The 72,089-nt window shown below is 35.0% G+C and overlaps 6 protein-coding genes across 9 annotated transcripts in view; 3 read left to right on the top strand and 3 right to left on the bottom strand.

The window, feature by feature from the left end:
* LOC119640508 overlaps positions 1-1,460 on the bottom strand; it is an 8,982-nt gene extending 7,522 nt beyond the window's left edge. Inside the window, exon 1 of the mRNA XM_038038597.1 lies at positions 1,355-1,460. Coding sequence (XP_037894525.1) covers positions 1,355-1,451 — 97 coding nt within the window. The 5' untranslated portion in view covers positions 1,452-1,460. The remainder of the gene's footprint in view (positions 1-1,354) is intronic.
* Positions 1,461-17,386: 15,926 nt separating this feature from the next.
* On the bottom strand, positions 17,387-19,937 carry LOC119640463. The gene is made up of 4 exons (XM_038038533.1): positions 19,780-19,937; positions 18,147-18,533; positions 17,682-17,828; positions 17,387-17,615 (listed from the first exon to the last, which is right to left on the bottom strand). Exons 1-4 carry the CDS (start codon positions 19,877-19,879, stop codon positions 17,458-17,460), a joined length of 792 nt encoding a protein of 263 aa, XP_037894461.1. The 5' UTR covers positions 19,880-19,937; the 3' UTR covers positions 17,387-17,457.
* Positions 19,938-37,646: 17,709 nt separating this feature from the next.
* Positions 37,647-44,918, bottom strand: LOC119640526. Its single transcript, XM_038038612.1, has 11 exons — positions 44,819-44,918; positions 44,179-44,277; positions 43,946-44,109; positions 42,755-43,883; positions 42,556-42,684; positions 41,898-42,003; positions 40,677-41,467; positions 39,928-40,606; positions 39,668-39,858; positions 39,130-39,602; positions 37,647-39,068 (listed from the first exon to the last, which is right to left on the bottom strand). Exons 2-11 carry the CDS (start codon positions 44,241-44,243, stop codon positions 38,854-38,856), a joined length of 3,942 nt encoding a protein of 1,313 aa, XP_037894540.1. The 5' UTR covers positions 44,244-44,277; positions 44,819-44,918; the 3' UTR covers positions 37,647-38,853.
* Positions 44,919-46,516: 1,598 nt separating this feature from the next.
* On the top strand, positions 46,517-54,977 carry LOC119640580. 2 transcript variants are annotated; one of them, XM_038038718.1, is made up of 17 exons: positions 46,517-46,823; positions 47,353-47,625; positions 47,690-47,869; positions 47,946-48,137; positions 48,215-48,391; positions 49,325-49,507; positions 50,523-51,256; positions 51,341-51,623; positions 51,680-52,468; positions 52,532-52,695; positions 52,751-52,858; positions 52,916-53,253; positions 53,309-53,451; positions 53,516-53,630; positions 53,700-53,818; positions 53,889-54,048; positions 54,102-54,977. In XM_038038718.1, exons 1-17 carry the CDS (start codon positions 46,772-46,774, stop codon positions 54,973-54,975), a joined length of 4,884 nt encoding a protein of 1,627 aa, XP_037894646.1. In that variant the 5' UTR covers positions 46,517-46,771; the 3' UTR covers positions 54,976-54,977. The 2 variants fall into 2 exon arrangements, with proteins under 2 accessions (XP_037894646.1, XP_037894645.1); XM_038038717.1 differs by having other exon boundaries at positions 51,680-52,695.
* Positions 54,978-59,245: 4,268 nt separating this feature from the next.
* LOC119640507 (tyrosine-protein kinase transmembrane receptor Ror2-like) lies at positions 59,246-64,709 on the top strand. Its single transcript, XM_038038596.1, has 2 exons — positions 59,246-59,407; positions 64,335-64,709. Exons 1-2 carry the CDS (start codon positions 59,246-59,248, stop codon positions 64,707-64,709), a joined length of 537 nt encoding a protein of 178 aa, XP_037894524.1.
* Positions 64,710-70,711: 6,002 nt separating this feature from the next.
* LOC119640420 overlaps positions 70,712-72,089 on the top strand; it is a 4,224-nt gene continuing 2,846 nt past the window's right edge. For 2 of the 3 annotated variants that reach the window (XM_038038454.1, XM_038038455.1), the window contains exon 1: positions 70,712-70,904. In XM_038038454.1, coding sequence (XP_037894382.1) covers positions 70,820-70,904 — 85 coding nt within the window. In that variant the 5' untranslated portion in view covers positions 70,712-70,819. The remainder of the gene's footprint in view (positions 70,905-72,089) is intronic. The other variant, XM_038038456.1, reaches the window with a different exon arrangement.

The raw sequence follows: 72,089 nt of genomic DNA, 5'->3' as shown, positions 1-72,089 counted from the left end.
TCGCAGAACTATCTTAGTGACGTAAAACTGATTTTAAAAGAGCCCTGAGAAAGTCGCTTGGGGGAATCCACCATTCGCCCAAAAAAATATTAAAAACTCTACAGTGATGACATAGAAGTTTTGTTAGACAACCAGCAAATGATTATTGATCAAAACGATACATATTTCGAAATATTTTTGAATTTTTGTGAGAAACTTCACGAACTTCTTTTTTTTAGCTGGCGTTGAATAAAGCTGGCTAACTACGCAACTTACTTAAAACGCAACAAGTCGCAACAATTCATTTCATAAATTTTCTACAGACTTTATGCATGTCAAATGCTTGTGGGTGTATGGCTTAAAATCACGTTTTGACTGTTCTCAAAAGCAGCCTCCAAAACCACCTTGCAATGAAACTGAACTCACTTTCGGTAATTAGCACATATACCCCTTAAGGTTTTTCGCATGAACAGACGAATCCTGCAGATAGCTTTGTTCACAATTTGATCGTGCCAAAGGTATGAAGCGACTAAACTAACGAATTCGAATTTTAACTTTATTAAATAATTGATTATGCGTAATCCGTTTACTCATGCGTCCAATGAACGGAAAAACTTGAGAAATCTGAATGTATGTTTGTGTGCAAATATTATTTACTTTATTATTATTATTAATTTAGCCGGAGAATTACATTCTAAGAGTAAAGGCTTACAGCACTCGCATCTAACGCTATCGACTTTATTGAAAACGCTAACGCACTCGAGATTTGAACCCACGGCCATTGAGTTGTTAGTGAAGATCGTTTGCCTGCTTGGCCGCTCAGACGAGTCGGCTTATTTTAACAAAGCTGTAAAAATAGTATCTTTGAGTCAAAAACTTTTTTAGGTGTTAGAAAAAACGTTATATTTTATTTTAAAATTTTTAGTGTGTTATAATGGAAGATTTGTGGCATCTGCAATTTGTCATTCCTCTACGTTATCGAAGCCATCTCATCCAAAAAATTTTTTAATATCTAAAGGAACGATTGATTGTAAGATTTAAAAAACAAAAACCGTGTTTTTTTATGTAACATGCATAAGCAGCCTTTATTACGAAACATAACGACCTTGGAGCCACATAGTTTTTGTGATCATTAAACAACACATGTTACTGTATTTTAAGCAAACTAACGCTTTTACAAGATGCTATTAATGCAAATGCATAAGTTTTTCAAATATAGATTACACAGCAATATCCACAAAACAGAGAAAATTCCATTTTCGTTTCATTTTTAAGATAATTATGAATTTAATTCATTTATCGATATCCACCAAAGCGACAGAATTTCTGATCGATGTCGACGGCACTTTCAATTTTCATTAATTCGTGCACTTACGTAATTCATAAATCTGTTCGTGTTGTTGTTGCGATGCCGTTAAGCTTAACCCACTTAAGGCTAAAATTACTAAAAACATGTAACCGTTGGTTTGCATTTGGATACCGTCTTTTGAAATAATCTCACGTCTTGAGTTTACAAAATCTAAGATACATCTGAGCTGTAAGTTGGTATCTACCTTTGTATTTATAGGTTGGTCAGTGTTTTTATCGTTGTTGTGGTAAACACGGTGGCAATAAACACAAAGTAAAACAAGTAAGAACATTATAGGCGTGCAAGGCCGACTATTAGATGCCCAACACCACTTCAACTAATACAGTTATTGATTCCTCGTAATACATCAACGCGTATGCATTTCTTTCATGTAAAGACATGCTTTTCAAGAAAACTCTCATATTGGAAGATGCCAAAAACGCGGCCTACGGTGCAAAAACCTTAGCAAACTTTCATCACAGAGGCTAAGTCTTTTTCTAAATAGCTTATTATTGATGAGCTTTAAAGTTGGTCCAGTTAATTTGACCCATCCGGTCCATCCGGTTGTTCGCACCGATATAGAATTCCGAAATTTGCTTTTTTCTCGCAAATCCTGAAATTCGCCAATTTTTTTTTAATACGACGCCTTTTCAAATTAATAACATAAAATAATTTTCAGTGAAGTTCGTCTTTGGGGCAAAACATGTCAGTGCACCAACTTTCATCAAAATATATCAAAAATTCTAACTTGCAGGTGCAACACCGATATTCATGGACAGATAAACAGACATCAGAGGAACAACTAAGCTTAGATCGATTTAGAAAATGACTGTATAATAAAAGATGGATCTACTTACAAAGTCTTTCTGTGTGTTAGCTACGTTCACACAAACTTAACTCTCTACAAGTGGCGTAGGGTACAAAATTAACAAAAAATATACTAACTTATAACTTAGGAATATTATTACATATCTACACTAGATACATTTTTTCACAGTTTCGTTTCGTTCAATGAAAAAGTTTTGCATTGCCTTTAATACATTAATGGAGACTAAAATAAACCATGGTAAAAAAATATTTGCATTAATGTTTACTCAAGCGAGGACGATAACGATTTCGAATTAACGAATGCATTTTTCGGTAAGATTTCGCATAGCTTGTTTTTTTACTCATGATGTAGGGCTTTTCAAAGTATTTTCACTTGGAAGACTCTTGCTTTCTCTTAGCAACCTTGTATCATAACCTAATTTCTGCCAAGCGAATCAAAAAGGGCTTTCCACAGGCACTGTCAAAATGCGGTCCAAATGCGGTAAATTTATTGTTTTAAAAATATTTAATTTTATTTGCGACAGGATAAGAACTTATGACCGCAAGCTTTGTAAAGACCCGAAATTTTCCGCCCGGAAAGCGAAAGTTCATAAGCGAACGCCTAGGGTTAACTTGCCGTTTGTCACGGGTGTCTTTTACTGATCTAATATGAATATGAAAATTTCCCGTTTTCTTTACATTTATTCGTGCGATATAACCCCCGCGGCCATCGCAAAAAATTATAGCATTCGAATCCTTTTCACTTACCATTTAAGCTATGCTGATCCTAACCTGAACGTCTTAATTATATATAATTCAAACTCATTCAATGTAGTAAGCGATAAATATATAATAAGTGAACACCTATGCCTTTTATTTGCTTCTATTAATATAGTAAGGCCCATTCTCACCTAAGCAGTTCCTAGGGGAAATTATAGATTCCTTACGATTTTGCAATAAAATTTGAATCAAACCACACTAAAGTACACAGTCCAACATCTGGGCTAATCCGTTTAATCTTTTTGTGATATATCGATATAATGATGTGTTTTGGCCAAGGACGAACGCTATTAAAAATAGCGGAGTAATTCTTTGATGATTTCCTATATCACGCCTTGTTTTCAAAATTCTTTATATGAAAAAATATTGCAAATTGGGAAATTTTGCGAAAAAATCGGTGATTAATAGGATTTTCCAAGTTGTTGTGAAAAATTTGAATCAGATGGGACGATTTTTTAACTACCTTCCATGTAACCTTTTACACGACTAAACGAAATCTTTTTATGGTAAAAACATGTAAATTCGGCATCAAAATTAGCCTTGTCGAATTTGGACCAAAGAAGTGAATGTTTCGAACCTCTCCACATGAGGGTTCCACTGAAAAACAAGCTTTTTGTATGAATGTAAAAATGGAAAAATTCCTCATATTTTATGATGAACATTGATTCACAAGGGCAATTAAATGAGAAACATAAAAGTATAAAATTTAGGTGAAGCAGATTTATTTTTTAGATATCATTTCATATAAACGTTCTCATGAATAATAAGCCTTTAACTTTCAACGATTAAGCGGACAACATGAAAAACGTAGCGAGTTCGGGTCACATAGATTCGTTTTTTAGACTCCGCTATACATAGACGTGCTCAAGATAAGCAAGCTCCTCTATGATGACAAACTTTAGTACGAGGTTTTTTACGTCGAAAACGGATGAAATATAATGAAAACTTTCACAAGCAAATAAAGCTTGGATCACGTCAGACGTTCTGTGCATCGCCCAATACGAAGGCTTTCATGAAAAGTATCCATCTATATAAAAGTAATATATAATTCATGGTGTGTTGTCGCGAAAATTAATGAAATGAATAATTGTGGTACGTGAAGTGACGTAGGGCATCTAATGATGCCCTACCTGACTTGATCGATTATAATGTTCTTACGTGTTTTCTATTACGAATATTATCTAGTCAAAGAAAGAGAGGCGTTTCTAAAATATAACCAGTTTGCAAAAGGAAGACGACCGATTCAGAAGAAGTTTAGGCCTATATATTTTAGAACTTTATGGGCACAGATTGAGTATAGAAAAGAAGAGAAGGACGAAATTGCCACTTGCTACGTGTACTCCGTCGCAATGTTTAGAAAGTGCAATTTGAACCCTTGAGCGCGCATTATTGAAGATAGTGTGTTGGTGGAAAATTATGATATAAGCTTTTTTTTTTTCTTTTAATTTTTTTATTTTTTTGATTAAAGCGTTTTAAAAACGGAAAAATAAAAACGGTGGTCCATTTGAAGTGTGCTCTGTCGCTCGTTTTAATTTAGTTTGTGTTTTAGGATGAAAACAAAATTTATAATATTGACTATTCACAGTCTAATACAACAACAGTTTTTTTAAGTTTACATCAACTGACAATAAAGTCAGTAAACATTGACAATAGCAAAAATGATGTAAACATGGCATAACGAGTATTGTATAATATATCCCTCTTATGGCGTATCTTACTTCACGTTAAGTTAAGCGTAACTCGTTTTTTGGTTTTTATGTTTGTGTAAAAGACTTTGGCATACGTGTGACTTTCAATAAAAGCCGGTTTAATCCAATTAATAGGTAAATACTGTTTTTCCTCATTGATCGCAACTTGGAACACCTTTGAATCTCTGCACACTACTTCACACGGTCCTTCGCAATAGGACTAAGGAGAATGTTTGTTTATGCGACAGAAGAGTTCGTGCTAGCAACCATGCAAAGTTTTTCAAATGAAAGATGCAGTTTCTGAATTTCGATAACGTAACAAATTGTGGTTTTTCACTTTCAGATCCTTCTCAGAAGTAATAGAATACATTGGTCCCATCTCTTGTGTTCCTAGGATGTCAGGCTTGCAAGTAATCGGATGTTTTGACTGTAAACAAGTTCTGTGGGGCCAGCACCAAGATCTTATTTACAGGAAGATCGCAAACCAAGCAGAACTAGAGGTTGTTAACTACTTCAATTTCTAGTTTTGTCTCTTGTTGCCTTAAGCTGTATTTGTAGTTTTACAATCATTCCATTAGCCTTACGAGTGTAGCTGAAGTGACAAATTTACGAAAAACTAATTAGTTCGACACTTCTGCAAAGATTTTGGGATTGAATCTATCTTGATCTATCAATATGCTGATGCAACAGTAGAAACCGAAATGTTTTTAAAAAGGAAAGCTTGAGGCCAACACGCAAAACCAATAATAGCTAGCATGTACTTGAAATCTCTAGACTGATAACGTTGAAGTGGGCGTATTCAAAACGTTCTTTAGAAATAGGGACTTTGATTGCAGATGACCTAGTAAAACTTAGCATGACGTCGTGTTTTCATAAAAGCAGCAGTATGCTGAGTAAACATTAATTTGTTTATTTATATGTGGCCAAAAATAGCGTTTTGTAACTCGTTTCCTAGTAGCTCTAAAACTGAAGGTGAGAGATTCCATGAAGTTTTTCGAAAACCAATCTATGTAAACCGGGGGGACATAAAGACCAGAATAAGTTTTCTCACAACTGATTTCCGATTCGATTGAAGAGATTTTTACCAATTCAAAATTGATTAAAGTAACGGAGACGAAAGTATTTCAAGCTATGGTTTTTGCTTTTTTTCGTCGTCAGGACTTTCAGATTGAGATCTATTGTGTGGATGGAGTTGACTTCAAAATCAGATGAAAGGTTATCAGCTACTGAATTTGAATCCTTGAACCCTACTGAATGTGACATATTCTAAATGCCTACTCTCTGTACGAATTCTCTCTGCTATTGAATGGAGATCGTTGGATCGTGATTCAGCTGGGCAGTCCTTTGCGCCGAATGAGCTGTGCTTACAATACCACCCGCTGGATTCAAGATTTGATATTTCATTGTACCGTCAATTTTCCCCACGCTGAACAGTTGATGTTTGCTTGAACCGTATTTTTTTGTTGCGCTTCAGTTCGCCGTGAACGTGTTGCCCTTTATTGATAATAAACTTTGGAGGAGTTTCTTTCAACATTGTTATGCCTGCCGGACATTTGATTTTCTTCGTAGCCGTTGATGAGCAACGCCATAAGATTTGGGGCATAAGCGTAAATTTAAAGTGGTATCATCGTAGAGTGTAATGGCAGGGCATTTCACTTTAAAATCAGTGAGCGCTTGCAAAAGCGTACTTACTTCTTTTTTGTTCTATATTACTAAGAACATAGAACTACTACGGAAGTCGTTTGCATCTACAAACAAATGCAATGGACGTCTACAGATGTCATTTATGTTAGTGAATTAAGAGATAAATGAGATAACGGATTTACTATAGCATTAACGGCGAACGGTTATCCAGAACAAATTGGGCGGGGTAAAAACTTGTCCAAGGCTCCTTCTCCTACATACATTTGTCTGAATTGCCTCTAAGAAATAAATTTTTCGAGGTACGGCTTATTAAGTTGTATATCAGAGAACTCTCGTGTGCTGGCCGTTCTGAAAAGTTTTGCCTGCAATAAGGCTTCTTTCTTACTCCAAAGTTACGTTTGTAGAAGGAAAAGAGCAATAAGCAAGCTATACTCAATTTTTATATACACCCTTAGCTTGTGTAAACCAGGAAAGGTTTCACTAAATTCTACCTATTTTCGGTTGTTGATTTGCTGAATGGAGGAAGAAGAAGAATGTTAAGTTGTGTGATATTTGAATTCATATCCAATGTTTAAAAAACTCCCTCAGCACAATTGCAAAACACTTTGTAAAAGCTCTTTATAAGTTATCGTTTCCCTAATACCCTACATCACACAATTTGAGATATATGGGAGTGCAATTAGATATGAAATTTACATTTTCGAAGGTTTCGGATAAAGACTTATCAGTGTGCCTGGTAAGCGTCCACGCTTAATTTTAATTAATTGATTTTGGCTTAGTTATATCAACGAACGTAATAACGAAAAGAAATCCGCTGCGCAGTCCACAATTGGTGTTAAGTGATTTCTTCCCAAAGGTAGGAACGGTGGCTGGGTTGTAAGGAGTGGGCTTTTTAGTCTGACGTCTCTGTTGGCGTTTCAAAATTGGAAGCTTTTTCACATAAATTTGGATTATTGCTAAAACATTGTTGTGCTTGCGAATGCAACCTTTATTACATTAAGTGAAGTGTCCGTTAAAATGAATCCCAAAATTTCTAAATACACGGTTACACCGAAATCTTTAGTTATCGGTTTGTGTTGCTGGTGCAGATCTGTCAAAGTTTTCCACGATGCTCGCTGTATCATAGAAGAGACTAAGAACCATCTCTTCTAACTTGTCTAGATTTTTATTATTGTTAACGCTACTGCTTGGACAATATGTGCGCGATGGATACTTTACAGACTTTTCATCCACTTCACTTTTTCACCATCCCATAAATTATCAGCAATCATATTTTTATTAATAGATTCGGGTCGAAATTAGAACTGCCTAATATAACAAATAAATGATGAACATAGATTTTCAATGTTCGAATGTTCGCATTTGTTTTCAGATGGAGTCTTTTGCAAAGGGTGAAGAATCTTCAGAGTCACTTCTTTTGGTAAGGCTATTATATTTTTAAATTTTCTTATATCGATCTTTATATTTTTTACATTTCGGTCTGCACAAACCAAGTGTCTGCGTAGTTTGTGCATCCATATCAACCAGCCTAAAGTAAATCAGTTAAATATAAAAAATTAGGAAAATTTTATTAAATTAACAAAATTAGGAAAAAAATGAAATATTTGATACTTATCATGAAGAATTTAATTGGTTAGCATTTTCTAGTATTAGCAGGTCATGAGGAATATAAAAGGTATAATCATTCCCACGAAGGCCGAGCTTCTGCAAAATTTATTTTATAAAGTTGACGCCAATTTTCATTAATGAAATCCACAATAGCGCTATCTTAATAAAAAAACGCAACAAAATATTATGTTATTTAAGCTTTTTAAAAATGTGAATTAAGTTACTGGGTTAAGTTAATTAAGTTAAGCTAAGGGCTGGCTCAGGAAACAGTTCACCAGCTTTTATTTTCATATCGTCTGCATTGATTTCAAAATTTGCTTTCAATACTCGGTCATGTTCGTGACCAGCTCGTTCGGTATTCATTACTACTTTAACAACAAAGTTAACTATAGACAAAACACAACAATTTATATACCTTGCGGCCTCACATCTACTACCAATGGTTGGGCCGTTTACTGCCTTAAGCTGAGAAACGCGCTTTAAACACAGTCTATAAATATATATTTAATTCAGCCGTATTTATATTTGTTAGTGCCATTTATTTTTATAGATCTATGAGAAATGAAAAAATGCGAGCAGAACGTTGGCAGAACGGGCTAACTTTGAAAATGAAGGGAAGGGTCAACAGAACACACAGAAAAGTGCTTGAAAAAACTCAAAAAAAAATGCAAATGAGAAAATACCGAAGCCGTCTACGAGCTGCAAAAGGCGTAAGAACACTACAGAGGGTTGCGCCTCACCAGCTCGTATAACGACTTGGCAAAATAAGGCTTAATATGGGAAATGGTCGAAAAAGTAGTCCGATTCGAACCATTTTTTAATAGCGTTCGTTTTTGGACCAAAACACATCTGTATGTCAAATTTCATCAAAACATTTCAAACACTACGACCCGTAAATTAAACTCAAGATAACAAGACGGACAATTCACCCGGCTAAATCTGATACATTGTAGTATCGCAAGTGGTGCGGGTACAAAAACCGAATTGTTTGAAGCAGTAGCTCTCAATCTTAAGTATCTTATAAAACGCTTTAACTCGCTTTTACTCAGTATTTGAGAAAAGGAGCCATTTGATAAGATTTTTACGCTATTCATTATAACATCATGGCATGGCTGCGTCTACAATGAGATGAACATGATTGCCTTTTCTAGAGTAGTCAACATTCTTCACCGTGATGTCTCTTAACACTTCAACGTTGATATTCCGCAAACGGATTTTGCCTTTAATAACTTTATTAGAAAATTGGTAATTAACTTTGCGAATATGGCGGCGATGCCCGTTTCGAAAGAGTGAATGCCACTTTGTAGAGCTTTTCGTAGACATTCATTACGTGTCGGATCGTCTTCACGGCTTCTTATATCCCTGAGGTGTTCAGCTGTAATAATAGCAAACACAAATTCGCTTAAAGGTGTATCAAGGTTACTTATCATATTGGTTTGGCAACACGTAATTGCTGATTTCAGTTATAGATGTCTCTCACTCCCGTTTTTATGATAACCGTAAACGTTATGATCTTCTTCTTCTTAGCTGTCATCCTTACCTAGCCTTACAAGTTCACTGCGTAGATATTTTCTTCAAGTTTTTTTTACCTCAATATTAATAAGAAGTGCAAAAACGAACATTTTCGTCATATTTTGCTTTACTCTTTCCTTAAAGGAATGAAGCCGCCAAAAAGTTACGTGATGTGTATGGTAACGAAGCCCTTAAGGAAAGGGAACCTTTAACAAATTCCGTTCTGCAGATGTTTCTTTCAAAGATGACCAACCGAACCGAAGATGACCATTTCGAACAGTTGAGCTTAATGAGGTTGAAATCAAAACCACCAACGCAGCAGATCACCACGTAACTACACGAGAGGTTGCAGAGAAGTTAAATGTTCCACATCTAGCGTTGAGAAGCGTTTAAAACGTGTTGGTCTCGTTAAGAAGCTGGATATTTAAGTTCCCCACGAACAATGTCAATCGAAAATGGTCGTTGTGCACGCCTAATTAATCATCGCAAACCACTTCAACACATATATCTAACAAAAGAAGTTTTTGCTGTCAATTTCTTGGGATAGGAAAGGTCCGGTATATTTTGAGCTGCTTCCAAGGAACCAAGCCATTAATTCGGAGGTCTACAGGCGGCAACTGGACAAATTGAATGCAGCGGTCAAGCAAAACGACCAGAATTGGTCAATCGTAAAGGTATCATTTTCCACCAAGACAATACTAGGCCGCACACGTCTTTGTTTGCAAAAATTGATGGATGTTGGTTGGGCATTGACGTTACACACAACATACAGCCCTGATCTCGCACCTTTGGATTACGACTTATTTCGATTACCGGACAACTCCCTTCGTGATGAAACTTTCAATGATTATGACGCTGTAAAGTCTCACTTAAGTCAGTTTTTGGCCGAAAAGGATCAGACTTTCCACGAGCTAGAAAAAGGTCACCGAACAAAATGGAAAATACATTATAGGTTAAACTTCATTCCAAGTAAAAAAAAATTCTTTTATTTCATTAAAAGAACCAATAACTAGTTGCCAACCCAGTATAATTACGGCAGTAATTCTGCCCTGCAATTTTTTCATAGCAGCAACTGGAAATGGAAAGTATTCTTCATTTAATTACAACGTAGACATCGCAAGTCAATTTAGCTATTTCCGTTTGATTTGATGATAAAATTACAGTAAGGAGCGTGCTTAAAGCAAAAGGTAGGTGCCACCCTAAACTGGTCGAGAACTGAGCTGTCCTTTCTATAATTAGTCAGTCAGTGATTTTCTCCATCGAAGATGTTAGAGCCGTGCGACCTTTTGACAGCTTTCCGCATTTTGATGGAAAAATTAATGGGATTTATAATGAACTCGCTTTGTCAAAACCAATAATACGGAATTGATTTCCTTGGTTACACTCCAGAACTGTCGACATTAGAGACGTTTTGGACCTTAGTTGAACAATCGTCGGTAAAATCGACGAAACTCTGGTCAAAAATAAAAGAACGCCAGCGCATCTTATACTACGACATCAATGAGGAACCAAACACTAACCATACAAGAGTTTTGAGCCATTTGCATAAGACTGATATAAAAAGAAGCTTTATATGTAGGTGACAGGTAAATTCGGAAAGGATGGAAAGGGGGTTGTGCAGACACTTGACCCCACCCTTTGTTGTCAATAATTACTTAGACTAAAACACGCAAAGGGGATAAGTCGTCCGGAACTTTTAAGTGGGAAAGGTGCCGTTTTCTAAGCAGTTTTGACACACCCAGCCCCTGCCGTTTCTTTGGCTTTCTGCGAAGCGCTCTCAGCGAAGCAAAAATGATGAGAGGCTTGTATAAATCGCTCAGGAACCCACTATTCGTCCCAAAAACTAAGAAACACTACAACGTTGACATAATAGTTTTGCCGGAAAAATAGCAAAGGATTATCGATCAAGGTGATACATATTTGAGTTAATAATTTTCATTTGAAAACTTGTTGTAATTTTTTTGAGAGACGATTCAAACTTCCTCGGCTTTTTATTATAAACTTATCTGGCGACATAAGAGCATTACTTTAACAAAACCTTAAATTTCGATAACTCGAATTAGTCGTAAGAAATCAGTTCATAAATTTCCTACGGACTTCATGCACTTAACATGCTTACGTGAATATCGCTAGAAATAAGGTTTTGGCTGCTTTCGAAAGAAACCTACAAAATCGTCTTGTCTTGAAACAGAACTCATTTTCTGAAAATAGCATACTTAGCTCCTAAGTTTTCTTCGCAAGACTAAACGAATTCCGTAGACGATAACTTGATCTTATATAAAATGTAAGTCGATTAAACCAAAGAATTAGAACCCTCATTCAATTAAGCGGGTAGACCACTGTCACTTTTTCAAAAAATCAGTTTTTTTTTTCTAGTTAGCACAACTCTTGGTTTTTATAGAGTATGTGGAAAAAACTCATTACCCACAAGAAATTTTCTCTTGACATTTTGTGCTTTTTTCGACAGAGACCACCTGCGTGTCACAAACAGCTGCTAGAAATTACAGCCTACCCGTTTGTGGAATCTCTACTACTACTAACATATCTCTTCAGATGGTATTCATGTTCATTTAAAACCGTCTCCAAACAAAAATACTACAGCCAACATTTAAGTGCAGACGGGACTAAGGGATATTTGGAAGCTTTCAAAGTTTTTGCCAAGAAATTAAACGTTTGGGATGATGCGTTTGGTATGGGTTATGAATTCCGTTCTTACATTGTATATTTTCCGGTTTCTTTCGAAATATGCAGAGTGGAAAACCTGTATTTCTCTTCTTGGCAGACGCGGCAAAAGGAGGAAAATGAAAGTGGAGAAACATTTGAACTTGAAAGGGCAATTTTATGGCCCTGAGACCGCAGACTAATAGAAAAAAATTAAATAGAAATATATTGTGTAAAAACATGTGTATAACGCGTGTGAAAACTTTAAAGGCGTTTATTTCGAAACACCCTTTTTGAAAACGGCAAGTAGCACAGGTCAAAAAATTTTCATTTTTTTTCAATCCAACTTTTTACATTCAACAGCATTCTTTACTCAAACACGTAGAAGTTTTCCGGTAAGTTAATTTACGTATTTTTGATTGTTAAAAGAATGACTTTTTTCTGGCCAAACTCTCGCCAATTGCATTAACATCAATATTACTAGACATAAAAATGTAGATTAAATGATTTTTTTATTTTTTTTATGAAATTCAAAATTGGACTAGTTATACTGCTCGCCACAGAGCCCCGTGATCGAAAGTGTCTCCCGTTGCGATGGCTGCGAAGTTGCCATTTTTAATATTTTTCAAAAATAATTTCTCTTTAATGTAATTCGTAAAAGTGTGCTTAAATAATATTATTCGACTACTTTTCCTTCCCTCTAAAAAAATTTAAAAAAAATTGATGCTGTGGCCCACCCCCTTATATGAATTATTAATCATTTTTTATTCATGTGCTTCTAACAAAAGAAAAAACTTGAAAAATTGAAAATTGTTATAGTCAGTAAGTCACGAAGTAAGTTTGCCACAAGTATGTACAAAGGCTTTGCGAAGAAAGAGCTGTGACGATGGTACGGTTGGGTGAAACTTGTTTATTGTTAAAAAAAAAAACTTTACATATACATTACGTTACATTTGTGCGATGTTTTTTTTTTTTTTGGACATTTACTATTCCTCCCCTTTCGTTAGCAAAGTCATCTTATCCATTAACCTTGTAAATTAATATCTAGGAAAACCGTTGATGATTGATCTCAGCCCAGCCGTATACTTTGTTGTGACAACGTCCAACGTCCACTAAGTGCACCATGTTAACTCATTACACAATTTACATTATTGTGCGTTAGTTAAACCGTTATATATGCTATTAATGCACAACCACATACATAACTTTTTCAAGTAAAGGTGACACAGCTGTATGCTTTATACAGTAAAAATTCCATTTCATTTCGTTTTTAAGATTCAATTACAATTTAAACTCATTTATTGATTTCCAACAATTTTTTGCGTACACTTACATAGTTCATATGTATGTTCATTTCATTGTTGTGATGACGTAAAGCATAATCCACTTAAGCCTAAAATGAACAAAAAAATGCAACTGTTGCTTCGCATTTTGATACCGAAGATTCGATAAATTCGAAATAATGGCGCGTTTTCAGTTCGCAAAATTTAAGAAACATCTGAACTATAAGTTGATATCTAAGTCTGTATTTATAGTTTGGTCATTGTTGTTATTGTTGTCGTGCAATAAGTAAGTAAAAAGTAATAACAAAATATTTACTAACATATAATTTAGAAATAATATTAGATATCTACACTTTATATACATGGATAACCTAGCATTTATTATACCTTGTTCAGAGATTAGAGTAAAGTACGGTAAAAAAGCTTTTCACATAACTCTTTCTTTACGCTTGTTGTAGGACTTCTGTAACGATTTGCAAATGAAAGTCCTGACCTGTATTAGACAGGAGGAAAACGACTGTTCAGGTATCGCGCGGGTGCCACAATGCCACACAAACCAAGCTTTCGCCATTCCGTAACAGATCTTAATATACAAGAATTCCTTCCTCAAAAGTACGTTCAGTGACGACAACTGCTGATGAAACGGAAAACTCCATTCCACCAAACGCACATGGCAATTGGATATCGCCTGCGGATGAAAACCCTTGAATAGCCTCCATACTGGTGCAAATGACCAGACGATAAGTAATACGCATGCGATGATTAACGATGCGATGATTCGTTTGGAAAATCGGTGCCAACTCTCTCTTTTCCTCGGCATTACTCAATCATGAGTCAATTTCTGCGTAGTGGAGAGAGAAAGGGCGTTCGACGAAAATTTATTCGTAATTCGTAAATTTATTGTTTGCGATCGTATAAAAATGAGAATTAAATTTTTATACTCGATAATACAGGAAAGGCGCGATTTATTTTTCCGTTTCTAAAATAGAAGCAGAAGTTTATGTAATGTATGTGGCGTAGTTTTTGTTATATAGACGTGTGAGCGTTATATATGTATGGGTCATCTTGAAATTCTTTCGCACCTTAGTAAGCGATACCTTCTTTTTTGCGAACGGGAGAATGTTCACTACAGATATTGCAAAGTTGTAGAGACGGACAGATGGATGGAAGAATGCACTGAAATGCCTAGATGCATTCCAAATTTGAAACTTGCCAAGAATTTATATACTGTTATAGATCGTATTACTGGATCGTGGATATTTCTTCACGTTTTCACTACAAGACCTTTTATTCACAACTATTATATTATATATTACCCATTTTACTCTGGCAGTACTTTCGACTTCTCAACTCTAATATTCTTGTTCGACTCGAAAATTCTTGCCGGTCTGACCCTGCCTTCCGCAAATATTTTATTTATAGACATTTTTACAAACATATTACTATTACCTAAGCTCTTGACTTCATTTTTAATCCGTTAATCTACTTTTCCGCTAATCTGTTTCGTCGGCCGGCGGCTGCATGACGCGCCGCGAATGTGCACTTGGTTTTTCATTTTCTAGGGAATCTTTGTGGGAAAATTAGTTAGCTGGGTCGTCGTATAAAAGATTTGAAAAAAAATTAATTTATGACGCACTATAAAATTAAGTAGGCATGGCCAATTTTTCCCATTTTTTGTAGTGGTACTATAAAATCGCCCATAGAATATGCGATCACATTATTTTAGGTTTCTCTGGTGTAGCTTACGAGCACTAAGCAAAAAAAAAATTTTTTATTCCTTTTGAAAAACAGCTGTGCTCTCAGCTTATATAATATTATAGGCGTGTCTTTGAACCGATTTAATTCATTTCCAACACCAAACTGCATGCAAGAACTTCAAATATTTTCGCCAATTTTGAAGCTGATAGCTCCACTTTTGGGGCTAGAATAATGCTTAGAACCGACATTACCCAGACGCACATGATTACGTCGATTCAGATTTTGATGCTGATTAAGAAGACATCTACACTTTATGGGTTCTCTGAAGCTTCCTTTTGGGATAAGATTAATACATCCTTCATCGTTCAGCGATGGGTATAAAAACGTCACGTTCCAGCGACGCTACTGACGAGGGCCTGAGTTGGGAGGTTACATCCCATCAAAAACGCACACGGCAACGAGATGTGTAGAGGATGAGCTGCCTGCATATCGACAGCCTTGAATGTCCTCCGTGGCGGCAAAAATGATGCACTAGGAATTCATATGAACGGTGTGTCCATGATGGTTAAAATGCAATTTAACCGTACAAAGTTAGTACGCCGTAAATTTATTTTTTGGACCCGGCCACCCACATAGATTTACATGAAAAAAAAGTCTTTATGTGGCGAAAGGGTTTAATTTTTAAAAGTTTGTGACAAAAATAGCTCAAAAATAATAACATCTTTGAACAGAAAATTAAATTCGATCAATATGGACTGCGTGTGGCCCTGTAAGGGTTCCCATTAGAAGTATGACTTTATTTGGAAACTAGATTTAATTTTTGTAAAGCCAAAATGAGGTAGGACCTTGCCTGACTATAATCTTTTTCTAGTTTCTTTTCTTACCTATGTAGCTTTATAGTTTCATCGTATTCTACTTAATACTCACTTATTAAAGACTTATGCTAATTTTACGTTTTCTTATATTTCTACATAATATAAACCCAGCTATAACTTAGTTGAGATAACCTACATTAGTTATAATCCACATTAAATGTGATATCCTAATTAAGATAACTTACGTTTGCGAAATTTTAGTATTAACCTAGTTTAAAACCCTACTATTTTGCTTAAACTAGCACAATAATTTATTATATAAGACCTTGGCCGCAGTTCAGTTAAAAAAGAAACATATTATATAAGTCAATAAACAGAACGTAAAAATATTATCGAACGGAATCCTAATTTGAGCTTCACTGCGCCTAATTCTGAAAGGTTTGTTAAGTTTACTTCTTCTAATTAAATTTTTCGCACTTTTTTTTTAATTTTTAATTCTTCGCATTTTTTTCCCATTTAATTTAGAACATTTATCAATCCTTTCGAACCACAGTTCATGAACTCAAGGCCACAGGTCTTGTTTTGTTACGCTGCTACTGGTTCTTCTGAGTTTCGCGAAAATGGAGTTTGCAAGCCAACATATTGTTACAAATGAATTTGAATTATCGTGATATTGAAATATCACTGCTCTTGGTCTCGCTTGATGCCTTCTGTTGATGACAGTTGGCAAAGATGTGGTAAAATAGAATAGATCTAAATTGACAGACTTGTTATTTTCGAGAATAAAGGCTGGCATCAGGACTGTCTGTGAAGGAAAACATAGCAGAAATAACTTTTGCATCAATTGTGCCTTTTTTCTCGATCAAAGGTTTATATCGATCTTTCGTAGCCCGTTAGCCCCAGAGTGTAATCCCTCAAAGCAATCGTGTTAACTGTTTTTTTTTTGACGATTTGACACAAGACGTTTTATCATATCTTAACTAAGCGGCGTTGACCGAGTGAAACTCTTTCTCGCTTGCAAACGTCTACGCCTATGCCTATTTCTCGATTTTGTGGACTGTCAATGCGCTGAAATACCCGAATGATTGGCTTCAACTAGTTTCAAGATAATGTAAAATTTTTCTTTGGAAATGCTTGATCACGTTTCTTAACAATTGGGCTAACTACACCTTGTTGACTATTTACTCTAGTCTGATGTAATGCAGCATTATTATGTATACGCATAATTTAGATTTCACATTCTAGCAATCAAGCTTTAAACAAGTGGTATGTTATTGCACGAAATTCATCCTTCCCTTCTAAAAACTAGCAAACTAACGACAGATGATACGCCGTGCCAAGTGATAATGGTTCAGGATAAGCACGAAATTATTTTTTTGGAATCTTTATAAAATTACAGATTGGGGTAGGTTATATTTTGTTTGTTCATTCTTTCCTTATATTTCTTAGTTTTTTAAGAAACACTTTCTGAATCGATCTGAGCTCATTTGTCGCTCTATCTGTCTTGTTTCCCTGCGTTCAACCTACAGGCCGCAATCTAAGGTACATCACTAAAACATAAAATATTCTAAAAAAATTTATTTTATTGTTTTATTTGTATGGTTACAATCACCCTTAAGGATTTAAATTATCCTCTACGATTTCTTTACTATTAATATATCAAGAGGAATGTAAGCGCTGTAATCATCCACAAGTGTTATCAATGCCGGTTCCCAAGTAGACTGAGCTTCTGTAAATAGGATTTTATAAAATTGACGCCAATTTTCGTTTATGAAATCCACAATAGCATCGTCTAAATAAGGAAATAATATAAGATTATTATAACATTTCAGTTTTTTAAGAAGACGGATTAGGTTACTTAGAGCTGGCTCGGGCAATAGGCCGTCGGCTTTTAGTTTCATATCACCTACATCGGGCTCAAATGTTATTTTTCTTGGATGGGCGTATTCGTGACCATCTCGTTCGTAGGCTTCACTGTGCAATGTTAATTTGCCAACAACATTAGCTATAGAGAGAACAAAGAAAAAATTATATAATCCGCAATTTTATAGTTACAACTAATAGTTGCGGTCTCCGGTTCGCACTTCAAATGCACGCTATAAAATAAGTTAATGATTTACAGACATTTGTCCGTCTGTCTCTCACACTAAAAATCGCTTCAAAAAACTAAAATAATATCGTACAAGATGCTAAGTCGATTTACGTGAATATTCACTAAACCCATTTCTCGACTCCAAGCGACGGTTTTGTAATTAATATAGGAACGAACTGTTTAATGCAGCAACAGTCAGCCTTAAGTGTTTTAAACAACGTTTTCACTTACTTAAGGTTACAGCAAAAGAGCCTTTTGATGAAATTTTTACGTTATTTATTAGAACATCAGCTTTATGGTTTCCTTCGGCGGTTATACGTGGAATGTCCATGTCCACGATCGTACGGAGTCGGTTACCTTTTCTCGAGTAATCAACTTTCTTCAACTTGATGTTGCTTATTCCTTCAATTTTGATATTTCGCAGGCTGACTTTGCCTTTGACAAAATCATTGGAGAACTGATAACTAACTTTGTTGATATGAAAAGGATCCATAACCGGTATATTGGCGCCGGGTTCGCCAGTTTTCAAAGAATCAATTCCATATTGTAATCCTTTACGTATGCATTCATTAATTGCGGGGTCGTCTTCCTGACATGCCATCTCCTTGAGATGTTCAGCTATAATAAAGGCAAAGAGAAATTAACTTGAAGGTGTATTTAAGTAATTGATCATACTATTAAGACAATAACTCTTCCCTGCACACATGTTTGCACTATCGGAAATGGGAAACATTCTACTTCGATTTGGATATAATGCATATAATAATTATATATATTTTTTAATTTTTTTTATATAATTAGTCAGATGGAAGGTTCATGGTTTCTCCTGTTAGGGTCGCGTAAACTTATCAAACGAATTGCTATTCATCCAGTTTTATTATTATTATTACATAGATAGAGTTTTCAAACCCTATCGCACTTGACATTTGATACCACGGCCTTATTCTTAATATAATAATAATAATAAGTTTCAAAAATTTTTCTTTTTCAACATGGATATTCCAACATTATATTCCGCCGTAGAAGATTTTGTTCATAAGCTTGCTTATGTGAGCCTTAAACTCGACTTCCAGTCGAATGTATACTATCGTATACTTCTGAATGTTTAGAAACAGGCATCAGAGATGGTTTTTTACACTTCTCCAAAATCATATGTTCGCGAATGACGTCTATGTTACGGCTGTAAGGAGCAAACCTAAATTAAATAAAATATTCGTTCAAATGCTTCTAATAAGAAGAAAAGTTTGGAAAATTTCAATAGATATTTATCAGTAAACTAAGAAATAATTTTCGCACATACATATACTAAGGCTTTGCAAGAAAAAAACTGCAAAAATGGTACAGTCGGGTCAAACATTCTTCTATGTTAGAAAAAAAACTTACTTTAAAACTTTAAAAAACTTTAAAATGTTATGATTAATGGTTTGTCGTATCCTAACTTTATGGTTTCGTGCTCGCAGCGATAATTACATTGTATCTTTAAAACCTGCTGAGTACTAATTAATATCTAAGAAAACGTCTGATCTCGAGATTTAAAAAAAAAGAAAACCCACTTGCTTTTATAAGTAACATTTATTACGAAGCAAAATGACCTTGGAGCGATACACCTTTTGGTAACAACGTCCAATGTCCACTAAATGCACAGCCTGAGTTCATTAAACAATTCATGTTATCGTACTTTAACAGAATTATTAGAGCGTTTTTACGAAGTGCTAGCAGTAGAGGGTGCTCCTTGATAGAGCAAGCATTCCATTTTCATTTAATTACGATTTCAATTCAAGCATCGATTTTCACCAAATTATTGCTTAATTTGTAATCAGTGTCGACATTTCATTTTCAATTTGGGCTGAATTAGCGCACTTACGTAATTCATAAATCTGTTTGTATTGTTGTTGTTGTGATACCGTAAGGCTTAATCCACTTAAACCTAAAATTACTAAAAAAATGCAAGCGTTAGTTTGCATTATGATGCCGTTTTTCGAAATAATAGCGCGTCTTGAGGTTGCAAAGTCCGAGATACATCTAAACTACAAGTTGATATCTACCTTTATATTTATTGAAATAATGTGTTAGACGTTGTTGTGATTGTTGTCGTCGTTAATAACGTAATAAATACAATGTAAAGAATAACAAAACATGTAATACCTTAGAAAGTTAGAAATACTATTAAATATCTACACTACGTGTATCTGGACATAATATAGCAATTATTCTACGTTTTTTTCATGAATAATTCAATAAAGCAGTTTCGCATTACACGTTTAGCAGAAACTACATTAAAGAATTTTTCCGCTCATTCTTACTCGAGCAAGGCGGACACCGTTTTTTAACTATTGAATAAACTTTTGAGTCCGATTTCACAAGGTGTCTTTTGCTACTATCTGATAGGGAGCTTCCATAAGGGCTTCTAAATGAATGGTCCTTACCTAAATTAAACTGGGTGGAAACTGGGCTTTTCGGGGATCACGACTTTCAGGGCTACACAACATTTAACAAACGTGAACGTCGCCGCAAATAAATTCGCACAACAATCAAAATCAAACAATCGTTCACTATTCCTTAACGGTTTTTAACGCGGCTCCTTACACAAGTACCTTTGTACACGCTGCATTCTGAAAAAAACAAAAGTATTTGAAAACTGACGGCTGCTTGAGTTGGAAAGTCACATCTCACCAAACGCACATAAGGGTGGGATGTATAAAAGTTGAGTTCGAATGCCAGAACGCTTGTCGCCTGGACCTCAAAACTCTTAAATGCTCTCCAAGTCGGTAAAAATGACGCGAAGAGTGAACGATGGTTAAACTGCAATATTCGGTTAAAATTCAATCGCAGTGGACCCATTTTCTCAGAAATATTGGGTCATGCAAACGCGCGGTCAAAATGCGATAAAATGAAAAAGGGAATGGTACAACTTTGTCTTCTGATTGTACGTCACCGTATTGTTTAACTTAGTTCCCCTTTCGTGGTTTGTTGGTATACATGCATGACCTTATGCTCTGCATAAAGATAAATGATACAAAAGGATTTCTAGAGAATCTACATATGTGCAAAATTTATTTGTGTAAGTACTTGGCAGAATTGTAATGTATTTCCATCATACAACTCGCAATAAGTATTTATAATAAGTATTTGCAGTATATTGATAATATATATGTAATGAAGTTGCGCATATGCTAAATTCAGACCACGTTCATTCAACAACAACGAATTTCCTTATTCGGAATTCCATGTGAACTTTCTATGGGATAAAAACTTATCACTGTGAACAAGTTCCATTAAGTGCAGGGTTTCAGTTAATCTTTTTTTTTTTAAATGACTATTTGCCCGATGTTAATCTTTGCACTGATGAAAGAACACGAAAGATGAACCACAAAAAGGCCGTTCATATTCCAAGCACTTGATAAAAAATCGCGTGTACTCTCTTGGAAAAACTAGACAACAACAAACTTAATTAAGAAAGAAAAGTAAGAAAACTTATTGCCTTGTAGAGAAACTTTAAAGCTCCCTCACGAAAAATGGACGAAGCCATTTTAACGTACCGGCCATTACGAATGTTACGTTTTTATGCAACTCTTCTTGAAACAAAGTTCATACCGCTTAATCGTGATTTTTAGGATAGTATCGGTTTTATTTACAATTCTTTGGAGACCTATTTACAAATTATTGACAGGAGCTCATAGTTGCAACACTTTAATTCTTGTTCTGGTCCTGTCCGTTTGAATATTGCAATTTAACTCTCTTGAGCCGTCTCCTGCCAATTGTTATTCACCTTCTTGCCGGATGTCAACCGCGTAACGCAGATAACACGCCATAGATGTCCACCCTTTCCTTTCTTAGAAAATCGACCAATTTTCATGAAAACTCAAATGATCAAATATGGGATTTTCGTAACAGCATATTAACTATGGACTTGTTAATTAACCAATCAAAACCATTTCTACTTTTCACATTTGAACTAACCCTCACAACATTATGTAACAAGCGTTTTAAATTTTGTAATTTTGTTGCATTAGTCTGAACTTAATTGCGATCGTGTAAATTGTTATACGTTTATTGTGTACATATTCGCATGATTAGCCGAGCAGGTAAGAGTCGCAACCATCAAATTTTGCGGGCTCAAATCTCAATTCGGTAGAGTTTGCTTCGATGAGTGTTCAAAAAATTGCCAAGCCGAAAGAAAAATTCGCTATACCAATTTAGAATGTCCAAATACAGTTGCAAAGCGAATTTTGTCGAGAGATTTTGAAAATTGCAGTTTTTTCCATGTAACGACTTGTTAAGATAGGGCGTTGCGTGGGGAATGGTTGAAACAGTGAACGATTCCAAATCATTTTCAATAGTGTTCGTCCGTGAACCAAAGCACGTCAGTATACCAATTTCATCAAAATATCTCAAAAATTGCATCGTGTGTCTTGAATAAAATTTGACGTGGGAAGACATCGGAGAGACAGACTTGGATCAATTCAGAAAATGATTCGTTATAGTAAAAGGTAAGTTTGACTTAAGCTCTTCTGCTGCTGTATTTTATACAACCGCACACAGTGCTAACGGTACAGGGTTTAAAAATTTTCTGTCTGATACTCCACCTTGCCCAAGGATAGTATTTTTGCCTATTATCAACTACAGTTCTTTTGTTAGATTGCAAACATATGCACTTGTAGTTAATCCCTTATAACTACATTGTTTAATCACGAACTTGAGAAGAAACAACAAATCTCTGATACATTTTTGGATCCATGTAGACTTTTAAACGAATGGAAATTTTTTTGATATTTAAGTTAATAAATAATTTAAGGCATTTTTATATAGCTGCGTTCTTTTCATTGCTGGTAAGTTAACTACGAATCTCAGTTGAAAAGCATGATAGAAGCGCTCATTGAGTGCTTAAATTTTAATTACATATAAATTAACAAGAAAACTTCGCTTTGTTTCTCATCCTACTTATGCATCAAAAAACATCTATTGGAAATTGAAAAACATGAATTTACACTCGGTTTAGCCGAATCTATTGATACCTGCTACTAGTTTGTTCCCGCTCTTTCAATGCGAAAAAGGACACAGTGATTGATATTCGTTTGTCATGTCAATTGTATATCGTATGTTGCATGTCGGACATCCATCGCAAGTCAATAAAGTTTTATATTATTTGGTGGTAATTTGTCTATGTGTCGATAAAAGACCATCGTCGCGGCAAAAAATGACAAACGAACATAGCTAAATCAATTCGATCGTTGAGTCATATATTTCTGTGCGCTACAAACACATTTCGAAAAACTAATTTGTTTCTACGCTGGGAGTAAATACTACGTAGAGGTATTCAAGCATCGAAAACACTTGGATGCATATATGAGCTTTCCGGGGCATATTTCTATTTCATTTGAAAATTATGGCAAATGTGACGTTCTATTGGGTATCTTAAAGAGCTCACAATCCCAGTACAATCCCAGTATGTGTGAAGGAATGTTAGTAATTGTTTCTTAATTATATTAATCGCGAAAGTTTAAAAATATAATAATTTCTATACCCCATATCACTTGTAGTACAAGGGTAGATTACGTTCGTACGAATGTATGCAACAGCCAAAAGGACTTGAGATAGACCCATCTTTTATTGAACCGATCAATTCAAACGACTATTCTGAGCTTGTCTGTCCGTCTCATTATATTGTGTTTAGCCTGCAGGTCGCAATTTTTGAAATATTTTTAAGAAATTTGATAGACCGACATATTTTGGCCCAAGGGTGAGCGCTTTTGGAAGGAGTTCGGATCGGACCACTTTTTCGACTACTCCCCGTATAAAGATTTATTTGAAAATGTCATTGTATGAATAATTGTATTAAACGAAGTGGCAAAGAGTATATAATGGTGAACCGTGTCCCATTACAGTGATTCAAGTTGCTTTATTCATTTTTAGTACCTGAAAAATAGAAACGTAAAGACATATAGTAAAAGTATTTCTTCTTCGCAGATCTTATACTTCTTTATTTTGATACACAAATCGCCAAAGTTACTCTTCATCACTTACGTTACTGAATTACGCTGTGAATAAGGTAATAATAAGCAAGGTTCTTAGTGGATTTGACAGCGGTACTCATTTTACTTTCGCATTATTGCTATATACATTTTGCATATGTCAAAATCGTGACTTTTCCAATTTCATGTGCTAGCGGCCTGTTTCTCTGAAAATCTACATTAAAACGATATTTAGAGAGAAATGCATACATTTTTCGAACTTTTGCCCTGTAGGGCTTTTTCCACAATTTAGTTTAGGGGAATATTATGAAGACTTGACCCTCATAATATTTATATAAGATAATATTTGCATTTCCAAGAATCATAACAGGTTTATTTTATATATAATCGCTTACGCTAATGTTAACATTGTATTAAAAATATCTGAAAAGTTTATAAATTATACAAATTATCGCACTTTACATTTTATACCTTCATGAAACAAATATTGAATTGCACTGACAATGGATGCCGAAAATGCAAGTAAACCAAGGACTAATTCTCAAGTATTTCTGCACAATGTGGAGCCTGCTTTGAATAACTGTCTTGCTCATTAAGCATCGGTAAAAGTCAAAGATCGTTTTTTTTTTTGCATACTAGAAACTCATAGGCGAACAGCAGCACTTTGGCTTATTGATCTTTGGTTTCAATTATATGCAATCATTTAAATTAGATACTTTTTAATTTATATTACATTAAAACCACTTTTCTTTTTTCTGTTAAGCAATAAAAATTATCTCGAACAAGCCCCCCTAAAGAGATATCCGGCAGAGTATGGTACACGTTTCATATATAGGTACATACAACAGGTATAGTAATATTATGGAGACTTTTTTATTTGAATAATAAATTGTCGTTTACCCCAATTTTTGAAAACCACAGAAAATATCGCAGCTTTTAACCCCCTATTATGACCTCAAATCTATTTGCTTTATTCTATTCAGGTGCCTATTGATTGTATACGAAAATCAATTAACTGATCGCTACTTTTGGTGAAGATCCGAAAGTTCAGAAAAAAGGAGAGTTTTCATTTATTTACTAATTTGCTAAGAAATTATGCACATTTCGACCGCAAACCAAAATTCAAAACACCTTTGTTTTGGTAGTATATCGACAAACATCAATAACAAACAGCTTTTACATCGCGGTTTACGTCAATAACGATAATTAAAACAAGTTCCTACCAATAAGATTTAATTAAATGCACTATTTAGCAGAGGTATTTGTTCATCTATTTAGACGAATGTTGCTTATCCATATCTACAGCACATAAGAGCCCCCCATAGTTTCCGCAGAGGCCCTACAACGTTTTTAAATGTCACAACAGTACGCAAAATTAATGTGTCCTGGAATTCCACGTAAGTTAACACTTGCAGTAAGAAGAAGAAGTTGAAGGCTTTTGTATTGCTTTAGTAGTTTTTTCATGTGGGCAATAGGGGAAATAGGTGTGTCGTCTTTGAAAATATTTTACAATATATTGCTGCAAATGTGGATTATAAAGGGAAATCGTATTGCTTACGAAGACATTCCAATATTAATTTATGTTTACAATAATATCGGATGGGTCGAGTACACCCTTCGAGCGAAGAAAGAGGGCACTTAGTTCATCGGCTTCGAAATCAGGGAAAGACGTACGTCGTTCACACAATTTTCTCCCGAATGCTTTAAATCCCCAAAAAAAGTACCGAGTGACGGGCAGTAAGTAAAAAGATTTCTCTTATATGTATGTCCAGCTATTTTACTGTCGACCAGGAAATATCTGATATTTTTTTGGAATTGAGCTTCTTTCTTTTTGTGCTTAACATTGCTCTAAAACATTGCTCTAACATTGCTTAAATACCGAAATCTTCCTACGTTGCAAATAAATGATAAATATAAAATATGATAAGAGGAAATGGGAAAATAACAGCCCCCGATAGCATTAGACAACATACATCTATTTTTCTGTCAACCTGTGTATACCAACTTCTTTTCTTTTCCGTTTTACGGAGGATCTAGTTTTGAGAAAACTATATTTTTAAACATATTGCCGATTACATTTGCCCTTGAAGAATGAATTGTCTTTTAAAGCAAACTACGAGTGCAAGCCTTTGCAAATATCAGTCAAACTGGCTATTCTATATCAATCAAAATTGGTAGTAATTAGAAGAATGTATATCTGAACACTACAAATAAGGATACTTTCAAAATATCTGCCCCTAGTTTGACGGCTCAGAACTACATATTTTGGAAATTGTGTTGACAAATGTTGACCGACATAGACGATTCGAATTCGATAAAGTAAATATCTTACAAAAGTTAAAAGAATTGAAATGTAAAACGAAGGATATTATTTCGGCTCTATCAAACAAACTACAAATTTCAATCATTGTAGCGATTAACCCCTTTCATGTAACGAAAACTGAAGTTCACACGACAGAATGGTCTAATTTGCGACCCTTCAAGATAAAAATCAGATTATAATTTAAGAAAAAAAAAATTAACTGGACCCAATCTACTTAATATCGGCCTATTTTTATATCATGCCCTATGTAAGGATTTTCTCCAAAATTTTTGCTCATTAAGGCAGAAAAGTTTAAGTTTTAATCGCAATTTGATGTAAAAATTAACTATGCTAAACTTTGAACAACTAGCTCAATTTTTGAACCTCTTGCCGACAACCATTCTTGCGGAAGGTAAGCCTTTAGTTGCAGAGGGGCTTAATTTTTAATATACTGTTCCATGGTAGTAAGTACATATAGAAACAGTACATAATTTTGCATTCTTTGGGAAAAATAAGAATTGTGCTAGTCAATGTGCTGTGTATAGGGTGCAAATAATAGTCGGCTTAGTCCGACTATAATGTTTTCATTTGTTTTATTTAACTAAGAGCGCCATGAATGGCTTATAATTAAGCTCGAATGTGCGATCGGGCATTTATTTAACATTTTTTTGATTTGATTTTACGCGATTTGAAGTGATTTCTCCGCATAAAAGATTATTAGATGAATAATAGATTTATTTATGCTCCAAAAGAAAAAAGAACATATATATGCTTGAAAACCATAAATTCGCTCATAAAGCATATCTCGTAATTACTTTTCACACTCAATCGAAGTAGTTCTATCTTCAAAACGTATGTCAATTATCGTGTAGCTGCTTGGGTCAATTTTGTCATCTCTGAGAATTGAAACGACCTACAAGAGTAGTTCTTTTGAATTCCAAAAAAGCAAAAAATAAATAAATAAGAAAAACAAATGGAAATTATAACACTATGTCAACCAATCACAGTCAATGTTCATTTCTTCAACACGAAAACAAAAGTACACTCATGTTGTCACATTCTAACATTCTTTTTGGAATAATCGAAATTTGATAAATGCTTCAAAAAGACAAAAAAATAAGAATAGGAAGACTGCGCTCCCTAAAGGTCGCCTTTCAAATGCCCAGCATTTCAATTAAATAGCGTAATAATAAACAATTTCGGGAAATTATTGATGATGATGCCTACATATTTGCTATATAAAACAAAGTCATTTTAATCTTTGGCTGCTTTTGGAACGTCTATTAACGGATTATACGCGCAGGTAAATTTCATCGCAGGAATCGAAGGAAGAGCATATCTCACTGGCTATTATTTAGTAAGGCAATGGGTAGAATATCGATAATTCAAACAACAAATAGGCGGAAAGACAAGTCCGCCGACACTAACGTAAAAATGTAGCTTATTCAATTCAATATAGGACGCAGGATGTATAAAAGATGCGTTACAATCAGCACAATTAAGTTATCATACTTCGGTGAATAATACCGTTAAACTGATATTGACGATACGGTGTAAACAGACAAAGAATATATGGTTTGTTTATATGTATTTTTGTGTGCATTATTTGCAGTATAATAGCTCTTGCAATATGCAATGCTATGTATTCCTCTACTTTTTGATACATATTTTGGCATAATACATGTATATAACATTGTAAACATTTCCAAAATAACAATCTGGTGAAAACACTAATTTCACTGCGATATTTAGAAAGTATATTAAGGCAATTCGCTTAAGGAGTTAATCATTCAAACGTCAATAATCCGACAATAAACAGTGATTAAAACAATTTGATCGTGAAATAAAAATGGAAATTGACGCTGCTGACGAAGTCTCGCAATATCGTCACAAAAAATTTGACAATTTTAAAAGGAAGCGCTACGACTCTTATAATTCATCGCACAGCAATGCAGAAACATTTGAAAGTTTATCAGCGACAACTGGAAATTTAAGTAATTCTGATTACAAAGAAAGCTGTATCAGTAGAACCAACTTATCTTGTAACACTACTCTTACTAAACCACTGAGTAAAAGACGCCGCATAACATTATCACCTTCCCGAACAATATCTTCTGTCGAGCCTCTATTACCAAGACTGAACGATGAAATGCTAAGCAACATTTATAAATATCATGCCAATATGGTAAGAAAGTTTCCTAAAAAACAGCGCTCGCCGAAAGATCAAAAAAGACGTGACAAAAACACAATTGCTTGTCGAATAAGTCGTCAGAGCAAGAAATTAGAGCAACTGTTTATACAAGAGCAATATCGTGAGTTTTCAGAAAAGAATTTCGCAATTGAAGAACAATCAATCAGGGCGAACGCCTATCTAATTGAATTAAATAAATTGATCAGTCTACCAAGGAGTCAATTGCCTACACTCTCTACGGAGTGCTCAATATCGCCGGCCTCGGTAGCGATATCATCGATATCAAATATCAGCGCATCACCTACAGAGGACAGCGAAGGGAATAATTTCAATCCATCACCTACAAAAAATGATACCAGCGTATGGCTTACACAGGATAAGAAACGCAATAATAATGCAAATAAATTAAGTTTTGTGGAAGACACAAAAGTACCTAAAAAGCCATTTACGATTGCCTACCTTATCGGTAAAGAATGATGAAAAATCCTTATACTTGAAGCCCAAGTCTGAAAAACTGCCAATACTACTATACAGCTTTCGAATGGGGTTCCTCAAGGTTGATCTACTCAGGTTTTCGTCAACCTGTTTTAGAAATATTGGCACCCGCGTAAACTAAATAAGTTCTCGACTAAATTTGAGAGAAGAACTTTTACAATGAACGTGTTTACGTTCATTGTAAAATGAAAAGGGACATTCATTCATATAAATGTATACCAATTCAATACCATAATCAATATTTAATAATTAAAACTTAAGTGTAATTTTAATAAAACTTTCGCTGCATATTATAAATACATTTTCGTTAAGTGTAAAATAAATTTTTTCATTAAAGCAGAATTTTATATTAGTTTGCATTTGGACCTCCCACCAACATTAGTTATGGAAAATATTTTAATTCTTTGATTTAAATTTTGAATTGATATTACAAGACTTCGAATGGTAAAAAAATATATGGAAAAATAAGGGAACAGGACCAATGGGGAATTTATTTGTATAAAAATCGCTTGTCCGCATTTATCGTTACTTTGTTTTTTTTTTTTGCTTTCATTCTTATATTCTTCGATAAATTTGCCAAATATTCGTCACGCACCGAAATGCGCATTCGCATCCGCCTTAGATATTGAATGCACATTTTTCGTCACAGTAAGCAATGTTTGTAAAGAAATCGCATTCATGACGTAAACTTTTTCTCTGAGAAAAGGTGCTTGAACTTCGCCTTAAATTCATCCTATAGTTGTATCAATCATACGATGGTTATATGGTATCTAGCAAAGTGAGTTTAATACACCAGTCAATAATTTCGAAAGCTAAGCAAAAAATTTTTTATGCCAAATTTGACTTAATCATCAGAACAGTCTCCTTTACCAGTGACATAATCAAGGCTTCTTTGGGGAATTGTATGTGGAGAGTCAGAAAACACGCTTCAATCTCCGCAATGACTTTATCATTTCGTCTATCGAGTGTAGCCTGTGCAATTTTAAATCTAAGCAAAAAATCATTTAATCTACTTAACACTGTTGACTGACTTTTTGTGCAATTGGCGAATGTTTGAATATGTTTTGCGGCAATTCAAATAAAAAAGGCAATCCCTTGCTACTAGATAATGTATAAATCAACCTATTGAAAATTCTCTATTTTAAAGACATTGTTAAAAAAACGCATGAAAAGTATAAAGATTGCTGGAGTTATGTACCATGGCGTTCTGAAAGATTGTGTTTCAAAAGACGTAGCATTTACGGTTTTAAAACGTATTATGCCCATGTTCTTTTTATTTATGCTTAAATATTTCTTCTTATTTCTTTTTCTCGAAGATTTCTTATTAGAAGTTCCCGAAGTTGTTGTTTCTGTCAGAAAACAGAATCGCACGCTTTACATTTTCCATGTCGTGATCCGGCGTCTCAAGGCAGATACAGTGAGTTTCGTTTCTTTGGAAAAGTTTTTAAATTAACGCAAATGCTTTCTAAATAAATAACAGAGATATTAGGCTATAAGGATTTATTTAACGTAGCAATCAGATGAAAAGCGTAAAAGGTTAAACTACAAATTTCTTACAGATAAGGAAATTTTACCGCTTACTCTGAAAAGGTGCTTTAAAGGATCTGTTAACCATAGTGAAAAATTGATTCATAGTCATAAAGCAAACTTATTAACAGCCAAGAAAACACTTTCCATATTTTACGATAAATTTTTTTTACGAAATTCGTTTCCGGACTAACATTCCTTTCTGTTGTTTTCTTGTGTTTTTGTATTTTTTGTATTTTTTTTACAAACAATCTTAATAAATCCCACTTTAATCCCTTTGTTGTGCTTTCGTTCTTGTTTATAATTTCTAATCTCATTTATGATATTGTTTCCAATTTTCAAAAATAAAATTCTAGGAAATATTTTTTGTTTTTCTTATGTTTTGCAGATAAATATCATAAAGAGCGACTAGCAATGTTCGCGTATATTTTTAATACAGCACATTGCTTGCTTATCTATCTTCTTGTCTCAATAACGACGGCATTGTAATGTTGTGTAAGTGTCCCTTGTTTATTCGGGTTGTTTTTAAAATTTCACCCATAACTAATTTTGTACAAGGTTAGATATTGTTTGTAAACAACTTCATCTGCTATCTCTTTTACACAATGACTAATGAAGGAAGTAAACAAAACATCTATACATCCCAATGAAAGTTAAACAATCATCTTGCGGAGTTCAATGCCTGTTACAGATAAATTCGATTATTTCTCTTTTTTACACGAAAACTAAGTTTAAAAACGTTATTCACATGGAAATAAAGTCCAATAACAACCGCAGTAAAGAAACAAGTAATGCGTATCGAGTGACTCCCTACCAATTTTGTATTCATTCTCTACACGTCTTTGAAATCAAACGGTTTATTAAGAGAGTGTCAGTGAGACATCCAATACCGTTTTCTCCCTGCGCTTTATGCCCCATCGGCGTATACTGAGCAACTTGACAAAGACGTCACAGGTCACAAGACATATACATGAATAACACGCAAAATAGCTGAAGATAAACGCACCTTTTATTATACCGATGGATTCAGAATCATTCTCGGCTCACTCGATCACTTTACTATATAACACCCCGCTTTAAAAAGTCGAAACTTGCCTTATGTAAGATCTCACGAATTTTGAATGCATATACGCTATATAACATACAACTTTTTTCTCGGAAAAAAGGTTTCTTAGCCCCCAGTGGAATTCATCGATGCATTTGAAAAACGTAAAATTTGGGGATCTTCAATATGGAGTGATATATTCTCTGAAAAGAAGACCAAATGCATTTGCTGCGCCATCTTTGGTTTTGTTTGTTTGTTTTTTCATGGACTTGTATACCGTACCCTGTATGCTTTTAAAAACTCAACACGCTCTTGCTTGTAAGCGCTTGACAAGGTGCGTTTGCCAAAATTTCTGCTTATACCAACAATAAAAACGAAAGAGCAAGCAATTAAATGGCTGCTAACGCATTACCTCATAAATCATCCATTGACCTAACCCCTTTTTTAAGGTTTCTTCACCGCTCTCGCAATATATTAATTCTCTGCAATGAAAGCAACTAAAACGTCAGTAAGTAGTAAACATTATCCTAATGATGTGAAGAAAACGAACATCTTTGCTTATCGTATATTAAAATTGCAAAGTAGTTTCTTAGTGACCCGATCAGAATTATACAAGATATACAGATAACATAAATGTCTTGCTTAGTTCCATTTCAACGTAGTGAACTTGAGGTTTTTTTTTTCATTTTCTTCAGCCGTTAACTTTTGAACAACAAGCGCATTACCGCAACATAGACTTAGAATTCTTTCTACTCCTAGCGCACGTAATTCATATTGAAGTTACATTAGTTTAAAGAAATGCTGAACCTTTACGAGATACACACCACCTAATCGCCCGAATATTGCTATCTTTGACTTGAGCACCGATTTTTTGCATATATCGAACACGGCACATTAGTGCGATTCCGTTCCATCGCATTTTCGCTCGTAATTTACTGTTGAAATGTCAGAAAAGTTGGAATAAGTGTATGAATATGGAATGGAGATATGAAAAGTTGGTGACGTCCACTAAGACAGTGTGTGTTATAAAAAATTGACAATCAGACGCATATAAGTGATAAATTGAGAAAGTCTTTACAGTGTTATTGTGTTTTGTCCAATATATCGCAATGTAAAACAGCTGTTGAATCATATCGATTGATTCAAGAAGCTTATGGTGAACACACTCTGTTCAAGTAAAGTGTCGGCGGTGCAGAAATGATGGTCCCGTAAGTGCAGAGACGGCGTAGGCAGAGCAATTAAATGATAATCGCCAAGCGGTTTCCAATTCCCTACGAAAAGTGAGAAATAGTCACAGGGTCATCAGAAAAAAGAAAAAAAGTCGCTTTGCATTATATCGCGACCCAAGACGAAAAGTGAATCCATTTTGAAAATCCGAATCGTGAAAGATTGCAGATAACCATGGGCGCTATAACCAATGCGACCTCATCACTCAATTATTTTAACAGGACGGCTATGGTTTCTTTTGGGAAAGCCTAGAAGGGCTACTACCGGCTGAAACGTTTGACGTTATCAACAGTTCGCTTGTCAGAAAGCCAGAATATCGAAAAAGGCAACACAAACTCATTCTTCTTCATAACAACATTCTATCACATGAAGCAACCCGCTCCAACGTCTATCACACCTTGATACCAAATTTAGTGCACAATGGATTCATGTAAGGAAAATATGTTCTCTTGCCAGTTTTCGTGTTTTCAGAGCTGCGACTTTTCACATGTTGCTGAAATCAGTCCTCCACATCGCCCAAGTTTACAGTTGTTGCAGTTTTAATTGTTTGGATGTTATTGACGTTACTATTCTATACATATTGCTGTGATTATTTGTTAAAATGTTGATGTAACTTTTGTAATTGTTTTGTACACTGTTCTTGATTGAAGCTTTTCGCTTATTTTTGAAGATACCCATAGGATGACTTTTATGTATACAGTGTTTCAGATACCATAATAGCTGAGACTGTTGTTCTTGACGGAATTTATCTTATTGATGTGGCTTTTGTTGCTGTCCTAGTTTTTGTTAACTTACTCATATATGCGTTGCTAGTTCAAGGTGCTTCTTATTGATTTTGCGAATTACAACCGATAGTCACTATTGCACTGAAATGAGCAACTCCAGAGAATGTTAAGCACAGAAGCTAGGAGTAGTGAAGTAATTATCGATGTAGCTACTGCTTGCGATGTTGTAAATACATTTACAAATTAGCGCTTGTTGTCCGCACTTTTGTTATTGCTATTTTCAAATGTTCGCGTTCAATAAGTCTGATGCTTCTTGCCCTGCTGGTCGTAAAGAGTTATTTTATTTCCGCTGCCCTTACATTGATTTTATTCTTTAATGTTTAATTTTATCAATATAATCACTATTGATACGATGCACTTGCCAAATTTCATCAGACATTGATTCAATCACTGCAGACATGTCTGTAAATCTGTTCATATTCTATTTCAAATCGTAAATTTCTATAGGGATAAGAAAGAGATACGATAATAGTGCCAAATTTTCATGTAAATGCTGTCGTTGCCTCAATAATCAATTGAAAGCGTACTCGAATTAGCGCGGATCCATTCACTTAATAATCTGCATTTCTTAAGATATGACCGATCTCTTGTTTGGTATTACAAAAGATATGACAAAATTAACAAACATTGCCGTAACGTACCTGGAAGCATGTTTACATAAACGTCGCGATCAATGCAGTCAGTAGTCAGTAGTAATAATTTTCTTTTAATGTTTAAATGCAGCGAAGTAAGAAGAGATTTCCGTTTGCGTGTATGTATGTAATTAAAATGAAACAATGTCTATAATTAGTGGTAGATGAAACGTTCTCATAACAGTGCATTTAATAATTAAATGTAATAATGTAAATGTCTGCCTTAAGCTCTTTTTTTTTATGAACACCCAAAAAGAGCTTAATACGAATAAAATCAAATCTCCCGTCATTGGTTAATGCTTTGTATGTACTAAGAAGTCTATCTATCACATATTTTTATACACACACACACATAACAATTTTGGCAAAATATTTGCAACGCAATGTATATACATTGATGATTAAATTGCCGGTCTATGTGTGTACCTATGTGTACACTCTTGCCCACAAAAACGAAAATGATGGCTCCAAAATTTGAAAAAAATTCTTGCACGCACTGTACGTTAGCACTAAAAATGAGCCAAATCGTGCGAAGGGCACGCGTATCGCAATACCCAAACTACCACTGCTGTTTTCTTAAGCAATAAGGAGTTGGTATTTTTTGCTCATCCGTTATGAACTACAACAGGCGCAGGATAGAAATATCCACAAAATCGAAAAAATCAGCCACGCTCGCCCTAGTTAGGATACGAAAATTTAGTTTTTGTTTTAATCTTTTTTAAGATAAGTATAAAAGATTCGGCTATAGTCGAACATAGTTTTCATACATTAATACCTTCTACATTAATACTTCTCGTCTGACTAAATTTTTCTCTTCCTATCTTGAAATTTTTCGTATTATCAGACTAGTAATACAATAAGTTTACACCAGACAATTTCTTTCGTAGGAATATTGTAGAAAATGAAAAGCCCGTTCTTGACTTCCAAATCCTACTCAGCATATTTCTTCTTTCGTTGAGAAAAATAAACGACCAGCTGCAGAAATTTCGTGATAAACAATATTTGTCTTATTTTCACGCAATTAATAGGTAAACTACTTTAAAGTAAGTAAAAACGCACTATATTGAGCTACGAGTCACTATTAAACGTCCTATGCCACTCTACATTTACTCGTATAACGACTTTTCAAAGTAAGGCGGTGTATAGAAAGTGACCATAAAAGCGCTTCTCTCCGAATCATTTTTCATAGCATTTATCCTTCGGCCAAAACGCATTAGTAGATCAAATTACAACAAAATACGTACACAATTGTGGCCTGTACGTTAAACAGAAAAAAGGACGGACATATGGACAGACAGGTTTATATATATTTAAAAATTGATTCTGAATAGGTCGGTATAATAAGAGGACGGTCTGTCTCAAATCCTTCTGTGTGTTGCATACATTCCCACAATACTCTTGCCTCACAAGTGGTGTATGGGTAATAAGACTTGTAGTCTGCTTGCGTGACTAACTTATCTTAACTGTTTAACCGCTAAATATTCCGTAACTTTTTGAGGATTTTCGCTTGCGCGGGAAGACTTTTCAATGCCTATCATTATATTTCTCTTGTCCACTACAGTGTGTGGATGTCGATGACATATAACTTCTTCCATAAAATGGAATCAATTTCAACTCCTGTCATTATGGAAATTGGCACAACCCTAGAAATGAAAGTAGAAAACTGAAATTTGGCACAAACATTCACTGATCGCTTAAGAAGCTAAGCTTAGAAGATGGTTGTTGTCTGTCCATCTATAATACCATTTGTGTTCTTCTTCTTCTTCTTATTCAGCATACGTATAAATTTACCAAAAACGATGTTTGTTTGCATTCTCTTGTCACAACGGTTACCACAACGCAGATGTTTTACATAACTGCAACTATGTATGCAGATAAACATGTAACGTAAATATATTTATTATAGTTACTGGAAGTATGAGACGCTTTTTTACTTTTGAACAATTTGAGGATTTTTTAGTTCATAAGCATTCTTTCTTAATCACATCAAAGGAACACTTGGAATTTACAATCCCTAAAAGTGATTTGATTTTTGGTGTTACTGTATTAATTAGCATAAATCGAAAATAAATTAGAATAAATTTTGTATCGGTAACCTATTAGTAAGCCAATAGATAGTATTCTTTAACCGGATATAAGCCCATTGCGGTGAAATATCGGTAGTTTTACTATTGAACCATCCAACACAGGCTTCATATTTTCTATTCTCCTGGAACATGTGCCACTGCAATTTATATTACATCGAATTGTGGTATTTTGAATTCATTTAAACTCACCACGTTCCTTTTATAATGAATCGTACCACGAGGTGACTCTCAGTCACTTATAAGAATTCTGGGAATATGTGAAATGTTATTGTTTAAGTTCATTTATATATTCAAGCAAGGGTTATGTATAAACATAAAATATTATACACAAGCCATATGCTATTTGAAAACGCAATATGGAATAATTAAAAAAATTTGCGTTCAAAATTCAAAAGTGATTCAAAGATATTGCGTGGCAAGAATACGGTTAAAGGGAGACGATAACACTTCTTCCAAACTTCTTCCAGATGGGTGAACATATTTGCTTTCAGTTTTTTTATTTGTATACCCTACGCCACAAGGGTACATTACGTTTATGCGTACGCACGCAACACCCAGAACAACTTGGAAGAGACCCGTTTTTTTAAATATTATACCGATCGATTCGGAATCTCTGTGCAATTTCAATTGAAAAGAAATTTCAAAAAAACAATTCCACTGGCCGTTTTCACCAATCGCGTTTACCGAAAAATCTGCCATAGAATTATGCTCGGAAAATCGAAGATTTTGACTATTTACTGTTTTGTCCTTTTATGCCATTCTTGACTAACAAAATATTAAGAGGCCGTTTAAGCCAATAGAGAAAACTGATTTTTTCAAAAATTTACAGTAGACTACGCCTGTAAGTGTTGTCATTTTTGCACCCTACATTACTTTCGTACAGGGCATATTAAGTTTGAACAAACGTTGCTAACCTTCGGAAGGGTTTGCAGTACTGATCGGTCTATAACTATTTTCTAAATCAATGAATTTTGTCTCCCCGCTTGTGTATGTGGTATCTGTCCATGTGTTCCGTCTTGTGTTCATCGTATATATCCCAAATTTTTCGCCCAAGGACGAACACTATTGAAAATGATTAGAATTCAGTCCACTTTTTCGGCCACGTCCCATAAAATACCATATTTTCAAAAGTTTTTGTAAAATTTTACACAAGCTCTGAAGCTTTGAAGTTTAGCTTCGAAACGAACGTAATTATGATGACGGAAGTAGTATGTCTAAATATCGTCAGAATTATCGTTATTACGGCTTTTCTTGGCCTCTTTTCAAGAACTTACCCGTTTTCAATTGAATTCCAAAAGACATGTTTTTGTGCAATTTGAAGTTTCTTTACTCAGATCTCTTCATAGATGCTATTAACATATCGCATTGGCGTAAAGTAAACACGCACACATTCCGTGTATTAAAGGAGATTTTTTAAATGTGTTAAAATTAAATAATTAATTATATGAATTAAATGAATTAATTATTTATATCAAAAGAATTACAACATTTCTATCTTATATGTGTTTAAAAACGTTTTAAATTTTCTTTATAAATTGATTTTTAAACCATTTCAATACGTATCTTGGTCTAATTGCATTGAAAATTCTCAAAATTGAATGTCATACAATCCTACATGTACAAAGCGATATATTGAAATTATTTATGAATTTTAGAAACGTTACTGGATCGCTCAACCAACACTCCACATACCATAAGCCACTTATAGAACTGTAACAGAATTGGTAACGACAAATAAATTAAAATTTAATTTAAGTCATTAATGGTTAACCAAAAGATTATACAATTTTCTTGTTACACGCGACTTGAGATTATGTTTAAGCCGAATACATTCAAGTAAGAAAAAATTTGGTTTAATTTTGAGTTTTAGTATTTGGAGATATTCAATTACAGATAAATCAATGTATATGTAGGGCGGAACTTGATTAAGTCTATATAGACTGACACTATACGAACATATCTGGATATATATTTTTGCATACGCTTAATGCGTGATCTTTCAGTAGGCGAACGAAATATCAAATAAAAAAAACTTTATTCCTCCGTTAATAAAAAGTTTGCACTTTTCTCTATCTTCTTGCCTTGGAAGCTATAAATATTTGCTAATAATCGTATTTTTTAAAAGAAACTTTAAGCTTTTCAGAGGCCGTTAATCAATCTTCTTTTCAATATCATATATTTAACAGGAAAAAGGACTTTGTTACAAAACTATTTATGTTACGAAGTAATTTTTTTACATCTGTCACTGAAGGGTTGACTGTTACAATTCTTTTGCTTCTTCCTCTAACGCGTTAAAGCTCAGCTATAAGTAACGCTTCGGTGAAAAATCACATGGATAAGCAGATGACATTTGATGAAATATCATCCATCATAAGTATGCATATAAAATACGAAAAGTGGAGAATAACTTTTAAGATGGATTGACAAATTTTAAAAGACACTTTTAAAAATATTTGTAAACCACCAAAATTATTACCGTTTGAATGAAATCAATTCAATATTCAAGCCAAAGGAATATGTGCATGTTCGCACATTATTTGTGTAACCTTGGATTTGTGTATTGTTTGGTTGTGGTGATGGGTATAAAAAATTAAATGAGAAAAAGAAAAGAAGAACAAACTATTTCAAGCAGTTCATTCCATAGTAGCCCAAATGCTCAGAGTTGTCTGCTCCCGTTAATTTGGTTCTAGTTTGAAAACTTTATCTTGATTATCCTGATTTCCATAAATGTATGGATTATCATCGTCCGATTCACTATCACCATAGTTTTTTAAAGCGAGAATCATTAGATCCGAGCGACCTTCTAAAGCAACAGCGACAAAGGCTCCGTTAGGAAGAATTTCGCAAGCCGAAATACGATCGGGTAACTTCAGCACAGCTAAAGATTTTCCTAGAAAATATTCACAAGTACATGATGTTTTAGTAAAAAATGCATTACCGCTTATTATTACCTGTACTAGTTTCCCACACACGGAACGAATTATCACGACCTTCTTTATCGGTAGATAATAAAATTCTACCTAATGGGTCCAGTTTCAAGCATGTTACTGGGGCGTTATGACCAGTAAGTGTCGAACGACAATTACCCGTAACTAAGTCCCACACCAAGATTTTAGCATCATCCAAGCCGGCAATGACACAAGCATTGACCTGCGATATAGCTAATGCAACCGTATTGCAGGAAGGCTTCCATTTCTTAAATAATGTGCCGCTTTGTAAATCATAGACAACTATAAAATTAGGTGTGGGCTCGTTAAGTTCTTTCGCGACGACACAAACGTATGATCCTTCGTGTGTTATGGCTGATAGCGATGTTATGAAATCATGGCACGGTATACGTAAATCATATAACAGTTTCCTTTGTGTAAGATGCCACACAAGCAGAGGAAATGGCTTTTGGGTTTCGTCACCGCACACAAGAATTCTAAGGGTTCAGAAAGAAGAGAATAATACTTTATATACTGAATAAAATAATAAAAATAATGATACCTTCCATCTCCGGATACCAACAGAGAATTGAGAAAACGGTCCTCACCAGCTTTAAATGTCGTAACACAATCTCCGGATTCAAGATTCATGAGATTCACATACATACGATTGCGCGACAAACACACCAAATGCTTTTGATCATGCAAACCGAAATATGGCATTTTTTGATTCATTACGCCTTTCAAAGTAACCTAAGATGAAGGAGACACAAATAATACATTAATAATTTAATTATTGTTAACTCGGGTACAGTTAAGTACCTTAAATTTTCCCTCATCCAAATTAATAACTTTAATCTCTCTACGACATAGTACAGCAGCATCATAAGTATCACAGGGACACATAGCAGTTGGTTGTGGGATACCTTCTAGCACTCTTACGCGACGGCTACTTTTGACATCCCATATACAAATATCGCCCCTGATGGTACTTATCGCAGCCACAAAGTAACCTTTATGAGGCAAATTAACTAATACATTATAGTCACCATGCCCGGTTTCCCTCCCGTTGCTCCAGTCACCGTTTAATATTTCCAAAAACGGAATTTCAATTTCATTTGTAAACTCTAACCATGATCGCACTTTTTCATCATCTTTTAAATTCGCATCCTGTTTGATTCTAGTCTTAAGATAAAATTTAATAAGCGTAAAAAACTGATGTCCGTCATAATCAAGTTCATGCATATAGTTCGTTAAAAACTCCTTTAAGAAGTGAATATGCAAATACGACTGCTGGGGAATACCAGAAATTTTCTCCGATACCCAAATATCGTGCATAAGATGAATAGGACCACAGGCATGCACCTTATCTGCTATCCATTGCAAATCGGTAAAATAAAAACAATTAAAGAGAATATCGATTGCATTTGGCCCCAAATTATCCTCAATAACCGCCGAAAAATGATGGTAAGGTAGCTTTAAAAACTTTTGATAATTATAGCTAAATAGACAAATAGACAAATGTGCTTCCAAAAGGTTACATAATTATAAAATATGGTATAGAAACTTACATTTTGTTAAGTTCTTTTGAAATTACAAAATAGCTGTCTTGCCTATCGAAAAAATCCCGAATGGCTTTGTGCACAAATGATTGATTCTTTTTGTACTTTTCTAGAATAGTCATGCGGAAGCTTGTGTCAGTTATTTTGATATTCCTTATACATAACAGCATGGGACCCATTAACCAGCAGAAACGCGACCAAACATTAAATGCGGCCTGCGCATCAAGTTTGGTTAATCTTTGTAATATCTGTATACAATCACTTTCTCTTATCCCCCATTCAGAAAGTGATACAATGAGCAATAATAGTTCGGCATGATCGGATGAAAATTTGGTCTCCAGGACCTGCAGTACCTTATGCAATACCTCGGATATGTCATTCATACTTGTCGATGTACAGCCAAGCCAAGCCATCCACCATAACGATTTGGCATGAAAAGGAGTACGACCATGTAAATTTTTCCATTCATCTGGCATTTTAACGGCTCGATTAGCTACATAAAAATCACCACCTCCCGAACACAAAATATCATTCCATTGGCGGTCAGTAAATTGCTTCATATTTATAAAGCATTTTTGCGATAGGCCATATTCCGTAAGCTTGTGCAACAGCTTCTCATATTTATCGGTCCGTTCTGTTACGGTGAGTATAACTTTACACATATTTTTTAATTTGAACGGCAACCACGTCAGATCTATGTCTTCACCAAGTAACTCGTCAACCGAATCAATAATGATAATAAAGAAACATTTCTCCTCATCGATTATTTTTTGTATGATTTGAGCGTAAGCTTGAAAAGTCTGCAAAAGAATTTAAAAGGCAATTAAAAAAATAATATTTGCGTTGAGGAAGATGCTTGCTCCATGCTGCGAGATTGTCTTAAGCAAAGGATAGCCTTTCGTTATTTATAGATGTCGAATTGTCAATAAGCCTAGTGTTAACTATTATAATTTTGATGTCAAATACCCGAAGCTGATATCTGTAATCAAATTATTTTATATTCGATTTTTGACCAAATTAGTTCGCCATTCATTTTTACTACTTTAGTACTCTTGCAATCGATGAACGATTGCGGTGAATATGTTTCGTTATGAAATACGCATGAACGCTACTTTTATCTTTTTATAATTTTTGCTATGCTTTTCATTTACTCCATTAACCCAACAACCGATAATACAGTTGCCAGCTTAAATATAAAAGATTTATTTTATATATATTTCATATAATTACATGGCTGAGACTCGTTTGATATCCGTAAGCTAAAGCTGACATTTGGTTGGCTATGGATCCCAAGACGGTGACCAAGTCGCCTGAACGAGCCGTTAAATTCGCGTATCTTAAAAATATAAATAATATATATGTTAAAAAATTTGAATTATATATAAATTATATTCGCCACAAAGCGAATCTTAAATACCCACCGTCTCGAGTAAACATATTAAACATTTGAGAATCGGACTGTGGTGCTATGCTTGTACTTGACTTTTAAAATTGTGCTAAAATAAATGTTTCTGTCATGTTCTGTAAGTCTTCGGCACTAACGTTTTAAATTTCTTTTTGACAGTTTTTCGATTTTCTTAACGGATTTCTATAAATCGCGCCCATTTCTACAATTAATCTGTTCGGATGTTTATTTAAATAAAGAATATGCAAGCATCAAATTTCGACACTCTTCTGAAATTTTTGCACCTATGAGGGACACATAGACGGATGAACAAAAACGGCATGATTAAATCGCCTTAAAATGTTCCTCTAATCAAGAACACACATACTTTATGAGTCGCCTGACGGAAATACTATAAACAAATTGCAAAATTGCAAAAATTAAAACGCGCCAAATTTCGAAAGTGGGCATAATGAGCAAATACTTGTACCAAAAAGTATGTACCTCAATATCAGATTTGTCTCTGGTTTCCAACGGTACAAATTTTCTACTATCTTCGATATAAGTACACTCTTCCCGCACCCGCTGGGTCCGCACACTACTAGAGGCTGATCTGTGCTGTCTTTTATATATCTGTAGGTAAACGTTTTTTCGAAAACCTGTAATATCTAGAAGAATAGAAAAAAAATGAAACTCAACTCACCTTTTAATATCGTTCATAATGTCGAAGTTGGGAGAGTTTTGTGCTAACGCCGTCGTATACTGACCAATAAATTCAATTTCCTCAATTAGAGCATGATTCACTCCATTGGTATTGTCCGGTAAACTATTCTTATTTGCGTACTCATCAATAATTGTGGTAATTGACTTGTCTATTAAACTCTCTATGACCTCGGCCAATTCGTCGTCCAGCACATTCATGTTGGGTAAAATGCGTACCATATTCTTCTCAGACAAATGAGTTTTCAATTCACTATAAAGTTTAGAAATGCGTCTTAAGACCTCCAGTTCATAAGGTGAAGCATTTTCGGGAGCCTTCATGTAGTGGGGACCTGTTTGTATCCAAATGCATCGCTTTGCCAGTTCTTGACTTATTAAGACCGTATTGTTCACTTCTTGTTCAACCACTGTTGACATGTATGAGTCTTTTAAATCATTCGAAAACAAATTTAATAGAACACCGAATAATTTATTTAATTCTTCATCCTGCTTTGTAGAGTATGGTTCAATTTGTTGAGTATGCAAACGATGGCACATGGGTTGATTAAGATTGTCTATAGTATACCATTTCTCTAAAAGAATTCTCTCCGCTTCATTGGCTGCACTTAAAACTGATGTGAAATCTTGGCTTTCTATAGTCAGCGGCAACATCGGTACACCCAAATTTGAACCCAAAAACAATACGGGTATTATATATGCTGAAGCAGAATGTCTGCTTAACTCCGACAGAGCATTAGCAGCTTCTTCGTGACCACCCTGTGCTTCCAAAGGACTTTGGCTCCAATGATTAATTGCTGATAATCTAGAATAGTCCGCTTTGACCGATATTTCCATATCATGAATATCGGAAATAACAAATTCAAAATCTCTGCTTTGGCATTGACGAGTAAATTGCTTTTGCAATCCATGGATAATGCGTTTATGCTTCTTGTGCTCTTGACTATTATCTGTTAGTATGTAAACAACAATCTTTTTGTGCCTTTCAGTTTTTCTATTCCCTAAGAATTTTCCACGTAATATGGCTAAACTAATATTAGACATACTTTTTAAATCACTTAGCTCGGTTGCGATTTGTGCGGCGGTGGTCGTGGTAGTGGATGTAGCAACGGAATCTGTTAAAGATCGGTAAAAAGTTAACAAAGTTATAGGAAAATTGAATATTTAAGACGCTTACTGCTTTGATCTGATTGAATTGCATTCCTGTCTGTGTTTGTAAGCGACGATTCGTCTGGTAAATCCTCATGCTTAGTTGTAATAGGCACTTTTCCTACTTGAGACGTAGAAGGAGGGACGTTTGTAGTGCTAACATTATTATCTGCTTTAGTATCATTGTAGGAACTATTAAATAATTTGCAATTATAAATTTAATATTAAAACTGATTCAGTTGACAATAATAAAGAACTTACTCTTCCGATTTTTCTGATATACTGCCTTTTTTCTTATTTTGCCCAGAACTGCAAACATTGCCCATTTCACGATGGTGCCAACCACAAAAAAACGATAGACTTTAATAAATTAAACGTGAGACATATGAATATTACTTAGTATAAAGAATCACGTTATCGAAACATAAACGTTTTCTAACATTAAAAGACGGAGGAGATGCTTCAAATATCTATCAATTCTTTCATTTCTATTAAATAAATTTTGATTTATATATAATGATTTTCCCCCTAAATCGTAACCTCTTGAAATTCATTATGTTCGTGTGTATATGGCATCAAAACAGGCCAATAAAATGATTGCCTCGACTTCGCACTAATGAAAATAAGTGTCGCCAAACTTCCACAGAGATTCAGAAAAGGAACAATACTTTCAGAAATAATCATATTTCCCAAATCCATCTATATAAATTATGCATTGTACGCATCTTTGCCTAATATATGCAATATATACAATTTGTTGTATACCAAAATTGTTTCTCTATGCACACATATACGTATACGTACGTGAGTGCTATTAACTTTTATTTTATTTACTAACTCTTCTGAAGGCAACTATTTATTGGATATGGATGTTTTTAAATTCTCCTTTAATTAAGCTTACTTTTCAAAATGTTTTATCGGTTAAATTTTGGCTGGAGTTAATTGTGTATTATTGACTTTTAAGCACTTTTTAACTACATTTTTACTGCAAATATTATATATGGTGTACACTTTTCTTATTTTCACGTTAGTATGGTTGGAATATTTGTATATGAAGCTTTAAGCTTTTTGGCACACATAAAAAGCTTTTGACTGTCAAGTGCCAAACAACAAGGTTGCTAATGTTTGGCCATATATTGGGGAAGTCATCTTAACGTTCAACGTACAATGAACAATATAGTCAAACGTAACATTTCAAAACCATTACAACTGAAAATAATGAGAAACCCTTATTAATTGTATTAAGTATAGAAAAGATTGTTATTAGAACGGACTTGTGAAACGTCACTAAGTTTAACGGGAACATGTCTTCAAATTCAAAATATGTTTTCTTCGAAATTCGATATTGCTTACTGTTTTAAGGGACGAATCGCGAGCTTGCACAGCATAAGAGTAAAATCAAAAAATAAAAAAGAAAAAAAGTTAGTTAAATACTATAATGAATATGTAATATATTTTTAGACGGACTTGTTGTCCTCTGTTAGATAAGAGCTACCGCTAGTACGTAATCAATATAGGCTTCCCCACACGAAAAGCAAGGTCAAACCTGTATTGTCATCTCACGAAAAGGAATTTATGGAAGCTTTGTTGAATATGCTTAAAGCAAAAAAATTTACATTCACACCCCATTCGTTTCTAAGTTATTAGATCCAAACAGTTTAAAAATATTCTGTTTCAGTGCGTACTCAGTCACTCAAAGATGACTGCGTAATAGGGCTGGTTATACGTTCTCGATATCGAGTATATTCGAAAGTAAAATGAGTAGTACTATCTGGCCGCACAAATCAAATGCATACTTTATAAATAGCTGTTAATTCTCTACTCGTTACAGCAAGTCCGTAAACCGTAGGTGTCGGGCCATAAACTGAGCCCTGCTTCTTATCACTACGACCGGAACACAATAACACTAACAAGTAAGAAATAAGGAACATAAAGTTAAGTGTATATATATATTATTGATCAGCAAATAGTTTCGGATTCCTTCACCTAAACTTTGTATTACCCAAACTTTGATTGGAGTCATGATAAAAATTGGCAGCAGTTAGTTAAGCAGTTACAGTTAAGCATATAAGCAGGTCTGTTAGCCGCGAGTCCTCTACGGATGGAACATTTGAAAAACATAAGAAAACAAATATTTCAAAATTATTAATAGCACCGGACACGCCTTAAACTAATAAAAATATTTTACTTGATTATACTGACGTGAATATAATTATCTCAATCATTACCCATTACAAAGTTAATAATCAATTTAATATATTATCCATCGGTCGCTGCGCTACGAAAAGTCTACGAACAAATGTTTTAATTTAGGTTTTAGTGAATTTAAAAATGAGATGATAAGAGTTCGTATGGTTTGAATTGAGTAAATCGCTAGTTGTTGCTGTGATTTTGCATTAATTCAACTCAAACAATTATTGTCGATGATTCGGGCAAAGAAATTTAAGCAAAGCCGACAACAACAAACCAAAAAGGATTCATATTATTTTTAAGATAATTTCAAATTTCTCTCTCATTGCATATGTATTGTCCTCCGCAGGAAAAGCACCAAAAAGAAAACATCTCAACATATCGTCAAACACATTATAGACCACAATACTGTGCATTCAGTCAAACGGTGCAGTCGAAACACATCCGCTTTCGAATATAAAGCTAGTTAGCACTTGCTTACGTTGGTTTACTGTCAACGAGTTACACTATAAAAGGCATTCTTTGAAGATATTAAAAAGAAAAATTTGATAAGCAAACGTTTTTAACTTATAATAAAAATTTAACTATGATTTGAATCTTTACCCTGCACCAAGTAATTGAAACATAATCAAATTAAAAGTTTTAAATAAATAAAACAACGATAATGAAACGATATTTACTACAATTTTTATTTGTAGCTATCGTCTGCAGCAGAGGTAAGTAATGATTAGGCCGTAGTCAAAAAAACGCTTTAAGTTCATTTAAGCAAACAGGAAAAGAAAAGAAAAAATCCATGTAAACAGAAAATAGTTTTGCATAAATTTAAAAAAATTTCTTAAAAATTGTTTGTATCCATTATTATATAATAATAGCATATAATGCGCAAGTTCAATAATTTCTACACAAAATAGAAGAAGCAAAGGCACATACATATACGCACTTTAAAAATCATAAGGATAAAGAAAGTAACAACCATAGACTTTTGCTACTTGCACTCCATGTACGGGTAGCAATGTATTAAAGTTACGTGTGCACATAATATGGGTCAATGTTAAAAGATGTAAAAACAACACAATGTAGGTTTTGTTGTCATACGACATAATAACATATAATATGCATCCATACATATATAGGTATGTAGGATAACAGCGCTTAGACAAAGAAGCCAGCCATAAGCACTCTCACTTGATTTTTAAATATAGATATGCATGTTATATTCACGTTCTGTGTTGTATGTGTTTCCAGTGTTATCGGGCCCATTGGCTCAAACGGAGATTCCTCAAGACGACGAAGATGACGACTGGGACGATGAGGATGAATCCTCGGAAGCGGATGATGACGGACGAATTTATAAGAACCCGCGTAACTCACCCTCTTCGGAATGTCCGCGTGACGAAGAGCAAGCCACTTTATTGGGACAAAAATGTTTACGTAAATGCTCATCGGATGAGGACTGTAAGAGTAAGAAAAAAAAATGTTTATGTGACGGCGTCTGCGGTATGTCATGCATTAAGCCCGGTGAGTGTGAATAAACGTCATGGCAATTAAAAGTATTGTTATTAAACTACTTTCCTGTAAAAAGATCGCGAATGCCCGGAATTGGCTCAACCTACTCTAGGCCAAGTCACAGTCGCTGGTAGACATTTTGGTGCACGAGCCTCTTATTCCTGCCCTCATGGTTATCATGTAGTTGGACTACAAAGTCGTTTATGCCAAGCCGACGGCAACTGGGCTGGTGCTGAGCCAGCTTGCAAACAAAACAGTAACGTTGCATATACATTTATCAAAATTCTTTTTTAAGCAATGTCGGTAAACTAATGATCCCCTTTTTTTTGTAGTTTATTGTCTGAAACCACCGCAAATAGAACATGCTCGCAATTCAGCTTTGCCAGAGCAGGAAACATTTGATTTGGATTCGACAGTACAATATCATTGTCATAATGGTTACGTGACCAACGGTTTTCCAAGAGCTAAATGTCTAGCCATAGATGGTCAAGCCAGCTGGTATGGACCAGATATACAATGCGAACGTGAGTTAAAATTATATAAAAATTCCGTGAAGTATAGACAGATGAAAATATCGAATTTTATTTTTTTCTGTTTGTAGCTCGATCCTGCGGCCAGCCGCCAGATCCGGCTAACGGATGGCATTCTGGCGAGTGTTACACTTATGGTTGCAAAATCACCTACAATTGCGGCAATAGTTACGAGTTAGTAGGCAAACATGAACGCACCTGCCAATCAGACGGTTCTTGGACGCCAAAAGAGCTGCCCACTTGTGTATGTAAGTAGTCTCGAAAAATTGCTTGTAATTTCTCTCACTTTGCTTTGTCTTGTTATTTAAGTTCACCTTGATCTAAGAACAACCACTTTTTTTTTATGTTCTTTTCTTTTGCATCAAAAAGCCAATAGCGATAAAAATGCCACATTTCCTCCTAGTCAGTCAGTGTAAAATTTCACCGCTTCTGAATCAAGAAGAGTTGTTGTTGTTTAAAAAATAAGGCTAAATTTATAATTTTCCTATTAGCTTATAACATTACTGTTGGAGAACTGAGACCTTGTTAAAATTCTATTTCAAACGAGTTAAAAACGTTTATTTACAAAGTAATAATAATAATGGTTGAAATTTGTTGTTAAACAATTTGTTATGAATAAATAAAGTTACCGCAAATGTGAAACGTTGTTTTATTATCATATTTCACATGTAACAGCATTATCCGCTCTCATAACTTATGTTGCCGTCATATTGTCAATTTCATGAACAATTCAAAGAACTTGCGGTAACTTTCTTCAGAGTCCGCTACATGCCTTCCCTTCTGTAACTTTCGTTTCGCTTATATTTTTATTATCAAAGACTGAAGCTGTGAAAATGTAGTGTTTATTATGGTAAAAATGCACATAATCGACAACTAAAGCTTATGATTTTCTTCTTCTGCCACCATTGTTCTCCTAAAGTTCTTTACTCACCTTTCGATTTTACTAGTTTCCATACTTAATGTAAGAAACCAGTTACGTAGGATGACTACGATAATTCGTCAATAGCTTAACTGTTTCTGCAAAAGGAGATGATATCACTTTGCAGACGCTGCTTACGAAATAATACCGCAGGCATTGCCTTCATACATGAGTGATTCAAATATATTTAATATGCAGACTGATTGAGGTTATAAAGTAAAATAAAAAATTAAATATTTTTGGTTTTCTTTCTTTCGAGCAGTAGTTACCTCTGTTATATGCCCTACACCTGAAAATCCGAAGAACGGTAAAGCCACATACACAACTTTAGCCTATAATTCAGTGGTTAGCTATGAATGCCGTTATGGCTATACGTTGGTGGGCGAAAGCTCAAGCCGTTGTGGAGCTGATCGAAAGTGGAGCGGAACTTTACCTGTGTGTAAAGGTAAGTCAGTTTTTTTCTACATCATTGTTATAATTTTCTTTTAAGTCCCTTCTTATAACCGATGCTACGCTACTACTTATTGTACAATTTATATTAAGCTTTTGCGGATGTAGGTCGGAAAGACTTAGAACAGAGCCATTGTTCATTACACCGATGTATTCAAAACCATTTTCTGAATTAATCTAAGTTTGAGAATGCGCTGGGTTGGACCGTCTTTACGATTACACTTCTTACAACGCCTTGTCTTGAAAAAGTTAATATATCATTCAATAATTCGTAGAATGAAATACAAATGTAAATTAACTGTTGACGAATCCATTTGATTTTTAAGTAGCATCCAACCTTCAAACGTACTGCTTCAAAATCTCATGAGACTTCGCCCATTACTTTACTAGTTACAGTTGTTTTAGTGACGCTACGCATGAACCTCGAATTTTTCCATCGTTTTACACAAGTGAGTTATGTGAAAGAAACTTCAAATTTTCAAAATTTCTCGGGGAAAGTCGCTGAGTAATAGTCTTAGGGAATACAAAATAGATCTGACATTTGATCTGAAATTTGATGCCGATGGACCAAGTGTGTGAATGGTACCCCATATAAGCGTCACTACGAAATGTGAGCGTTTATAAAAGTATAAGGTCTAATTTTTAGTGCATTATGAGGTATATTGGTCTATAATTTATAATGTGATAGACAAATAAATTGTACTAACTTTGCGCAATTTAAGATCCATGCAAGAGTTCTCACGAGTTGTAAGCCTTTACATAGCAACGAAGTGTAATTATAAATAGATGAACAATAATAAAATCCTTCACAGAGACTTGGAGCGAGTTTTTGGATCGAGTTAGTTCATGTTTTGAGGTCATTTCCGCATAAGACCTCCTATAAAAAATGCTCCTTTACATTAAAACAATATATAATTTTTGATATCTTGTCACAATGATAATTTATTAAATGTATGATATTTAATGCTTAGCGTTAGTCAACTATAATCCACTTGCTTTTATTCAATTAGAAATTAATTGCGGTCATCCTGGCATTCTATACAATGGTTGGATCGAAAACATTGAAGTGGGTACTGGTTTAGGCGCTAGCATTATATTTCGGTGTCAACCCGAAATGCTAATGCAAGGTCATGCATCCAGTGTTTGTCAAATTGATGGACGTTGGCGGAACCCTTTGCCTGAGTGTTTAGCTCCATGTGTGGTACCAACTATATCACAAGGCTTTGTTATACCTATCGAAATTATGACTGATGAGAATGGCACGGTCATAATAACATCTACAACGACGCAATCGCCTGTCATTTCTCCTTCCGGATATGTGGATAAAGTAAAACATGGCACATCTTTAGATGTCAAATGTGACGAAAATTATGAATTCCCAGTCTCCTTGTTAAGTCCACCCACATGTCATAATGGCACATGGAGCATAATACCGCGTTGCGTTCCGGCGAGATGTAAAAGTATGCCGAAACCTCCAAAGCACGGTATGGTATTGGCTCCAAAAACTGAGCATGGTATGAAAGCAAGATTTAAATGTAAAGACGGCTTTAAACTGGTCAATCCCGAAGGGAAAGATATAACAGATCTAAATGCTTACATTCTTACCTGTTCTTTTGGCAATTGGACTGGAGACACACCACATTGTCAAGAAGTATTTTGTTCATTCCCTGGCTATATACCAAATGGCAAGGTATTATTAGTTGGCAATATGGGACTTTATGACTACAGGCCCTATGTGAAAAAGGTATAATAAGGCTGTTATTTGCTGTATATAGATATATATATATATATATATATATATGCACTAACAAATTCTTTTTTATATCAGATAGTAAATAACAAACAGATTATGTACGATTGTGATAAAGGTTATGTATTAGACGTAGGTCCACCGGGCGCCACCTGTGTGGGTGGTAAATGGCGCCCTTTAGAACTACCGCAATGTTTATTGGGTCAACACCCTCGCCTGCGTTGGAATCGCAAACGCAGGTCCATCGAAATAAGACATATTGGCTCTACATATCGCATGCGAGAGAAACGTGACTTGGAGAAAAAATTAAGATATGATATTTATCAACATTTTCCACAATGGAAAAATGCAACAAATAAGGGTAAAAGGCCATCACCCAATGAAATGATAAAAAGTTTTTAATTAATCCTCTTCCAGTTGATCCTAAATTACGGAAGCGTAGCAAACGAACACCGACTGAGATTGAAGAAGCCTATTCTAAATATTACCAACGTATCCGGCAAAAATACCAAAATTATGTTAAACACTTATTAGGCTACAACAAAATGTACAATCCTTTAGAATTTCTTAATACCAACAAAAAGATACAAGCACAAGATGGTCGTTGGTATAGTTTCTACGATAATCAAGAGCAATTAGCTCGATATAAACCTAACCACAAATCCCAAACTTTGGCGAATGAATTTAATCTTTATGACTATGAGGATTTCGACGGTGCGCATAGAACAATGGGCAAAATACCAATGCCCAATATCTATCAAAATTCTCGGTACAGTTCGAGCAGGAGGAAGAATGAACCTATTCTTGATAGCAATAATTCCTTTCATCGCCTTATGGAAGGTTCGAAAAAATTACCAAAAACAAGCAATGAAAGTGATTTCATAGAACAATTAAAAGCTCAAATAATACGAAAACGTCGTAAAAGAAGCAGCAGTTACTTGCAGCCCAGTGAGCCAGACGCAAGCGATCATTTGGAGAACAAAGAGGGACGCAAGCGTTTACGTGGCCCTTGTGAAGATTTAGATTGGGACTCATTCGCAAATATTACCACTATTAGGCCGGGTAAGGCTCCAGGAAGAAACAGTGTTGGTATCATATTGTATTTAGAATGCAATCCTGGTTTTAAATTAAATATAAAGGATGAAAATGTGACAGTTCGTTGCATACGAGGAATTTGGAAACCCGAAACACCAAAGTGCGTTTCAGGTATTTCGAGAAATCTCTTTTCACAATCTTCAATCTTTTACGTTAAACCTTTTCGAAAAGTAGCGCCTTGCTTAGTACCTTTTGTGGAGAATGGAAAATATTATAAAGTGGAGCCGCATACCAAATGGTTATCGGATAAACCTTCTTTAACGCCCCTTTCAACCTATGAGGAAATACAATCAAATGAATTTATAACATTGGAGTGCGGAGATGGTTATAAAATACAAGTTAGTAAAATTAACTTTCATTTCGAAAACCAATCAAAAACCTTCCATCTTCTAGGGCTCAGCACAATTAAGATGCGCCCATGGCAGTTGGTCAGTAAATGCTTTCTCTGAATGCGTTTCTATTCTTTGCACTCTTCCGAACATAACAGGTTTAACATACGAGGTAGGAATCTACAGCAAACGGTTATTATATCTATAATTATAGTTACTTGCATCTTAGGGAGGTTATCGCGCTGGACTTACCATCGGTCACATGAGTTCGGTTAGCGTGCGCTGTAATTATTCCACCAATACTTTGCCGATTGAAATGAACTGTAACAAAGGTGTACTAACTCCACAAAACATACACTGCGAATCCGGTATGCGAAAATCGCGTGAAGAAATTCTGCAAGACAATGAAGAAGAAATTAATGCGAGGTCTAACAGTGCGTCAATATCACATTCCCTGGACTCGTCAGATATGGAAGAATCGTCTAACTCCACTGACGATCAAAATACTACTGAGGAAGCAAAAATGTGTGGACCTCCGTCCATAACAGATGGCGCTTTAGTTTACAAGTAAGTTAGAGAAGTTACGAACAAAATCGTCAATGCTTCATTTCCATTTATTCAGAAATGGGGATTTGGAAATTGAAGGTGGATATGAGAGCGGGACCGAGATTTTTTTCAACTGCATTCCGAGTGCGTCCGGTGAGCGAAATACATGGAAAATTATATGCGAAAACGGCCATTGGATAGGCAGATCTTATAATTGCGGTTAGCCACGCTCTTGGCTTTTTAAAGTAAAAGCTTCCTTAATAAAAATTTCTGAATTTCTTAGCTAACGGCACTTGTATGTTTAAAAACAATGAACCAAATGTGGTGAGTTTTTATAATGACTTGGAAATTCGTGAAGATATTGTTGAATTCCCTCCAGGAGCGACCATAATATCAAGGTATGGACGGTCTGTTTGTGCACCTCTTTTCCATATTTCTTAATACTTGCAATCTGTATTAACTTTTAGATGTACTGACATCGGCAAATTTGAGCTTGTGGGTAGTATTGAAAGGACATGTATTCACTCCGAGTGGACCGGCGCAAAACCAGCTTGTTTTGGTTTAAATCAAGAAAATGACTATGCTAGTAAATATGAAAAACTTCTTCAACCTATAATTCGCGAGGTGTAAAATAAATGTTTGACTTTTTTCAATAGTGGAAAAAGCTCCTACAATATTATTTCGTCATCAAAACGGTCCTATCGCGCAAAGTAATGACGGTAAACTGATTGTGTATCCGGGCACCACTCTGCACATGGAATGCTTATGGATGAGACGTTTCGGCAATCCGAAATGGTCTGTGAGCCATAGTGTGAGGTTGGCTTAGCCGATTTTTTAAGAACATGTTTGTAGACTTTTATTCTTTCTAGAAATTATTCAGAAGGTTGGGTTACTGACGAGGGGAGAGACGCTACTTTGGAGTATCGCTTAACAATATCCAATGCTCAAGCTGAAGATTCTGGCATATTCTCTTGCCAAACGCCGGCAAGACATGAACACTCAGTTGAGGTGGTTGTTAAGAGTATCAACTGTCCTGAAATTCCTATACGGCGTGGTTTAATTGTTAGTACGAACGATACCAAATTAAGCACTCGGGTCTTGCTTTCCTGCTCGAATGGAAATTCACTTATTGGTTCTTCTGAATTATTTTGCCTTCCCAGTGGCAACTGGAGTGCACCCTTACCAGTTTGCGAAAGCGTAGAATGTGGCGATATTCCTCTACCTAATAACGTTAGTTCTCCACGGGTCTCTGTGCTATCCAGGGAGGTAGGTGGTCGCGCTGCCTTCTCCTGCGCCTCTGGCTACGGTATACGAGGACCGTCAGAAGCAATATGTTTGCCTACTGGCGAATGGGCTGTACCCTTTCCAACATGCATTGAAGTTCAATGTGACAATCCAGGAGCTCCTCAAAACGGTTACGCTCAGGGCTCAGCACCTTACCGGGCCGGCGATGTTGTGCAATTCAATTGCAATCCCGAGTACATGATGCAAGGACAACCTATAATTGCCTGCCAAGATAACGGCCGCTGGTCCGGAGTTTTGCCGAAATGCGTTCAGGCCTGTTCCTATCCTGGTACAGCAATAAGTGGCCATATGTCTTCGGTACAATTTTACTATGCGATTGGTGAAAGTGTAACATTTACTTGCGACGCTGGTTTAGAGTTAAGAGGACCAAAAATGGTCAAATGTCTTAAAAATGGGAAGTGGTCCGGCGCAATACCCCAATGCATTTCCACGGACTGATCACACTAATCGTAATGTTTCTGAAAACAACGAAGGTTTTCAAGTATGCTCCAATTTCCGTCATAAATGTACTTATGAAGTATTCCATAGAATGAAAATTTACGCACATTTTATTAAAAATAAAACAAATGAAAATGTATCTTAGGGAACTAATAATGTGTTCTTTGATTTTTTTCGCGGCGAAATAGAAAGGTTACCAACAAAAACAATGAATAACAATAGAGACTAAATCAGTTACTGTTTCTTAGCTTATATATTTTCACTCCAAGCCGAATTAATGATTTCCGTAGCTGCAGGTAATGTTTAAACCAGTTAAAAACTGAAAAATACGCAGTGCTGTAAACGACATCCATCTCTTTAATCTATGATATACACTGAACGAGATCTTGTAAACAACTGAAACCTACACTGTCCAAATGTTGATATCCAAGTTAAGCGTACCAGAAATTTTAGGAATTGAATGCTTCGGGTACGTTTTATGAAGCAACCAATTTCAGTGGAACGAACTTATTTATTCACTTTACATAAACATGACTTAGTCCCCTTACGATCGCTGTTATAACAATTCTATTCAATGCTAAACTTTTGCTGGAAATTTAATTTTTCCTTTCTTAAACTAACGGAAAAGCCATACATTTACTTTCAATACCTAGCAGCACCCAGTACCCAGTTATTGTTGTTAGCAAAGTAAACAGCAATTATGTCGATCGACACGCTGGTCTAGCTTAAAGAGAAAGAAAGAGAAGTAAGAAAGTTATATTCGGTTGAGGCCCGCTTTTATTTAATATCATAGAGAAGTGGTTAGGATATCAATTGGCCTATTTTCAATACAATCCTGCGTACAGAAACTCTAAATGTTTCTAGCAAACATGAAATCGATATCTTTGTTTTTGCGATTAGAAGAGTGTCAATAACACACACCACACAGACGGCCATACATGACTTATTCAACTTAGAATTTCATGTTGATCACGAATATATGTACTTTAAAGTTTTCTTTTAGGTGGTTTTGTGGCAATCATTATAAAAATCATTCAGGGGTGGGCATAAAATGAAAAAACAGAAATTCCCAGAGGACATGAAAAGAAAAGTTTTCGTAGTTGTTTTGGTGGACGGTACTTTCCACTTCCACAGCTACCGCAATTGAGGCTGTACTTTTTTAAAATATCTGCTGACAACCAGAACAAAAACGTTTCTGTTACTAAGCCAACAGGACATATGTGGCAGCTGTTTGCAACAGTCATACCAATCTACCAAAAAAATTACAAATCAATCTCGCTGCGCAGTTATTGTAAAAAAGTATAGTCCCACAGTAAAATATGCCCACACTAAAATAATGCTACAACATTTGCTGCCACTAATAACACAAAGAATTACATAAAGAATCCTATAGCGATCTTTTTATGTAAATCAAAGGATATCCGTACCATCTTTAGAGTTCTGTCTCTTAAAATATCGTAAGAATGCCGATTGAGAGGGCGCCTAATGTTTGAATATCTCCTGAAATTGACCACCTTAAAACCTGGATCCTTTTCCATTCCTCCAACGATTATTAATTTTTTTCTTTATAGGGAAAGTATAATTTTTTTTATTCAAATTATGAGTCCCTCTAAATATATTTGCGCTCTAGTTTTTCTTGGCAAATTTTTTCAGACCTCCTCTTCATAGAGATTTCTATTAAAATCCCCCAAAAGAAGTGAAGTTTTGACTTCTTCAGCAGCTGCTTTATGTAACCATTGGTTGCTTCTTAAAGGAAAAAACAAAAATACTTTACAAAATTTGATACCTTAATGCTGGAATAAGCAACTAACATGAGAAAAGAGCAAATTAAGCAAATGCCGAATTCAAATAATTTATAACAGATGGATGTTAAAGTTCCTATTACAAGAACTATTTTTTATCATTATTGTTATTATTTCATTGCACCAACAAAACGGTTAAAATGTTTTCTTACATCTGCGACTTTGAGGTTTTAAGTGATCATTTGGAACGGACGAATCGTTTTCAATGTGTTTTCAATACGATACGTCAAGATACGATGGTTAAAGTGTTCACTAACCATCGGTGGAGATATTATGAAAAAAGAATTTGGAAAGGATGACAGAGCACAAGAGCATTGTAATATTCTTACTGTAGTTTATTTCGATCCCTACGGTCTGTACCCTTGAGTTTAAATCGATGCGTTTTTAAAGGATGTCGGATTTAATAAGCATGCCAGCACTTTGTTTTCAGACTTGGTTTTGATCGATATTAAAAAAGTATCCAATATACGGAACCCTTGGCAATGGGTTGAAAGAAACTTTACATTATTAATGAATCGTTTGACGTTTCCCTGTAATGTATTTCGTTATTTAATATTGTCTATTCCTTACAACTGGGTACGGTTGATATATTGAATTAAAGATTTTCTTGTCTTACGTACGATGGAATCGAAACTGCTATTCTTGTACCAACCACTTTTGTTGGGTAAACGACGACTAAATGGAGGAAAGTCAAATGTTAAAATTTTGTTCTCTTGGCTGATTGATAAATGGTTTGGTTTGAAAGAATTTGCTGGGATAGAATACTGCCGTTTCGTTTGCGCTCAATTTGCTTGGCGGATTGATATGACGGTGGTTTGGCTATGTCAGTATTGGTGATCGGTATAGGATGTTTAAAAAGTCATTGTCTATTTTGTGAAACTGTCAGACGATCGTAACAAAGCTGGTGATTTCACTTTTGAAATTTTGTATTGCCAGCACTTGTAAATATCGAAGCTAGTCGTCCTCTAAAGCCGAATGATGATTATCGCAGTTGACGCATAATGTGCCTGATCATCATGTCATTCTTTTACTTTGTGGTTAAGGCTTTGGCAATTTTTGCATATCATAGGCCTCAGGATGTAATGTTCAACTTGATGTTTATACTGTGCCATATCTCCAGAAGACGAAATGCGACAGAGATCAAAATTGAGAATAATTCTATCTAATTCTATCTATTGCCGTCTAAGCGATGTAAACGTCACTTAACCTGCCATTAGGGACACTTCCAATTTTTTTTTGAAGTTAACATTATTTACTCCTATAATTCAAGATGACAGCAATCCCGGAAACGACAAGCGGAAAGATTCAGAGTCCTTGTCCATTCGCTTCGTTGATTTGACAAATGAAGCGGTCACATAACTACATTCAACATAAATTTTTTTTTTTTTTTTTTGTACTATGTCCAGCGAACTCGCTGTTTTCTAAATTATGAGTTTTGAGGAATTGAAGCAGCGGCATATCATCACAAAGAAACTATTTCAAAATTGTCATCATAGCAAATGCAAAAGGTGAACCTAAACCAATTTCTTCAAAGAAATTAAGGTACAGCTTGCGAATTTTAAAGTCCTATTTCAAGCAAATAGTTTCCCACCAAAACAAAATCGAGAACATTGATCCAAATGATAATGTACGCGCAGACATCGAAGACTTTTACGATTACATTAATTCTTAGCTACAACAACACCGATCTGAGATAGGAAACAATGCGAAATTTTCTGAACCATCGTGTAGAGTCCCAGTTTTCACAAATAAGCTGCCTCGCCTTGAATAGCCCAGCTTTAGTGGAAAGTGCAGTGACTATAAAAACTTCGTAACGTCAGTTACTCAAATTGGTGATCGTATTTAGGACGTTTTGAACAACGAACAAGTCAGTCATGTCTTAAACCGTCTCCGAGGCCATGCATTAGATACAATAAAGACCTTCCAAGTAAGCAACAAAAATGACCCCAGCTGGCTGATATACATGAAAAATATCACGAAAATTTTTGAGCTTTTTGATGTTTCCAAATCTAACGCTGGCCAATTAAGAGTCCTTGTTGATAACGTCTCCGCAATTTATAGTTCATTGCAATCCCAGGACTCATCGACTGACATAGTCAATGCTTGATTGTACTATAATGGAAAAGGTTGATATTGACGCTAAAAAACAATATAACGATTCTTTGGATTTCATTGAATTGCTTACTTGGGACTTGGAACATGATATCCAATATTTAGAGTCATTGTACTCAACTGCTGCTTCTCGCTAAGATCTAATCATTATTGTGGAAAATCAAACCGAAAATTGTCAAAACTTCGATATATATAGGTTTTGCTCCAAATCTGACTAAAGTTAAAGTCAACGCAGGCGTTTTGAAGATTTGTATGTGGCACTTCGATTTGCAATTTGAAGAACTTTGTCCTTTGCATAAATTGTCTTGCTGAAGGACATTGAGTTAAAGGCTTTCCCTTGTCGTTTAAGCGAAAATATGCTCTCGCTCTCATCGCACATTCCGCCACCACACTCAAATGGATTCATCGCTACAACGCCGTCAAGATCTGATGCTGTCGCCGATGAATCATCTGGTTCCGTTCATGCGAATATGGAAGGATCATCTCCTTGTATACTTCTTGCAATTGCCATATTCAAGGTAACTCGGAAGAGCGCTCTTCTATCCTTGGTCTCAATTGAATTTCGCAATCGATAAAACCGTAAAACCATGAAATTTGCAAAAAGTACAAAAATCCGTTGATGTCTCTGGAATTGGAAATTTGTTTACAACAATGAAGCATAGGTGGTCTACAAAGTTCAAATCGCTCTTAATTGATTTTGAAGTACCGCTTTGGAACGACGCCTGTGTCGAGATTTCAACCTGAAAACAAAATCTTTGGCTTTCATGATAGAATATGAAGATTTTGAATGCACGAGTTTGGAGAGGAGGCCTAAGTTGAATGAACCTTATTACTACATTCCTCAAAATTGTATTTTTAAGCCCGATAATACTTTAACAAAGCTTAGAGTTATTTTTAATAAAAGCATTTGGCAGTTGTGCCGTTGGTTTTTGTGGTTCTGTGGACACTTATCTTCCCAGACTGGGCTAAATTGCGTAGAAAACGTATACCAATGTTTCTGTTTGTCTCGCAACAGATACCTTCATCCCTGCTCTGAAAAAATTCGAGAACGGGGCTTGCCAACTGATATATGCGACAACGGCACTGACTTTGTAGGGGCAAACTTGAAGCTGAAAACGTTCAACAAACAATTTGCAGGCCAGAATTAAAGTCTTATTATCAGTTTTTGTTCTAGTAAATTTATTAATATTTGCTTAATTCCCCCACCCCCTCTCGGGCACCATACTTTGGTAGCCTATGGGATGCCGCTGTCAAATTAGCCAAGGCTCATCGCGAAATCCCGCTAGTATTCGCCTAACCTATACAGAACTTGTGACATCCCTAACTGAAACCTAAGCGATCCCAAATGCATGACAAATCTGAATGCTTCCACGTAACTGTAGCGATTTTAAAGGCTTCGACCATTTCATAACCCGAAGTACATTGCGATATGTTCGTAAACGAGATGTCTCTTTAAAAAATATAAACAATTCGAAACATTATGTTCAAATCAATGCTTTTTAATAACGCTTCTGAACGAAATGGTCGCATGAATACATCAACGAATTATAAACAGGGAATAACTCCAGCCATAGCTTTGCTTTTGGTGTTTTGCGGCATGAAGACAACACTATATTTGGGTAGAATAGTCGACGTTATTTCTGGTCGAGACGGTAAAAACAGAGTTAGTGAAGTTAGAACTATGAAGGATGTCACACGTCGACCTAATCACAAACTCGCTTTGTTAGTAAATCAAAAGTGATCTTTCAGTGTAGTTGGCATGTTAAGTCACCATATGATATCAACTAATGTTTTCATATCATTTTCGTATGCAGTGATTTTTGCACAATTTGCCATACCTAGCCTACTGTGCATGTACGTTTCATCTTTCCTGCTTATATCGATTAAATTGCGGAGACATAACGGAGCACACATGTACAGGTCGTTTTCTTTTGTTTGTCTTCTTGTCAATTTAATCTGAATCGTTGATGATCGGTTTGTTCCTTCCTTCTGTGTAATTTATCGTGTCCTTGCCATCGGCTGAAAAAAAATATATGCATTCAGTGAGATCGCAATGAGTTGTAAATCAGAAGAACATTAGAGGTCTATGAGATATTTTAATAATTTTTATTGTAACTAAAGTCTTAAGGATTCAATGGGCTCGAATCGCGCATACCCTCCTCTGTGCTTTTCACATTCTACTCTCCAAGTTATTTTATTTGACACCCACATCGCTGGTATTATAATTAATCGCGTTGTTTACCATAATCACTTTGAAATTAAGACAATTTTAGGCAGATAATATATCTTCATTTGAGGAGTGTACAAAATAGTTTTAAACATTTTGTCTTGTTCGCTATATGATGAGTAGGCATTGAACCTCCAAAAAGAAGTAAATTTAATTATTCGTAACTTTGTGTGGTCACGGCCGATTGGTTTAATTTTTGGACCTAGAGAGAAAGTTTCTCGTAAAGCAAATGCGGAGATCATCAACCTTCTAACTTTAATAATTTCCGAGTAACGAGCAAAAACTCAAAAATTTTTTGTTCAGAAAAACTGGGCTGCGTTCAGTTTACGCTTCATTGCGAACTTCTGCTCACACGAATTTGGCCCCTCTTCAATACCAAAATCCAATGTTTCTACCAAATTTGAAGTTGATATCTTCAAAAAACAAAATGAGTACACCCACATCTTACAGTGATGGGTATAAAAATAAATATTGCTTACAATATTTTCAATTGCTTTTAATTTTCTTTATTCCTCAATTTTCCACCAGTACATCATTATAGAAATAGTTTACCAGATCACACTAAATAAGTAGCTTTTAATGCTTTGAAAATGCATTCTCCGACTTACTCATTTTACAGGATTCGTTGACAATAATTGAATTTAATTAAAACCAATCGTTTTTAGCGCATCATTTATTTAAACAGTTTTTATTATTTTATCACCCTAAAAGCAACCCCTTTCAACTTTTCTGCGACTTTAATCAGCACTCAGGAATGTTCTCTCAACGTATTCGCGGAAAACTTTTACGAAATTCTTGAACGCTTAAAACATCCAAGGTTTGAAAATCCAGTTCGTTAAGAGGAGAGGATTTCTTACCAATATCTACAATTGGCGAAGCGAAAAGATCTCCATTTCTTTCGCAACAAGTTAGAACAAGGTGAACATAAACAAGATTTAGGTGTTTGAAGACTTTTTAAGTTACTAATGCTAATTTTTGAACAAATATATTTTACTTCAGTTTCTTTAAATCACGCTGCCAAGAGAAGGTGCCGCAAGTTTGTGAAATGGCAGAAAATATGATCCATTTTCTCATCAAAAACCGAGCAGCTCTTCAGCTAACGCGATAAAAAAACCCCTCTGGTGGTAGGTACATAAATAAACCTTAGTTCAGGTAAGGTTTCGTGCTGTTCAGCGACTAGACTAGGAATGAAATCTTGTTGTTCTAATCCACATCCATGCTAAGTCAAAGAATGCAACTTTGCCCTGATAAAATATAGCTGTTTAGCAAGTTAGTTTGTTTTTCATTATGCGCTCAATTAGTAATTATACACGCGGCCATATAGATGACGGACCCGGTTAAGGTCTCTCATCTTCTTTCGGAATCATTTTCTGAATTCATAATCATTTCTAAATTGCTCTAAGCCTGTCTATCCGTCTTATAACTCTCCACGTAATTTTTGTTTAAGCTACAGGTCGAAATTTTTACGATATTTTAACTGATTTTTATCCAAAGGACGAACGCTACCGAAAATGTCCATATTTTTGACTACTCCTCTTCTGGGGGCTTATTTAGGAAAATCAGTATACGGAAAGAAATTGCAATTTTTAACATTTCTCAACAAAAATAGCCGAGTAATATACATTCGGATGAGAAATCGACATTTTAAATTAGTATAAGTATATATTTAGCAGGATCCAGTTTTCGAACCCCCTCTATAAAAAGGTCAAAAGATCTAATTTTCAATATTTCATGGTGGCTGATCGATATAGTAATTAGTGCATAATAGTAATTGGACATACAAATTAACCTTACCGAATTTGGATCAAGTAGGTCTATTTTTTGGATGCCAGTACGTATAAGGATTCTTAGGAAATCTAAGCTCTTATGTGCCAAAAAGGCGTAATCGTTAATGGTTTATGATAAAAATTCGTTAATAGTACCAGCTTAACAAAAGGTTCCGTAACAAATTTGAGTCGCAGAGATCTATTTTTTAGACACTAAGATAGATAAGGATTATTAGGAAAGGCAGGGCCTTGTGTGGAGAGAAATATAATTTCTAATCTTCTATGACGGAAACTGAAAAATAACAAAATTGTTGAAAAGTAAATCAAGTTTGCTAAATTTGAATCACGTAATATGGTGTTTTGGGCTTTCCTCCAATACGCCTTTACTTGTGTTTAATTCACTTATATAACCAGCATCACAAACACACAAGAGGTGGTAGTGTAGATTACACCTAGTATTTTTTAACCATAGATCCTTAATCGATCAGCGTGTATTCAATTGGAAATTTCAATTTTCTTTTTTCGTTTTTAGAATTGTGTCAATTTCCACAACGAAAAGAGATTAAATGGATTCCATTTGATAGAGAGTGTGATATGTCGCATTTTGAAAGGTGTTCCGTTCAGGAAAAGTTCAGTTATATGTGTTGAAAGCTCTTCCCGTGCAAATAAAAGTCGTCAAAAAGTTGGGGAATATCTAGTTAAGTTAGTCAAGCAAACTTGTCTTATTAACCAAACACCACTGGAAGCATATAGTTTTTTATACCGATCGATTCAGAATCAATTTTTCAATCGTGCCTGCTGGTATGTCCGTCTACAGACCCACTTTTTTGATATATTTTCATGAAACTTGTCTTAGCCCAAAGACGAATGCTAAACTTGTTCGGATATGACTACTTTTTCGACCGCTTCCTACATAAAACCTTTTTTGAAAGGTCATTATATGAATGACAGAGAGCGTTTAACGTTAGGCCGTGGACCAATATAGTTTTTCTAGTTTTTTTTTTTTTTATCAATTGAATGCAATTGAGTAACTGAAGCTGAAAACCCGTTTTGTGACCCCACATAGTACGTATATTCTTGATGAACATCAAATTCTGCATCAATCTAAGTATGTCCTCTTTGAATGGACAAATGTTGGGAATTTGAATAAGCGTATATGTTCTCAATAATTTGTATAAAAATTGGGGGTGTGTGCTTTGGGAAGACCCATGTGTTTACTTTTTCAATTTATGTCGCCCGGTAATCTTAGTGAGGCCTTAGTGAGTTTCTACGCTCTTGTTCACCGTAGCAACCATCGCGAGCACGAACGTAAACCGTTAAATGAAGCACATCTGTTACAAATAGCCGCACATATAGCGGCCGTCATGGTTTATTTATCAAAACGCAAATTTGTACATCGTGACTTGGCTACAAGGAGCACATGATAGTGAAAATTGCCGACTTTGGTTTAAGATTTACTTACAAGGCTACTACAAAGGAGATGAGCATGATGTTATACCTATACATTGGATGCCGCTAGAATGTATATTACACAATAAGTTTTCCATAGAATCAGATGTTTGGGCCTATGGAATCTGTTTGTGGGAGATTTTTTCTTACACTCTTCAACTATATTACGGGATGACCCATGAAGAAGTAATCAAATACATTAAGGATGGTAATGTCTTAGGTTGTCCGGAAAATACGCCCTTACCGGTGTACGCTTTAATGAGACGCTGTTGGAATCGTAAGACCAGCGATAGACCAAGTTTTAAGGAAATCAATCATTGTATACAACATAGCATAGCTGAGCATGAGTGTAAAACAGCCCTCGAGATAGGTAAATAATTGTCAGATATTTAAAAATGTAAGTAAAGTTTTAAGAAAAAATGTTGTTTCTGCATAGGAAAAAATTTAAGTTGCTCTTCGTTATTATTACTACTTATTTATTTTTTGCGCACACAAGATTCTTTTAAAAAAAAATTTGGAGGAAATACGAGTGATTCATATATTGAGGGTATAATTACATAATTTTGGTAGAAAATATTTAAACACTTACTTAATTATTTAATTAATTGTGTCTTTTCATAATGCACACAATAGGCTTAAGTAGTTTTTGTAGCATTAGAAAAATAAGACAAATCAGATTTATAATATACATACGAATTAGAATCTTTAAGAGTCCCTTTGTATCATTTTTGTAATAATTATAATAAAACCCCATTTAAAAAGCTCCTGCTAATTTTTCGTTTGTTTTAACAAAGGTAATGTCATGGGAGAATGGTGCTAAACTAATCTAAACAGAGCCAGAAGAAGTTAAAGTTAAAGTTAGTGTTGGTTAGAGGAGACAATAGTTCAGAAGATTAAACGAAGAGTTTGCTTTCGTATTAAGCATTCTGCGTTATCATTCTTTGGGATTTATACAACTTTCTTTTTTTTTTGCCGAATATAGTTACGCTCTTCCACTACAATGTCCAGAGAACTTGACTGAAAACACTTTCATGCGCATGTTAAAAACACAATTCTGGCAAACGTTATAAGAAGTACACTTTTAACCACTCTGTTTTAGTAGAAGATAATTTGGTCGTTAGATAATTTGGTCCGTTAGATAATTTGGTCCGTTAGATAACACAGTGGCGTTACCATTTAACCATTTAACAGAGCTGCCATTTTTTGCGCATTGTTTGAAATTTAATAGTACGTTGTAGAAGAAATTCGCCGATAATTGTTTTTATTTTTACTAAATTCGAAGTATTTAATCGTTTGATCGCAAGCACGTCTGGACTTTTAAAGCCCCGTATAACAGCCTTAGCCGTCTTGTCATCGTTGAAAGGCTGAGCCATTTTATTATACTGTCGAAGCGATAACATCTTAGGTTTTGTAGTGTTTAGTGCTTTGTACGAAAAAAAAAAACTCTCATCACGTTATTTTAGACACAGGATTCGCCTTTACTCGCCTTTACTGAAAATCCATATAGTGAAATGATATCCCATGGATCTTATGCCTGTAACATGAAAGAACTTGAGGAAACTAATGTGGATAGTGTCAAGAGTATTCCTCCCCTGCTTCCGCTAAGGCAAAGCGCTTCTTGGTTGTTTCTAATATTAAAAGAACTGTGCTAAAAACGTTATATGGAATACCAAGACAAGCTTGCTTCAACTATTGGGACCAATATTCTTTATTTAGATACTGTTTTTACACTTAAAATAGTTTCAAAAATTTTGCTTATTTAGGATCATTTTTTATTTATTTACTTATTTACACATGAAACTCAGCTAAAATAAATTAATAGCCGAATTCAATTGACACTTAGAAGTAAATCTTATAATTATTATTAAAAATTAATCCAACGTGTATAAAAAGAATTAAAGGTGAAACGAAAAGGGGAGAATAAAATTCATGTGTAAATAGAGAAAAGAGGGAAAAAAGGATACACACAACTAGTTCAGAGGCATACCCACACCCATTACATAACCAAGTTGCAAGTGAACCCTTGGCTTGACAATTGATAGCAGTAAACGACACCAGTTAATTTTCGCATCATAGCGAGATATTGAGATTGCAAGTAAGTTGAAATACAGATGTAGGCAAATCGCCTGTATTAAGCAGCAGACATCAATTAGGTGTCTCCAAAGAGCTCTGAATGGATTAAACAGCTCAAAATTATATTTACATTGACTAGACATAATAAAAATATAGGACTTAGAGATGCGATTAGGAACATTAAAGCCTATCTTCGCAAGTAACGTGTTAATGAGTTAATTACCTTAATTAGAAAGGAAACGCCAGGAATAAATTTACGTTTCTCAAGTGACGCTAAGGATAACAGAAGCAAATTCTTTTCGTAAGAAGGCAGACAGACAAGCGGGTCCGAATCCAAATTCCTAAGAGCAATCGCAAGAATTGCTTTTGAGAGGTATAGTCAAGTATTGATCTAACTAAGCACACGTATAGACTTTTCATAACTAAGCTCGTTGGACCACTAGGCAATAATTGTAGGTTAATGCGGCGATTATTTCAGCTCGAGCCTTTGGTGTACGTGACATTTGCTGTTCAACATTTTGCAAGCCTACTTACTTTTGCATATTTTTTGGATTTTTCTGGGCAAACCCTACATTACCATATATACCAGGCTGCCATTCAAAAATCTCTCAATAAATATCTTCTGCTTCAAACTTACAATTACAAGCTTGCAATTTGCACTGGAATGCATTTTTCGATGTTACTATATGGACGTAAGGTGTTACAGTCAGTCTGCTTTTTCCTTTGCAAGAGAGCAATAATTTACACAATAACGGTATTCTTTTTCCTTTCCTCCACGGAATCACCGTTAGATGTTACTTCACGAAGGCTGGTTGCAATTAGTGCGCTCCAAGTGGCAACTTAGTGGAGTACCCTATTAGCTTTCTTTGCCTCTCCATCTGCTCTCTCTAGCCGTCTTGATTTCGAGATCACCTTGGTAGCGAAGCCGTATATAGCGTAGTTTGCACAAATGGGTGCAATGCTAACCATACCATTACCTTAATAATAATCAAAGAAATTTTTTTCAGCTCACAAAAAACCTAACAATTAATTACTTATAACAATTCGACATCGACTTGTGTTCTGAGTAGTGCCCGTTTTGTTTTTCGTCTGCGATTTTGTATTTGTTTTCGGTGTTTTTGTGTGTTTAACTCGTGTGTTTTCTGTGGTTTTGCAAAAACTGATTATCGCAGATACGATATTTGCTTTCGTTTTCCGTAAATATAATAAAAAAATCAAAAAAACAAAAAACATAAAAGAAAAATAAAATATTGAAAACAATTGTCATTATCCTCAGCACTTCCCAAACCTCATCAAGTGAGTGGTTATTTCCCAATTTACTAAATAATAGACAACCATAAGGCATAATGGCCCCGGGGCCGCCAGATAAAAACTCAAATGGATTTAATCTGTTTGCAAACCGTCATTGTTACCGGCAGTTTGTCTGTATTACAAGCTATTCGGAACCCTTCGACTTCGAGATGGAGCCCCATCAACAAATTAAGGAATATAATTACTACACCCGACGGAAAAATTAAAATGTTATGGGTACTAAGTTACATCGGTTTATTGGGAAATGAGCAGGCTGATCGAGCGGCAAAGTATGCTGCTTCTGCTCCTCTAATTATGGATGATGTCATGGAAAAGTTGGATCTTCAAAGATACATTGGAAGAAAAGTTAAAGAGAAAATTGCAGAAGGAAATTTACAATACCATCATTGACACTACTCTTCCATTAACCCTCAATTATCTCCACCTTTTTATCCTACAAATGTTGAGAAAACCAAGATCCAAACATTTTCGAGAATTCACCTTGGTCATACAATTGCACCTCACCAATGGATCTTGAAGAAGTCTTCCTCCCCAATCTGCAGTTGTGGACAAACTCTCACTATAAAGCACATTCTCTGCGACTGAATGCTTTACTTAAGTTTAAAAAATATATGAAATCGGTATAGTATGTGTACCTCCCTGATGTAAAAACCCATGACAAACTAATAGACTTTGCAACAGTCATTCCCAAGGTAGTGTTTATCGCCCACGATTTCTGTACATGCGAACAGGAAAAGGGCCACGAGTATCACATACATCTTTTCGTTTAGCGCTCTTGTAGCGCAAAGGCCGCACGTCAAACTCACTTGAGTCATTAAGTATGATAGCATGATGAAGGAATACGTACAATTCTTTTCAAGTATTGAGATTGCAATCAGCGAACCCATGTTTAAGTGATTCAAAAATTTTACAATTGTACATATCTTAGCATCAAATTTGTCACCGAACTGATTCGCCATTATATCGATTCCTAATGGTATTAGGGAATACGCATGTGCAGCAACATAAATAGGTTTGGCTTTGAGAAATATTTCGATGTTTATTAACGCTAGCGGAGCACAATTCATCAGACTTGAGAAAAATTGCTTTACACGGTTCAGTGTACATACCGGTCCGCGTGGTTGGCCCATAAATCCGCTTACCAACCCTATTACATACGCCGTAGAAGCGAATGGATACTCATCGGGTGATAATTTGCAAAAAATTTAAAAATTTAATTTGCTGCATTTTTTTTTATAAATGCGCTTTTTCTGAGAGTAAAATCTACTTTAATAGTAGCATCGTGTTCGTTAAATACACAATCTCTATACTTCTCCTATTCTCACTGCTTTTTTACGTATGTTAGTGTTGTTATAAATTCGTTGTTGTCGACTCTGCCGCCTCATTTTACTCGCTCATTTGATCAGTCTCTTAATTCGCCAAATTTATATGAAGAAATTGTATGTACAAACTCGCTCATTTGATCAGTCTCTTAAGTCGGCAAATTTATATGAAGAAATTGTATGTACAGACTCGCTCATTTCATCCGTCTCTCAAGTCGGCAAATTTATATGAAGAAATTGTATATACAGACTCGCTCATTTCATCAGTCTCCCAAGTCGGCAAATTTATAAAGCCTATGCTAAATGGCCAGGGCGATCAACTAAAGTTGTAGAAAATGGTACAAATGGCTTGGAGTTTTGTTAATGACTCACTGAGTATGGTAATCTTCATGCAGTGTGAGCCAGAAATTATTGCAGTAGCCTTAACCCGTTTGGCTAGTAAATGGGTAGTTCGCCAGCCACAGCAGGTTCGATGGTTTGTTCAAGGTGTTACAATGGACATTCTGGAAGATATATGCCATCACGTTTTGGACTTATATCGGAACAATCTAAAAGAACCAGCAGAGAGTAACAGTCCATCATCTTTTGCTTTGAATTTCACATAAAGCATTAGTTTATATAAACCTCCCGAGTTCCACAACCTCCCAAGTTCCACAAATACCGTATGTTATTAATTTTAATCTTTAATCAAAATAATAAAACATCTGATAGAGAACGATCAACAACAATTAGAAGGGAAAGAGGATAGACGTTTTTCATCCCACAGGGTTTAAGATATAAGGTTCATCTTTACACTTGTACCATGTCACATCAACTGAAAATAATATATTGCAATTTATCGCGCTTCGCAAAAATGGGGAAGTTATTATATAACGAAGATAAGCGCTCTGCTCAAGCTCTTTGAGTTTTCGGTAATGAAAACGAAGGTTGACACATCCTTTAAAATAGGCCGGAAAAATTTTTTTATTCTCTCACCTGTTATCCTTATAAGTTATCCTGGAATCAAATTTGTATACAGAATTTGCATACAGAATCATTCATTTTTATAGATGTCGCGCAGTTTATCTAAATAGGACGTGACAGCGAAAAAATTGCTTGCCTACTCCTCGTTTTTTCTCGTTTTTTATTTCTCTCAAATTTTGAGAGAAAGGAATACAAAATTCTCACACTAACAGAATACGGACTTTCAGTTGTCACACTAACAGAATATGGACCTTCATTTCTCATACAAACGAAGATGGACCTCCACCACATACCTACATAACATAAAAATAATAGCGGAATAGTCGAACGAATAACTTCAGAAAAAAGCGAATATTACGAGTTTCCTTTGGGTTTTCCGGGAAAATTTGATGCAGGCATTCGTTCGGCCTATGCCAACTGGATATGGTGAGAACAAGTGAAGATAATCAGTACATCATACAAAACTGGAACCAACAATTTCTAAAACATTATTTACTTTTTAGGTATTTCTTAAGATTAAAAATTGAAATGTGTTTATTTGACAAAGCCTGTTTCTTTCATATTTAATCTGCACGAATTTAATTTCTCTACATCCGCAACGGGCAGCTATAAAACAATTGTAGAAAATAACGGACGAGTAGTCTCTCTACGAAATCTCTCTCTATACGAACCAGCTGGTTTCTCTGCTGTTTACTGTTTTCATTATTAAGTGGACTTTATTTGCAATTTATATTCTGCAGTTAAAATTCTTTGTTCGATCAATTGTAATTGTTTTGTCTCGAAATTAAATTCACATCAATTCCAAGAAAATTCGTGAAAATGTTCAGTTCTTTACGAAATGTTTCGTGCTCTGGCCATTGTTTGAGTAAAATGGGATATGTTTGTGCTGACAAAGGACTTGCGAGTAAGTAAAAAAAAATTGTCATCTCTTCTTCTCTTATTATTTCAAATATTGCTGTACAGATTTGCGCAAATAACACAATATGCTAATTTATTGAATAGAGCTTTTACAAACTTATTAATTAATTTTATGAAAAAATTAAAAATTCGCTCATATTAGCATCAAAAAAAACATAACAATCATTTAAATTTCCCAAAAATAATAAACGCATAAGATATATATATATAAAATAAATATAGTAATTAATAAACGTTATTGCTCTGAAAATAAGTCCGGAATTAACTTAACTGAACAACTTTGCTGACGAATAAAGGAGGATCTGCATCATCAATTTTTGCTGAAGACCATTTTAACTTCTTGCCGTCAACTACTAAATGAAAAGAACAATTTATATCAATAATTGAAAATGACGTTACTCGATATGTAGGTCTTCCTACTAACAGGCCTAATTCAGTTATCTTAAACAAATAAAAAAAAAAAAAAACGAAAGTATTAGTTGCCAAAAAATCTTGTTTTACACAAATAGAATTTCTCCTGTTCACTCATTATTTTGCGTTGAAATTTAAAATTACTACCAGTCTGGACGTATATACGTATTCGAAACGTATTTCGTTGCCTTAGTTCATTCGTTTTCTATATATATCAAAAATGAAAAAAAAATTTTTAATTATCTTTACGAACATTTGTTTTTATTAATATCGCGTAGGAAGTCATCCAGACTTAAAGAATTGAATTGATCAGTAAATTGATAACTTTTTTGCCTGTTTCATGTCTGCCTGCCTGTATCCTCATCTGGGTATGCACATTAAAGGTTTTTCGTGCGATATTTGATTGATTGGCAACGATGGACTAATCATCAACTTTGCCACCTCAGTTCTCCGCGAAAGTATGCTTACGAAAAATGAAGAATAAGTAAACGGATAGAGTCTTACGCTGATCGTTTTTAATATATATATGCCACATCGTTTCTGGGATGCTACAAAGGAAAGGGCATGTCTGCTTTCTACCATGTTTTCTCCTAACTCGTTGAGGTTTGGGTGTGAAAGTCATTTACATATACCATATGCACAATCCTAATAGCATTAAATCAAAAAAAGTGCTTTAAAGTAGTTAGAAATTAATCAATAAAATCGCTCTACATTACAGTTAGGTCAAAAATAGTACAAAAAAAATTTACCTAATATTAGA

Source organism: Glossina fuscipes, unplaced genomic scaffold, assembly GCF_014805625.2.
Source record: "Glossina fuscipes isolate IAEA_lab_2018 unplaced genomic scaffold, Yale_Gfus_2 121, whole genome shotgun sequence".
Lineage (NCBI taxonomy): Eukaryota > Metazoa > Arthropoda > Insecta > Diptera > Glossinidae > Glossina > Glossina fuscipes.
This window is presented reverse-complemented; position numbering and strand designations above follow the sequence as displayed.

What these genes read in the sequence shown, in the direction of transcription:
- LOC119640463 (XM_038038533.1), bottom strand. Translation starts at nt 19,879, where the DNA reads ATGCAAACTAACGCTTGCATTTTTTTAGTAATTTTAGGTTTAAGTGGA. An exon ending in CAAACAGATTTATGAATTAC is followed by an intron (nt 18,534 to 19,779) that starts GTAAGTGCGCTA and finishes CCTTTATTATAG; the next exon opens with CTGAACATCTCAAGGAGATG. An exon ending in ATTGCCCGAGCCAGCTCTAA is followed by an intron (nt 17,616 to 17,681) that starts GTAACCTAATCC and finishes TTCCTTATTTAG; the next exon opens with ACGATGCTATTGTGGATTTC.
- LOC119640526 (XM_038038612.1), bottom strand. Translation starts at nt 44,243, where the DNA reads ATGGGCAATGTTTGCAGTTCTGGGCAAAATAAGAAAAAAGGCAGTATA. An exon ending in ATTATGAACGATATTAAAAG is followed by an intron (nt 42,685 to 42,754) that starts GTGAGTTGAGTT and finishes GTTTACCTACAG; the next exon opens with ATATATAAAAGACAGCACAG. An exon ending in GAGACAAATCTGATATTGAG is followed by an intron (nt 42,004 to 42,555) that starts GTACATACTTTT and finishes TATATTTTTAAG; the next exon opens with ATACGCGAATTTAACGGCTC.
- LOC119640580 (XM_038038717.1), top strand. Translation starts at nt 46,772, where the DNA reads ATGAAACGATATTTACTACAATTTTTATTTGTAGCTATCGTCTGCAGC. An exon ending in GCCAGCTTGCAAACAAAACA is followed by an intron (nt 47,870 to 47,945) that starts GTAACGTTGCAT and finishes TTTTTTTTGTAG; the next exon opens with TTTATTGTCTGAAACCACCG. An exon ending in AACTTTACCTGTGTGTAAAG is followed by an intron (nt 49,508 to 50,522) that starts GTAAGTCAGTTT and finishes TTATTCAATTAG; the next exon opens with AAATTAATTGCGGTCATCCT.
- LOC119640507 (XM_038038596.1), top strand. Translation starts at nt 59,246, where the DNA reads ATGCTCTCGCTCTCATCGCACATTCCGCCACCACACTCAAATGGATTC. An exon ending in TTGCAATTGCCATATTCAAG is followed by an intron (nt 59,408 to 64,334) that starts GTAACTCGGAAG and finishes CTTTGGTTTAAG; the next exon opens with ATTTACTTACAAGGCTACTA.